Raw genomic sequence first — 72,089 nt, 5'->3', positions numbered from 1 at the left:
TTTTCCATACTTACAGGCTTTAGAATAGCAAGATAAATGACAATCATTTTCTTTGCTCACTAATTTAGCCAGAATGCCTTATGACAAATTTCATGCTGATGTTTTCAGGGAAAATTATATCCTTAGGCTCTAGCCAAGGAGTAGCCTTCTTTCAGTACTTGTTTGCATACACATATATGAGAAACTCGTAAAAAACCCTCAGTCGGAAGGATCCTCCTAATCTCATCGAGTCCCATCCCTGCTCAAAGCAGTGCCAACCTTGAAGTTAGATTCAACGTTAAAAGTAGATTGGATTGCTCAGGGTCACGTCTAGTCAAGTTCTGATTATCTCCAAGGATGGAGATATATGCCTTTTCCGTAGTAAACAAGTGGCTTAGATCCAGAGCACAGGCAGCTCAAGGACTTAACCTTTTGGAGTTTATCTGCAAAATAAATTAAGAAGACTAACAGAAGGGATCATGTGAAAGCGATGACACTTCATCCCACTCACTAGACTCAGATCTGGGCTTTGATTACAATCTACTGTTCCGTGATTAATTTTGCTTTTCTAATTCCAGCATTTTTCTCTCACCCCAATATCACAAAAATCATGGGTATTTTTTCCCTTAGGGGAAAAAAATAATTACATTATATACAGGTATGCAATTTAAGGGCTAAAATTAAAATTGTAAAGATGTTTCCTTTTGGGTTCTCTCTCCCCTATAGACTCCGAAAAACTTCCTTTACTGATTAATAGACTTCTGGCAATCAAACCGTCCATAGTTTTACTGGCAGGACTGAACTCTTTTGCTCTTTATTGATGATGAGCCTTTTCAAAGAGCTGTGAAAGTAATTAGTTAGGCTTTTTAATAAATTACCTGGGGAAAAAAATTCCTTTTCACCAGCTCAGAGCTGTCAGTAAGCAAAATAATAAAAGCAATTGGCGAAAATATAAGTTCATTTCAAGATAAGTTTCAAAATGTTGTAGCATTTGATGTGTTCCACATTTATTTTGAAAGGCTATGAAAACTCGATACTTTGCATTATAAAATATAATTACTTAAAAATATGAATTGTTTTGGAAAAAGCTAGCACAGACAATGTTTTAAATACACAAAATACTGAATAACTACATGAAATTTTTCAGCTAGATAGGAGCCAGGTGAAATACAGGACCAGACTAGAAAACAAGGGCTGCTGTAGCTTAAGCCACAGTAATTTCAGACGTTCTTGACCCTGCTGAAGGTCTCCCTTCACCGCCGAAGGTTGCTGAGCCCATCCCTGTCTCCATTCTTCATCCATCACAGTCACAGCCACTGCAAGCCTCTCACTTATGAAGATGGGCTTGTACTAATAAGCTGATTTGTAAACTGGGTTATACACAGAGCTGACACCTCCAGCAGAACAGGGCTAAATCCACCACTACACGTCTGTCAGAGGTATTGGGCTCAGCAGCACACAACATTAGAGTATTTGTCCTCAGATGAGGAAGAGACTGTAGGTTCCTTTTCCCTTTACCTGCCCCTCATCTCTTAGAAGAAAAGTTTTGCCCCACCTGTGTAGCACGCTATCCATGTTCTCAGAGGATACCAAAACCATTCCTCCCAGATCAAGCCCTCGGGGACTTTAAGCAGAAGGACATCTATTTTATGGTTCCCATGATCAAGGTACCAATTTGCTCAGCCTGGTTAATACTGGGACATCTCTGGATACACGTACAGATGCTACTGTAGTCACTGGGGAAACTTAAGCCAGCCAGAAAGATTTTTTTGTGGATACTAAGAGACTCCAGGGTTAAGCAACACCCAGGCATGGTTTTCAGGACCTTTAGTTTTGGACAATAGGCAATAGTTTCATCTGGCTTCTGACACCATCGGCAACAGTACACCAGCAGTAGGAAATAAAACAGGATCGAGGCACAGGTCCCAACTGTGTAGACCTAGCCCAGGCAGCTCTACACAGCTAAGGGGTTGTGGATGACACAACACGCACAGCAGCAGGCAGACTACCATCAGAGGATGAGCATGTCCGAGGAGTTTGCTGACGTAGCACCACTTCTCCACGGAGCTGTAGGCAAGTGAGACAGCGTCACGCAGAGATGACCACAAATCAGGAAAGTCACTTGCTGTAACCCCAGCTGAATTCTCTCTGCTAGCCTGGGCCTCCTGTAAATTGGGATTGCCATCAGCTCCTCTTGTCCTCCCTTCCAGGCAGAGTATCCAGCTGTCGTGGTTTAACGCCAGCCACCAACTAAGCACCACACAGCCGCTCACTCACTCCCCAGCCCTACCCAGTGGGATGGGGGAGAGAATCAGAAAAAAAGTAAAACTCATGGGTTGACATAAGAACAGTTTAATAGACCAGAAAGGAAAAAAATAATAATGATAATAATAACAATAATAAAATGACAATAAGAATAACAATAAAAGGATTGGAATATACAAAACAAGTGACGCACAATGCAATTGCTCACCACCTGCTGACCAATGCCCAGTTAGTTCCCGAGCAGCGATCCCCCCCCAGGCCAACTCCCCCCAGTTTATATACTGGGCATGATATCACCTGGTATGGAATACCCCGTTGGCCAGTCTGGGTCAGCTGTCCTGGCTGTGTCCTCTCCCAATACCTTGTGCCCCTCCAGCCTTCTTGCTGACTGGGCATGAGAAGCTGAAAAATCCTTGACTTGGTCTAAACACTGCTTAGCAACGACTGAAAACATCAGTGTGTTATCAACATTCTTCTCATACTGAATCCAAAACATAGCACTACACCAACTTCTAGGAAGAAAGTTAACTCTATCCCAGCCAAAATCAGGACACCAGCACATCAACCCATCAGTAGGTTGAGAAGCCTGATCCTAAATCCATCCTTTAACATGGCCTCATTTCTCGTTGCCTGAGTAAAGGTAGCCCTTACTCTGAACCTAACCCAAGCTCTAACACAGCCTGTGCCATACTGTCCTCAACTTCACATGCCATTTCCCTGTTGGGACTTCAGAAGGCTGCCATGACCCACCAGAGCATTTGTCCTGTGCTTGGTCTCCAGCCTCCAAAAGCTAAAACCACAGCTGCAGCATCAGCCATAATCTTAACCCATCGACTGTAGGCCAGAATATGGCAAGAAGTCCCAAACTTAATCCCTTGGGGTTTCTTCTAACTGAGGCCTTATCCTGGCTCAGTGAACCCAAGCACACATCTTACCACCTGTCCCCCGACCAGAATCAACCTATGCTGCTTTCCAAATCAGCTCCCTGTCTGTCCCAGCCCTTATTCACATCCAATGTCCCATCACTGCAGCCCAAAAGCAAAAAGCTGCAGTTCCCTCCAAAACAAAACAGTACCTCTTCACATCAGCTTCCCACAACCCAAATGCATCTAACCCATAGCCCTAATCCTTTGCACATGCTTAAAAAGGCAAAGCTGATCTAGCTGTCTTCCTCAACACAGTTCACTCAAGATAGTCTAAGAGTCCGAACTTACAGGTCAAAAATAAATAATCAAAAGCTCAATATAGAAATTAGAAAATTATGTCTTTAATATTTATTTTATTGCCCTAACTCCTCACTTCCTTAACTGAAGCCTGTAATTAACTCTAACTACAAATTATCCAAGGGATCTTCTATCAGCTCAAGAGGAAAATCAAGCTAGGACACATTCAACAAAACTGGGCATTTCTTCTGAATGCAAGACTTACCTCTACATTTAGACCACTGAAAAAACCTACTCCTGCAAAGCCCAATCAAACTGTACCTATTACTAGGAAAAAAGGTGCTTTGCAAGCCCAAAATGCACAAATGCTAACCTGAGCCCTGAACAACAGGCCTTTTGAAGGTGGAGACTTAAAAAAATGCCCTCAGATCATGCCAGTGCACACCCATAGGTTGGTGTAGCTGCTCTTTGCACCAACCTGTTCCACTGGAGAAAAGGGCAGTCCTTCTAGAAGAGACTCAGAGGAGCAGCCCCATGAGTTAGCCTGAACTCACGGTAGCCCAAGATAAATATTTTTTTAAAAAGCAACCAATATGTGTCAGAAGCAGTCTCTCAAACCTCATTTCAGAAAACCTGGAGTCCGAGGCATACAGCAATAAATTCAAAGCTTCCTCAGTCCTCAAACCCAGAGCACTAACATAAAAACTATCCTTATCTGCATCACTACCCTCCCAAACTGTCAAATCCCAAACCAAACCCCCAAATAAATCTTATTTATTCTAAACGGCTCGAAAACATAAACACCCTCCAATATATCCCCTGCTTAGAAATCAGGCTGATGAAGGAATGAGACTGGGGATAAAGTTAGGAATACAAGCTACTGAAACAATAGCCAAGATTGTTATATGTTCATTATGAAATGAATGAATCCTCCCCTCCTGCCCAACAGTATTAAAAACTAGCATCTGCAAAAACTTGGCCACTAAACCCATAAGGGATCCCATGCTTCTTTGCAAAGTTGACATGGCAGGGGCGTCCCAGCACATGACCCATGTTGAACTTGGGCCAAAACAGAGAGAAAAAAACCTCCTTTAGTACTGCCAAACCAAAATTCACCTTGCTACCTCTGACCGAGACCAGCATTTTTCCAAACACTTCCAGCCCTCTCCGCCTCTCTGAGGCCACCATGAGTTGGTGGCTCCTGACGCAGGAGAGCCGAAGGCATTGGGGCTTCAGGCATGGACCTCAGGCCAAGGCGAAGATCTGGCTTCAGGCAGGGTCCCCACCACCGCGGGAGGCCAGTGCCCCAGTGCCAAGGAGAAGGCAAGGGATGAGGGTGCGCTGCCGCAACCCAAGGGGGTTGAGAAGGCACCAGGGGTCAACACCTACATGGGTCTCTGGATGAGCCTGAACTTGCTTTCTTGCGAGGACTCCCGCACCAGCACCCTGTCCCATGGGGGATGGTCGTGCTGGGTCACGGGCTCATCCCGAGAGTAAGGTGGAGGCTGGGAAGAATCTCGGAGCCACGTGCATGTGGAGCCATGGGGTCAAGTTGGGGTTTCAGACCCTACGAAGCCTAACGCAGGAAGGTGACTGAGCCAGCAAGGGCTCGTTGGGCTGAACTGAGGGCTAGTCTCCATGTTTGGCACCATGATGTTTCAGCACCTGAGGCTGCACAGGATGCCTAGACCAGGATTAGGTCTGGGATAACTTCTCAGGACAGCATGGATACCCAAAAATGGGTTGTCCAGGACACACTGTGGGCTGCAGCCTTGTAAAGACAGCACAGCTGTTACAGGTAACAAGACACAGGCTTTGCTTTGACTTTGCAGAGCCTCGGGGCAGAGGTTTATCAGTCTTGCTTTGCATGAATTTGTCTAGACTTGCTCGAAGCTTTCCTTTGGTTTGGTTTGATTTGTTGCTGTAACAGCCATTTTTCTAGTGACCAGGTAGCTATGCCTAACTTGCTTTGCTTATCTTCATACAGTATAACCACAGCTTTTATACAGATAGTAGTAACACGCAGCTGTTCAGTGTAGCGTGCAATATTTATGACCTTAGCAGAATGATGTAATGCAGGCCTGGTATCAAAGAGGAGGCCCTGAAGGTGGACGCCCAAGAGGTGAGGTAGAGGAGTCCATGCACAAAGTGATGGAGATGGGGCATGGGGTAAATGCTGAGGGCTGCAGGGCTATAACCCACGTACCAGTGGTCAGTGAAAGAAGTACAGACCTGAGAGGTGAACAAAACCCATCTTAGGAGTAACAAAAAGTAACAAAAAGAATAAAGAACAAGTTTCTAACATAGGTAAAATGCACCATATATAGTAAATTCAGATGTAAAACAGAATTGCAGGCTGATGAATAAAGAATAGAGCACAAAACGTGTTGGGAAGCATGCATATGACCTTAAGTGGATCCTAGAGGAGAAGGAAGAAACCACCACCACCATATTTATCCCAGCAAAGGACTCAGGATGCTGTTGCCTTGCCATACCCACTCCCCCCAGGTTAAAGCCATTGACCCAGAGGAGCAGTGGAAAGGTGAGCGGGACACTAGAGGAAAGGGGTAGAGCCTAGACAGTGCATACAGCTTTGACTGTATTATTACTACAGAAGCTTTCCATAAATAATAATATTCCTAATTTTTTCCCTCCTTCCTCTTTTGAAAAACAAAGTCAATCTGCAGAATAACAATTTTTTTATTAGACTGCTAAGACTTCAGTTATACTAACACTAAATTCTCAGTGTTCCCTTCCTCCATAAGAAGATTTTGAATGTCACAAGGCTTGTACCAGCATGGATGTATTTAGGCAAAGGGTGGCAAGGGTTGCTAGACTCTGGCTAAGGCTGGGTCAGAGTTTGATTTAAGGTTGGGTTCATAGCTCAGGTTTGAAGGGCTTTTCCAGAAAGCATAGCGCTTGGCCTCCAAAAGGTCTTTCAGGTGTGGCTGAGCCAAACCAATGTCATTCACTGCAATGCCTTCACATCTGCAGCTACATTTTTGCAGGCATCCCTAACTCTAACAAAAGCATCGATCCTTGTTCAGTGACCCTGTGCAGAGGCAGAGCTCAGTGATCCATGCAGGCACCAGCTGACAGCTTAACCTGCCACCACCTTTTCTAACCTACCAGTGGCCTCGGCGTATCCCAAATCCCAGCTGCGGCCAGGTTGCGGGCGAGGATGATGGCTCGGGCTTGCATACACCGGTGAGTAGGAGCAGGCTGGAGGTGAGTCTAGCTGGTACCGCCAGCACTCCTGCAGCTTCCCACCTCCTCTGCTGCCGCTGCCCGAATCTGGGGGCTTGAAGTTTGGCAAAGGGTCATGCTGTGCCAACAGGCGGGGAAGAGGAAAGAGGCTGCCCAGGGAGAGCCCAAATCAGTTCACTGATCCCAAGGCAGTCTCACCTTTCCCTTGGGGTTCCTGTTCTCTGGTGTCTCTGGATTTGGCTTGGGTCTGTGGGAATGCATTACTCTGAAGGTTTTTCCTTCCAGTTTGGATCCTGGACCATGACAATGGCTCTTAGGCAACAGAAATAGTTAATTAAGCAGTGAACCTCTGAATGAAGCTGTCATGTAACAGGGTCAATTTAACTCCTTTGCCTTGGACTCTGTCCTGGGACTGTTGCCTCCACACAGTCCAGAAGGACACAGTCAAAGTTCAAGTAAACAAAAGATTATTGGTCTGCCTGGGCAACTGGGAAGAAGAGGAAAGATAAATTAAACTGCCTGGATAATCATAAAAGGATTGATTGTTGTTACTATTGTAGGGCAATGATGGAGAGAGGACAAGAGGTTTATCCAAGTTTTGCAGTGACAAAAGATAGAAAAAACATCAAGAACAAAGCCTTTCCCACTTACTTTTATATGAAAATTATTCTACACATAGACACTGTGTTAAAAAATTTACTGAATGTGTAGGAGGGAAAAGCTTTTTATCATTTCCCCTCTTTTTTAAAAGAAATCAAAACCAAATGTAAAGACCTTACTTTAAAGAAAAAAATCACTTTATAATCTTTTCTGTTTATATACTTCATATTTACAAATAACTTACTAAGACCAAGAAATATTTTGACCTACCATTATGCTGAAAAAAATAAATAAATAGATCTTAAGGGTTTTTTTGCATCTTCTTGCAGCTTTGGATGTTTTAGCAAATGGTATTTTTTACAGAAGAAAAGACAACACTACTCTCATTCAGGATATCAGCTTCATTATGTCTCTCCAGTTAAGCCCACAGCCTGACATAACTATATTTCTCATCACTGTAGAAAACCTTTTTGACAGTTAATAAACTCAACAAGATTTCTGCAAGGATCCCAGCATATGCTATTCCCTTAGTGCAACTTTATGATGCCTTGCTTCTAAGGTCACTGAATTTCTTTTCATTAACATGCATCTGCGTGACACAGCTGATGCTGGCACACCTTCAACAGAAACTCCTCTCACAGAAAAGTTTTCTCTCAGAGCTTAGCAGTCTACAGAGGTGCCTGTGAAAGGAGTCTTGCAAGTAAAGCCATACCAACAGAAAAGAAAGAATTATGGAAACACAATAGGCAGCCGTTAAATATCACCTTTATGACCCAATCCTCTATAGCCAGACATTTGTTTAAAAACCATCAGCTGTAGCTAATTAAAGCCTTGGCCACAGAGCTAGTCAGCAAGTGCTTTCAGCCAACAAGCCAGCACTGGCAAGCAATGAGAAAATACACATGAATACAAAAGCTCCTCTTCTGTGGTGGGTGTGCAGCATTTCTTCCTCCTCTGAACCTTGAGTACTTACAGAACATAAAATCCACTAAGAATGAGAGAATCATCCAAAAAGTCCCCTGGGCACAGAGCAAGCCCCTCCATGACTCAGAGCTCTGTTATTTCAGTAAGGTCAGCGGGAGTCAGCCTGAACTTACAGTCAAGCAGCATCTGGCCCAATGTTTTTTTTAAAGGCTGAGTTTTCTTCTGCCTCTACCTAACTTTCAGTTAAAGGCAGAGTAAAACTGAGGGAGTGGGACCCAGTGAGGTATTTATCCTGATCCCCCAGCTGCCCCTGCCTGTGGCGTGCTCTGCATCACCCACGCTGGGGAGGGAAAAGCTTTGAAGGAAGAAAACACACCAGCAGCACTTAGAAAAGCCAGGTAACCCCATATGGTACATACTTCTGTAATTTTATCTTGACAAGGAAAAAAAATTAATAGATCACCTCAACCTCTTAGAAAACCTTTTGTTTCTCACTGGTCGTGTTGTCTGGCAACAGAGCAGCTCTGTTTGGGCTGATACCTGTGTCTCAGATGTATTTTGCCACAGTTACAAAATCCAGACACAGGTTTTGCCCCACAGAAGGCAGCGTTAAGGACTCAAGACAGAAGGTAGAAGCGAGCTATTCATTCTTAGGTAAAAATTTGAACAGAAGTTTTCAAAAAGACAGTGCTCAGTTCTCATGGATGAGCAGATAAGCCTGAGGATTGACATTTTTTTTGAGAGAGAGCGAGCTTACCCTTTTTCAGTGGTTAATGTATTTCTACATATATGCAGCTAGATGAACGATTAGGAAGACATCAAAGTCCTTTCACCAGCACAGAACAATAATCCGACTAGGTTTTGGCATTAAGCAACCTTAAGATTTACCTTAACTCAGTAAATCTGTTTACTTTGCTCAAGTGTTTCTAATAAATACTGTGCCTCCTTCATGATTGTGCCTCTGAGAAGCACGGCTCCCTCGGCACTAGGTTGCAAGAGGCTCAGAGTATAGATGGAACAAGTGGATGAAGGTGGCCTTCTTTTACCAGCACAAGGCCTCTCGGGAATGCAGCTTCACTGGTGCAAAGCATCTTTAAACTGAGGCAACGGTGCCCATTTTTGCTGGATCAGCCTGATCCATGAAACAAAGCACCGCCAAAATGCTCTGGAGTAAGGATAACCCCGGACACCTGTGGAAGCTTTGGCAGCTGGGGTGCGGCAGCGTAGCAGGGTACGGGAGCTGCAATGTGCGAGGAGCAGGGCAGGACGACTGTCACTACCCAAAGATAACTCCAGAAATCCTTTGGTTTTGAAAATCAGCACCAGTGAAGTGTTGCAGGACACTCAGAAGGTGGCATAACAAAAGCAACTCTTACTGAGAAGAGTTTCTCGGAGTTTTCAAATCCATGTGCTGTCTTTGATGCTCGCTGTCTGGAGCAAACCATACTTTTATTTTACCAATTAAAACTTGTTAAACTTGCATTTACCTTACTTATTCTTTTCTACTGCCAACAATTTAAAGAGCCCTGATGAGTCCCATACACTATTTCTATTTTATTATGATACTTCTCACCTCTGAACTGCTTGGTGATGTGGTAACTCACAATATCATTAGAAACTGTAGGAACTTTTGGATGCAAGCTTCAGTATTTGGAGTACTACAGCTTAAAAAAAAAAAAAAGTAACGTAACATGTTGGTGAACCTCTCATTTGTCTTTTGGAGTGGAAATCAAGTTCTGACCTTGTGAAGTCATTGAATGTACCCAATGAAATGTTTATTACTACGGCAGAGATATGAAATGCCTGCACTCTGGCTTGGGCACACTAAATTGTAATAATAAAACTCAAACTATTTCATGAAATGGAGAAATCAGGACAAGGATGATAACCAGGGTATACAGTATATCTTTTGCTCATGTCTTAGCCACTTAAACAAAAGCTGCTAAAACTTTCTATTTATATTGTTCATAACACAGCACATTGATAAGATAACCCCTGTTTTGTTATACTCATAGGAAACAAAATTTGTCTTATGCTGAGCAGCTGCTTGAATGGATTTGTGGTATACACATAGCTGATTTAAGCAACAAGATACTAAAAAATACGTATGCCTAAGTAAACATGTTTCTGGAAGAAAGCTATCCTTATTCCAGAGCATTTAGACAGCACTTTGTTGCATGGACTGGGTTGATCCCTCTAAAATGGACACTGTTGCCTCAGTTTAAAGTTTATTTAAAGTTTTAAATTAAAAAAGAAAGGATTTTTATGATATAGCAATCTAATTTCTGTGGAAATCCTGTTTAATTCATGACATTCCTGGTCACTGATCTCCGAAGGTCACATCACAGCCAGGATACAATCAATGAACGCTAGAACTCATAACACTTATATGATGCTTTAAAAACCTACAAGTCCTTTTTTTATGTGTTAATAAAACAAGTACTAAGGTAAATTTAGCCTTCCTCTAATAGCATTGCATGAGTGGATTCAAAATGAGATTATTAAGGGAAGGTTTACCCAAAAGACAGGATGACTGGAGTGCAGTATGCCAGAAGAAACAGCAGGCTGAGCGACATACATACTCCCCTTGCTTACTTTTAAATAACACTCCATAGCACGGCACACAGCTGCAGTTCATCACAACGTTCACACGTGGTGTCTCATTTTGTGCTCAGTTTCAAGATAAAGTTTGTAGTCTTAACTCACTCCATACTTCAGATTTTTAATTGTTCTGGTTGTTTACATAGTAAACAAAAAACCCTAACACTGACATGTACAAATTTGTATTTATAAGGGAGTTTACACTCAACTGCTTGCCTGCAAGCCCCATTACTGATACGCTTTTCAGCAGCGTAATTAGAACTATGGAGCACTCCAAACAAGATCAGAGCCTATTCGTACTAGGTATTTTACACACAAGAGTGAAGTCCCTGCACTGACGGGTTTAAAATATGTGGATTTTAAAGTACAAAAAGAATGTAGTTTGGTGGTTTGTTATTAATGTTAACCCTATGTTGTTTTTTTTAGATTCAAATTAGCTGTTGGAAGTAAGGCGGACATCTATTTTTAAGGGATTCATAATGAGCTTGTGCCAACTTCAAGAAAAAACCGAAAGGTTCCCACGTCGAAGTGTGCGACAAGTCTGGAGCTGTATTCTCATGCTTCATGCAAACCAGCAGCGAGGCCCAGCAGCAACCAGCAAGGTCATGCCTACAGGAACGATGCAGACGCATCCAAGCTCACTCTAAACCAGGCCAGAGTTCACCCAGGCTCTGAAACTTTGTCCAAGAACCAGGCTAAATATTCAAGCAGTTCACCTGTTCCAGTAGAAAAAACAATGCTGGATTCATAGTGGAGAGGAGAGAGTAGGACTCTGTAGCTTAGCAGTTAGGGCACAGAGCTCAGAAAGAAAATCCTGGATGGTAGTCCTTGCTTCACAGGCTCTCTTTTCTCCAGTGGCTGTTCCGGCTCTTTGTCACCTGCAGACACTTATTTGCAGTTCCCAACGTACTGTATGAAAAAGCATGATTTGTTGTGAAGAGTCTGATCCTGTTGATGTGTATTATATGCAATCTGAGACACCATCCTGGATCAAGACTCTTGTGGGACCTGGAGGCAGGAAGGTCTTCTTTGGTCAGACTTGCACATCTACTAGATGTTGAGCTTCTCAAGCATGTGATCTTATATCCTTCAGCAAAGGCACAATAAATTATCTTGAATGCAACTAAGACTAAGAGCAGCCCAACACCAGGAGGTGCCTGGAAGTAGCTAGTTAACTTTAAATCTACACATCCTAGTTTGCATTCTACTAACTTGTCCACCCATATCCTCAGGACCAAAGATCTCTTCACAGTGACAACAAAGTATAAAATAACCTGTATTACTCAAATGTCTTTGTTACTTCAGTAGGCTCAAAAAGTAGTTCTATAGAATCACTTAAAAGTAAAACAAGGTTTTCTCATTCTAATCCCAGAAGCTGTGACTTCCCTTTATTATTCATAAATTGCTTGTCCTCCTCAGACTGATGCAGAGAACGTTACCCACTGCAACACTACTCTGAAAATGGATCCAGATAAATACAACTTGGGAATCCATTCAATTTACACCACCCTGGGGGCTTCTAAGCAGCAGGCTAAGCTCTTCTTACCCTCAACACACATGCAGACAACACACCTATCATGCTCTTATCAATATCCCTGCAAGCCATGTTAAGACCAGATGAGTGACACTAAAAGCACCAACTGGCTTCAGAAATCTGTGACAACAGAATGTGATAAGAGAATGATCTCCTCCTTTTCAAGAAGTCATTTACGAAAGCACTCCCCTTGCTTGGCTTGCTTACCTTTTTCTCTCTAACCACCCCCTCCTAGACCTTGAAGCAGTTTCCAGAACACATTCTATTTAAAGAGACATTTTCCCACAGCTGACAGGTAAAAATCTTGTAATTTCAAACAATACAAGGCCGCATTTATTTAGGACCTAAGTAGGTGGAACTCCAGAGATGCTGTGCAGTGCTCTCACCCTCCAATAGGATCAGTCAATCAATCAGTTTTATTCATAGACTAGGGTCTATGGAAAAAGGTCAAGATTTCTGTGGTAATGGTGCTACTGGGTACAGTTCTTGGACTCTGGGGGTCCGCATGAGTTCTGTGGTGGTCTGTCTGGAGATACCAAAAAACCTTCCCTAAGGTTTTCCTGTGCATAACTCTTCTTGCCTGACAGTGCTACTTTCCTCTCAGGGACCAGAGCTGACAGCTCTTGGCAGTATGCTGTCTGCCTAAGCACAGTAAACTGTAAGATACAGGCACAGAAATTATAGTACACCAGATAAAAGTCAAAAGCTACTCCTTATACACAAGACTCTGCAGTGCAATTGAGTCCATTCTGAGCTTTGTTTTAGCAGCTATTAATATAGACCAGTAGTCACACTGTATGTCCCCAATTTTAGAAAGCTGGCAAAGAAAGTGTCAAGGATTGTTTTATGCACACTCTTACACGCAAGAAGATTAAGAACAAGTCTAACTAGTTTTCAGAAAGAACAGAAAATCCAGCATTAATCATCTACCAAGATCCAATGTTCCAACATTTCTCATTAATTCATGTGCTTGTCTGCTCACTTACTTACAAGCCAGGTCATTCAAAACTCAAAGTATTTCAACACATAATGAATTAATCATGAGGAGGAATGTAATGTAGCATCAAAGGAGAGTAAAATTCAAATACATGATCCGTTAGTTACCAGCTTCACCTCAGATCTGGTCAGGCATTAGAACTAGGCATACAGGAGCATGAGCTTCCTTGCGCTCCTTGTTCCTTCTATGCCGTTTCTGAAATCCTTTTCTATATTCAGGAGAAAATGCTGTGATACTATTAATGTTCTACATGTTTTGTATGACACTTTGATACAGCTCATTCATTCTCACTGAGTTTTGGTTAATAATCTTTATTGCCAGCCTTGCTCAAAATGGCCAAGAATTTATAAGCATTCATTTAGCCTCAGTAGTCAAACATTCAGAAAATAAAAACAATTGCACCTTTCCCTTTTTCTGCCTCTGAAGAAAATTTGTGATCAGCTTCCATTTGCCTAGCTTTTACCCCCTTGCCAGTTTCTGTTTAGCATTCTGCAAAATCCTGACTGCAGCACAGCATTCAGGACTAAGAGAAAGGCATTGGACTAGTGTGCCAAAGCAAGTGAGCCAGAGAAAGGGACAGCATACTGTTTTTTCCCCATCATAGCAGAGCGAGCAAGTGACCAAGTCATGCTGGCTTTACTCCACAGACACCAAGAGGAAGCCAAGGCCATCTTCACTTAAGGGAGCTCTCTGCCACTATGCATTCTTGTGAACAGAGGATAGACAAATGAAGGCCAAAAACTCAATGTTTAAATAATTTAAGGCAGTATAAACATTGTGAGGTTGTACAAGTAGACGACACAAGATGACATCTGATTTAAAGAACTGACCACCAAAAACAGCCTCTCCAAACAAAAATTAGTATTAATTGCTAATTAGAGCAAGTACCTTCTGATCGGATCTGGGGACAAAGGATTTTGTTCTGAGAAGAAAGCAGACTCTGTCCATTCTTTTCTTTTCGCTGTCGGACTGTAAGAACATTGACTACCCTTAATTCACTTGACTAGTTTTTCAATAGCAGAGTCATTCATTTCTCACCATACCCATATACCTTTTCTCTTCCTCTTATAATCAAAAGCTAAAGTCACATAAAAACTGCTGTATGACCCCCTATGGAAAGCAGCTCTAACCTGAGGGTATTAAAAAGGAAAATTGTAAGCCTGATCATTTTTTCAGTTTATAGTTTTATCAGTTTACGTTTAAAAACCTGAAACGGTTACATCTACCTCTGAGGAACAACTTACATCAGCACTGGTGGCAGGGAATATGAACAGACCAACTACAGGGAATGAGCTGTGTACATTTGCATTAACATTTTAGCTTTTATCAGTTCTGAAGCATTGCCTACTCATCTCCACACACTGTGCTTTGGTTCACATTGTGGAAAGACCCTGCATGTGCCAGCTTGACTGCTTTTAGATGGGACTGAGCTTGCATAGGTACTCCAGGGGATTACATAAACATCCAGCATATGGGACCCAAGCAGAGCTACACCATACTAAAACTCCCAAAACATACACAGCATGGAAAAAAGGCCTTTCACAGCAAGCATTTTGCCTTATGGAACCACTTTGATTGCAATACCTTGTCTGCTGATGTGGACGTAATTATCCCAGTCTGAAATTCTTGGGGGGGGTAGGTTAAGCTTTCTAAAGTTGCTGGAGTTTTGGGGGGGGTTTTTTGCCTCACCTAGACACGTGAACTTAAGATGTTATTTTAAAAAATAACAGAAAATTCAGTACTTGAAACTTGATTTATGAATCTAAATACCAACTCAGAGTTAATATATCCTTTTTAAACGTTATCTGTAAAAAAAGTCAATAAAGTCTCAATTTTTAAACTCTGCTTCACCACATTCAGAGGAAAAGCTAGGGCAAAAAGAGGACATAATAAGTCAGTGCTAGACACAATCCCAAACACTGCCATTTACACTGCAGGTTAAAATTTCCAACTAAAGAAGTTGATGGGATCTGCTATAAGTGCACATGTCTGTATCCGTAAACCAAGTCTGACAGAACAAATGAATACAAATGTAAGAGAGATTAAACACTTTCACAGTTGAAGCTATATGAGATATCCTTATTTGCTATAACAGTAAAGGAATTCCCACAAAAGGAATCTCACAATAAAGAATTCTTAAAGGATTCCTGTATTGACATAGTCCTACAGTTGCACAAGACAAGCTCCTGAAGTCAGAGCACTTCTCCTTCCCCAATTTTATGTATTTATTTTTTTTTAAGCTCATGTTTACAGTGTACTATCTTTCAATTTGATTTGACTTGACATAGAGCCTAAACTTCATGCATCTTCCCTGGTGCTGCCAAGAAGCAGCCCTTGGAATAGTCTTTTGAGTCCTGGTGAATGTCAGGGTGGCAGAGCTTGCAGGGCCAAACCACTGCAGAGTCACTAGTTGGTACTGAGGTCATGCTGATGAAAACATTTGTCTATGCTAACTGCTCCATAATACACTGTCTGATTTTTTACATGCTACTTCCCTGCATAAGGGACATACCTCAACTTTCAGCATGCACCAAACAGGTACTTCTGAGCAGTGTCCCAATATGCAAGAGCATCCCTTCCAAGGCCTTCAAAAAAAGTTTGAAATGAATGTATTTAAGCCAGCAAGAGTAAGCAATTAAAACTTTTATTCATGATCATTTACATATGACTAAAAATGTTCACCACAAAATGCAAACTTTCAGTTATCTTGTATTTAGCAGTGAAAATAGTCATTTCTTCATAGTAAAGCACCAAGGAGCACATCACAGAACAGTCAGGAACAGATTCCATGTACCATTTTTTCCCTTACAATGTACATGACAAAGTTCAAGAATTTATAAGAGTCTAAAAGTTCCAGAACAAATTCTTAGAGTCACCTGAGTGCTTGGCAGGAACAGTATTATTTAGTAGCAGTTACTTTTTTTTTTTTTGAAAAAAAAAGAGCTAGTTTTCACAAAACTGAGACAGACATAATTGGGCCAAATATTGAGTTTCATATTTCCCCTGAATTTTTCAACGGGAACCAAACAGAACAGTTTGCTAGGAGGATTATCTACAACAACTGTGAGAGCAGACGTCAGGAGGAAAGGAAAGACAATCAGCTCATTATTAGCCTGATGAGTAGGGCCCAACTGCTTACAGGCACCTGTACCCACTACTCCACTCAGCTTTTTCTATTACATTTAGTTAGCATTTCATTCAAACATACTATATTGAAGACAACATTATTTTTTAAGTTAAGTGAAGTTGTGTACATGACAAATACATGTACACAGTTTTGGTAGTCATTTAAAGCTGTAAAATTTATATGTAAAGAGAGTCCTATGGATCCCATTACAGATTAAAGAGAAATAACCAGAATCAGTGTTACATACAAAACAATATTCTAACACAGAAACCAATACAGTTATGAAATAATTCATTAGAGAATAAAATTGTTATACTAAAAGAGAAATGCTGCCTTTTTATCACTTTGGAACAGCAAATAAGAAGGCAACATTATGAAAAGTGCACAGCAGAAAAGAATTGTTCAGTTTTCTGAAAAAGTTGAATTTTTCTTCAAACACCAGGCTTTTTCCGGAAACACAGTGGGTTAGGATTGCTTATATTCTTTCCCAGATCAGTCTCTTCTTGCATTAGTTCTCAGTAAGGCGCTTACTCTGACATGTAGGAACGATACATCAGGGCCACAATAATTGCTGCTATTGCCGGGATCACCCAGTTGGACCATGAACTAGAAGCAAGTTTTTGAAACAGCAGTTTAGGAAGTGACAACCAGCAAGTTTATAAAAAAAAAAAAAGCCCTTGCTTAAAGAAGTCCTTCTTCCCCACTCCAACAAATACTTCAAAGTTAGGGCAATAAAACACCTGGGCTGGCCAGTAATACTCTAGCCAAGTTAAAAAGCTTGTACTGTTAAGGCTTTGTACTAGAGCTTACAAGAAGTTTGCTTACTAGAGAAGACTCCAGACACCCTTAAAGTCATGGCATGCTGCCCAGAATATCATTCATTCAAAAGACATTTAAGTAGCAGCATCACATGACACTTTCAAGCACTCAAGCTCCCCACTCAGAGGGCCATGGAACAGCCTCTGAGGTTTCAGCAATAGGTAATTGTCAGCAGGATATAAAGTTTGATTCAGTGGTGTTACAAGGTGGTCCCGCCCCCCAATTCTGACGGATTTCATTTCCTTCAGATGCAGCATTTGTAGCAAATTTTTAAAATGAGGTATCCATGTCAGTAAAAAAAGGCAGCAATGGCACCAAGTGTCTTCTATTCACCTGATAAATCTCCAGAAACGAAGGCTTGTGCAATATAAACCATTTGCTAGATACTGATACATATCAGCGTGAGAAAAAAAATCTAGCTAGTAAGCTAACATGCTTGGAAAGTGGTACACATAGATGCCAACTTGGACTTTATGTAGAACAGAAATTTTCATGCACTGTCCTCTGACATCCAAGCTTCCAGCACACAGAAACTATTCAGCTTCCTAAGCTTCAGAAACATAATCATGAGGAACTTCAAGTTTGACATCAGGTGTCATACTATACCTGGAATTAGACTGAGCAGTGGTAATAAGAGTTTCCTGGAAAGCAAAGCATAAGAAGATATTTACATCAGGCAGACACCCCTCTCCATCTTAACTAGCTCCTCAATTTCTCAAAACTCATTAAGTGGCACTAATTTAAAAAACAACTCAGTGCATTGCGTTTGGAAAGCATTTCATCAGAATTCCTATAACAGACTGTTGTATTAGAAGGTAGCTAGCAGCAGTTTCTGTAGTCAACATTGCATCAAGTTATTTAAAGGAAAATATCATTGCAAGGAATTTTGCTGCAAGTTTTCCATGAAGCTAACTTCAACCTTAGGTTACATTTGAAAAAGTTTTAGTCACCTAAAAGACAAAGATCTCTTACTTGCTTAAAATCTAAATGAAAAGACTCTGAATTAATACACAAATATTTCTTATATCAAACCTAAATGAAGAAAGCTACTAATTTACATCTATGAGGCTTATTAAACTCAGTTTTTTAGTGTGGTGTTTCAGACTGCATAAGAGTCAGTCAAGTTATTATAGTTGTTTCTGATACCTATTTGGACTTCTTGTTCAGTATCCATAGAAAAAGCAGCACTACAAGATCAAATCCCAGTTAGGTACAATTTATATGAAGACTTATTAATTTGAATACTACTAACTGCACATGGCCCTAAGTGCATTTAAAAGATCCAAGCATTAAAATTGTACTTAAATTTACTGGTAAAAGATCCATCACTGAAAAATTAATTGCCTCAGTATCATAATATTTGCAATTCATTTAAAAAGCAAAAGATTCCTAACATCCTCTCATAGGTTCAAACAGACTACTTTTACAAGCACCCAAATCATCATAGGTTTACATGTGATAAATACCATGTTTAAAAGAATAAGAGTCAGTGATTACAACTGTATTGGTTTTGTGAACACCTCCATGAAAAACTAATCCCAAAGCCAAACAGCATGGAAAAGCTTATGCCCACGCTATCAAGCCTAACACCTTCAACAGTCTTGCCACATCCAGGGCCAGGGCATGGCTTCCCCTCACATCAAGACAGCAAGAGAAATATAGCCCAGCTCATGAAAACTTGTTTTTAAACACTATGACACTGGACATGTACACTGAGGGTACTTTAAATACAGTGCAAGGACGAGAAGGACATTTGAAAACACAAGACCTTCTGACAGCTCCTGGAGAGCCAGGGCACAGGGCTAACCTGTCACGTTAGCCACCCAGAGTGCAACCCAAAGTGAAACTGTCTTATCAGCTACACCCACACATCCTGCTGGAGGAAAGTGCTCCAGCTTCCTTCTGTAAGGAGGGATGACCTACATGTCCTGTAGATAACTATGACCAGCACTAAAACAAGGGAATAAGCCAAACGGGAATGTAGTAAAAAGTCATTTGCATACATCTTAACTCCCAACTGACCACACTTTGGCCAAACTAATATTCTAAGTGCTTCAGTTTACTAACTTCCTGTGAGCTTAATCAAGGTATTGTATACTACAACTTGCACTGGGCAGTCTGTTTCTCAGTTGCATTGATGGTTGCTGCTCTTACAGCTTGAGTGTAAACTACCCTGAATTTCAAAATAAATCAGAATAGCAGATGTTATTCTCAGTGGGAAGAAGCTCTAATTCCAGTCACAACTCCATTTCTTATTTTTTGTTAGTATAATAGTTCCAGTACTTAATAATAAAATTAATAAATGCTATAGCAAACATTTCAGTGTGTATATATATATATTTTTTTACTCTTCCCTTCAATTTACATCATATTATTGGAAGACCCTACAAAAGTGATTGTTTCTTAAAAGTAATCTCTCAAACAGCAGGAGTAAGATCCTATTCCTACTATACTTCATTTAAAAATAATCTTCAGCTATTTCCTAAATGCACTGCTGTACTGTTAGGTACACGTGAGCAAATATCCTCTATACACTCAGCAGCAGCAACTGTACAAATTAATCCCTGATGCACTTGCTCCTTTAAGGGACATCTGAATTTTATGAGATTGATAGCTGAGTGCCAACACAACTTTATTCTGTTAAAGATAGGAAAAAAACCATTATAAAATAAGTGCAATACTGAATTGACAGGACACTCAGCAAAATCTACGGAAAGTCAGGAATCAAACAGTATTTTCACCTTGAAAAGGGTTTACAATTGCAAAATAACTGATGTATAGTACAGCAATCAAATGCCTCTACATTCTCTATCTACTAGTGTTACCAATATCTTGTTAAGCATCACATTTTTCTCCCACAAGCTCTTACTAGTTGAATCCACTTTGTCTATAAACCAATTTTTTTCTTAAACTGAATACTAGAAAACCATTGACTGATTCTAGGCTTACCTTTTTGCTACAGTGTAATGCCATCACACTTAGTAACCTCTTGGTTCGAAACCACACAATTTAAAGAAAAGAACAGCTAACAGGAAGAATAATATGAAGCCAGATCAACAGGTTTAAGAGATTTATGACCTGAAATACGACACTTAAATCAAGTTGAATTATTTTTGCCTCTGGGGGTATACCATTTACAGACAGACACTGTCCTTAATGCCCAAGGGAAACAATGTGGCATTTCAAGAAACACACTTACTGTTGGTTTCTGAAGCTTCCCTCTATCATCCTGCAGGAAAACAAGCAAGAAACATTTAGACAAAAACCCAAAGCATTAAAAAAAACCCCACCATTTATCACTAAATTCAGTTTGCAGTTTATTCTGTTGATGTGCACCTATTTTTACCTAGGAAACAGACTTGCAAGAGCATAGATGTCAGTGTATGATTTTGTACCATAAACAAGATCACTTCCTTAAATAATATTTCCCAGTATACAATAAAGACTAGAAACCCGAGTCTCCAACATATTTCATTATTTCTTGTGCCCATGTTTTTGCATTTCCTTTGTCTCTAAACAGTACATATAACCTTAGCTTATACACCAATTGCAACCATATTAGTCTACTCGTATTATTGGGTAAAGTCTTCTAACTAGGTTTGGTCCAATGTCCAATGCAAAGGTCCCAAATTCTATGGATCTTCCAAAACCTCATGCAGTTTTACTTGAAATGGTCACATTCATTACAAAAAAAGCCAAACAGTATATAATCTTGACAGTGCTGTATTTGTACATTAAATTATCATGCTGTTTGTTTCATATCAAATGAAAACAGGCACTAGTCAAACAAAGAAGAACTGGACTGGTAGCCAGGTTAAATAACTTTACTGGCATCAACTGCCATCTGAAATAGACGACAAGCCTGCAATGTTAACAAACGCGCATCAGAGCTCAAGTATTTCATATAAGGACAAGCTACACTACTAATATTTATCAAGAGAGGACCTAAGACAGATATAAGATCAGGAATCTTACTGTGAAATATGCTACTCAAGACAGTGATATTTACCCCAAATGCAAGACAAAACATACACAAAACAGAAGAGGAAGAGAGAAGAGGCAGGGATAGGCAGTAAAGTAGAGCAGATGGGCACACTAGCAGCCTAAACCACTAACAAGTGGTTTTCAACTATTAAGATGCAGGAGAGCTTAAAAAAGGCCTATCTGAAGGAAGCCAAGGCAGTAGCTCTGTAGCTAGAAATAAATCCTTCAAAACTTGAGACAGCAGAAAGGTGCTTGTTAGAAGTATAGGAAACATTAAGGACAGTATAGAAAAGAGGAAGTGACAGATGATCCAGTGGGAACTGATCATAAACAACCCTGACAGCTACAAGTAGGGAACACTGATACAGCTCAAAACCAGGTGAGCCAGAGAGGGGGAAGACAGAGCACCAAACTAGAAGTACAATGCTTACAGTAGCTGTTTTCTAAACATACATACAAAGAGCCAAGATTGTACTTTGAGATCCAGATGGAAGCCTGGCATAAATATTTACAATTATGAAAGCGGCTCTTAGTAATCACTCTGCATATCGACATAAGAAAAGGCCTAGACATTCTCACATATCACCGTCAGGGGTTATAGATCTCATTATAAAGCTCACAGGGTGCACCAGAAATGGCATGATTCCATATTCAGTTTAATCAAGAACTAAGCTGTAAAATATTTCAAAGCAGCAAACATTTAGATGTGACAATCCTTATAGTACACTAATCAAATCCCTTCACATTGGGGGAACCTATCTCCAGCCCAGATCCATCCACAAACAGCTGCAGGGCTGGCATCCAACCAAACTAGCAGCGCTCCTTTATTTTGAAGTAAATTACCAGAGAAACAACTAGATGCAAAAATACTATAGTCAACAGCCAGTACTGGTACTCTCACATACTCACCGGGTGAAGTTCGCCAATAATAAAGTCTTCTGACAGTGTCCTTGCATCTGTGGAATGGCCAACATCTTCAAAGTTCTCAGTAGCATCTCCCCCAGCTTGCTCCCTGAGGACTTCTTCACCACCTGGGTGCTGCAATGTTTAATAGTTGCATTTGTTACTGAAAACCATTAAACATTCTAAAAATGGAAATTCTTAATTTCTACATTTCTAAAAAAAATTGTCCTTGCAAAATCAGGTGCTAGTCTTCTTAGAGCAAATATAAGCCTCTCTGAATAACTAGAGAGCTTTATGTACTCTTTGAAGCCAAAACCAAGGAAGCTAAGTCTCTGCTCCATCAGCAATGGAGCAGTAAGAGGCATTACCCCTAGCAACTAAAGCATTTAGAACATTATGGGAATCAGTGTCTTTTACAGCCCAACTATTATCTAAAGGTACATTCCACGCTCTCACTTTGCAGGAAATTTATATTTTTATCCAAACAATGCTTTATACAGCAAAAGTATAAAAGCCAAAAGGTATAAGTTGAGCAAGAACATTCCAGGTAGATTTAACAAAAAAGCTATTCACAAGAAGAGCAATCAAGCACTGAAACAAGTTGGCAAGGGAGCACACAGAATCTCCACCGTTTGAGGTTGCCTACACAAGGTGCTAAGGAACCTGACCTTCAAGTTAATCCGAGTTTGAGCTGGGGGTTGGACTAGATAGTCTTCAAGGGTCCTTTCCAAAAGAAATTACTGTATAATTATCTAGTAAGCCAGCTACTCTGGAACTATTTAAGCACAATTGAAAGCTCATACAAGACACTAGAATAGCAATTCTGTTTCAGCAGATTATGGAATCCTAAAACCACATTACTGACAAAACCCTTAAGATGTAGAGAAGTCATCTCCCATGTCTCCTAATACCTCAACTCATCACCATTCCCTTAACCTAAATACCTGTTCTCCATTGACTTCTGTTCTTCCCCAAGATGCACTTTTGGGATTGCATGCAGTTCCACATTTCCATCCATCAAACAACTCTCTACATACTGCAAGATATATCACATCTTCTAGTTCAGTGAATTTTCTCATCTGTTATATGAATAAGTAACTTGAAGCTAAGTAACATGCCATAAAAATTCACCACTCAACTTTTAAGTAGGAAATTACTACATAAACACTGGGAATTATTAGGTAGGCCAGTTGAAAACACTTTAGTACTACCGACTTGGATTAAGGCAACCATGAAATAAGTTTAACACTTTACCAGTGACAGAGGAAACAAGGCTTTGGAGCCTCAATTCCATTTTTAATGCTTCTGACTACAAGATCTAAAATGATGAAAATAGGCAAAATTTCTACTGTTTAGGGTCATCTTGCCTGGAGCATAGCTGAACAGAAAGGCTATGCTTAGACAGTAGATCAAAGAAATGGCATAAACATTTCTGTTAGTCTAGGCAATTCAGGTTAGCATTTACTTCAAATCCACCATAGTAATCTCCTACCAATCCTTCTCTTCCAACAAAACTAAGACTTGTTCATACAGATCAGGAAGACACTATTACTACCAGTTTCCAGCAGTACCAGAACTCCAAATCTTGAATCTTTGCATTCAAGGCAGACATTTATTTTAACAGATTAAGTTGCATTAAAAAAAAACAAACAACAAACAAAACCACCAAAAAAACACAACCCAACACTTTTTTTTAAAAGAGGCAAGATACCACTGCTAGAAGGATAAGGGATCCCTGCCATGACTAAGCAAAGCAAGATTACGCAATTGATAAAGAGATTAGGCACAGCAGCTGAGTAAAAAAGGTTAAAAAAGTGCATGCAGAGTAAAGATTATGCAAGCAGACGTGCAAATATGCTGTGCTTACCAAAATCCTGCCCTTTAGTCCATTATAGTAAGTGCAAATATGCCATGCTCACCAAAATCCTGCCCTTGAGTCCATTCTAGTAATTATTCAGGGAAAAGACTGGACAAAAGTTGAGGGATCACTCAAGTTCAGTGCCTTGAAATGTGTAGCACATTTAAGAAGCTGAACTTGGATCTAACAGGCTCTCCCAGATACTGCCACAACTAAGTCTTCCAAGAATTCCTCCAGCAACATGGGGTTCGGGTTTGAGGCTTTGTTTTGGTTTGGTTTTTTAATACCATGCTATAGAATTGCACTCCCCAAAATAGAAAAATGTGGCATCTTCAGCAGAGAAGGTGGCAAAACTCCTCAGAAAACATGCTTAACAAACAAGACATCAACAAGTAGCAACAGGCAAAGTTAAACTACCCATAAAGCACTAGCAGCATGTACAAGTAGGTAAAACACCAGTTACTCCAGGAAGTCACCAAGATCACATGGTTTACACTAGTTCCCTCCAAAATTCACCAGTCAACCAAACAAGTGGATACCTACCAGTATAATGCATATACATTAAAACTATTTCACAGAGTAGTTTAACAAACTACCTGTAGGTCGCTGACTACAGAATGATCATATACTAATTTGTTCCCAAATCCCTCCCTTGTGCCACTACAAAGCAATTGCGTAGCTGTATGGGCAGCTTCACTGAGGCACTCCAGCTCTTATCTGTAGAACTAGCTTTTGGTCTAATTAACTGATCTGTCTGTCTATAAAACCACATTGTTAGTGTCAACACAGTGACCGCTACCAGTGGCTATCACACATCAGCTGAAGGGGACAAACTCACCCTGTCCTTCGCCACCACAGCTAGAAAACTAGTAGTATTTTTCCCCTCACATCAAGCAAGACTAAGGTAGAAAGAATCACACATGGTTCTCAAATTAAGCCATCTAGCAGATGATGTTACTAGTAACCTACTAGACATACATAAAAGTGCTTTGAAACTAAACACTTTCCTTTTAGATGGCACCTGTGCTTGAAAATGCAAACTTACAAGCTTTCTGCAAACAACTAGCATATAATACAAGTAATTAATGAAAAAACTTCACCTCCCCTAATGAAAGGGAGCAACTGTAATGTCTCACAGAGGGCAAGAAGTAACTTTTCCATCAAAAGCTGAGCATTTTCCACAGTTCAATGAGTTTCTCAGAGTTTGTTTATACAGGACTTTTGTTCACACTTCTGCCTGGTAAACAAAGCTTGCTACCAGAATTTCTACTTTAATTAAGAGCCTCTGGATAGACCCTGGAACTGGAAAGCCCACAAGACAATATACATAGTGACTCCTGAAGTGAAATCCTGCTAATACAAATAAATGAAGTGGGTTTTGCAGGTAAACTTGTGGTTCAAGGGAAATGAAAAAGCTTTTGCTGATAAATTAAGCTAGTCTAGCTCATTCCTAGGACATTCCCAATATAATAACATAGATATCTAAGTTAGTAGCATAACAGATATCTGTACAGAGCCAGCACTAGTACATAGCATAGATTAATTCCTGACAGCAGCACATTAGAAAGTTTTAGATGAGAGCAGTGAGTTTAACAGCTTATTTGCTTTATCTGGGTCAGAAGTCTGCAATTACTTCATCCTGAATGCCTATCAGCTCTTCTCCCCCTCGCTACAATCATGCGACTTTCTCAGTGCCATAGTTCAAGACTCTATTAAAGTATAACTATCCTAATTCACAGTTCCTGCCACCTCTCCTCTCCCATAATGGGGGAATCAAATCTAAGGTCCAATTTAACTTTTGGGGAGATTAGCAAAGGTCTCCACCAGTTGCAGCGTTATAGATTAGAGTTTTACTTTCTGCACTGCAGGGAATGAGAAGCAGAAAGGGGCAGTGACAGAGCCAGAGACACCCAGAGAACCTCAGCTTTATTGTGCAAGACAGATGGACTAATGCTTGTTTGGTTTAAGGGCACTTTCATGTAGTCCGAAAAGAGTCCTCCAAAGTTATTTCCACCACCTATTTAAGTTACAGGACAGGAATTCTGTACTCATGTAAAATTTTAGGACCCTAGGAAAGTAGATCTCTTTATGAGAGTGCATTTTTGAAAACCATCATTAGGGTTTTAGATGAAGTGCAAAAGAAACGCCCAGTAGCTGGGTGCCCATTTCCCCACTTACAAAACAATTATAGTTTGCAGTGTCAGACATAAAAGAATGCTATGAAGTGCTATTTTTCAAAGCATTTTCAAATCCTCCTGCAAGCTTCATCAGAGCTTAAGGAAGTGATAACACTGGTTTTAATCCTCAGACTGCAAGTTTCTGCAATAAGAATTCACATGGTACATTGACATACTTCAAAACGTGCTAGTACCAGCACCCTTCAATGTAAGCCATTCACTACTTTGAACATGGAAGGTAGTATGCTACTCCTCCACAATATCACCACACAGGATGAATATAACTTACAACCACATAGTGGAGAGAACATTTCTCATTCTGACAGAGTAAAACAATATTTGTTTTTCTATACTTTATTTGATCAGCATTACAGAAGACATGTTGTGGGAGCTGTCCATTTTGTTTAGAAACAGTGCTATTGAAGCGCAAGTTCATACCTTATGAAAAACCCATTTTCATTGGCCATTAATGTTTTCACTAAATTCTGAGACCACCACCAATTGAAGTAAGCTAAACAAAGTCTGTATTAGATTAATATTAAATGCATACTATAGTTAGTTTCCAGAACAAGGAATTTCTCTCAGGTAGACATGTTCCTATTCTCGTTAGCTTCTCTGCCTAGTTTAAGGAATCCAGCCAAGTTGCCACAAAAGCCATAGGGAGGATTCCTACCACAATGGGAAGTAGATCAAGAGACTGATCATTTCATTTTTATTTTTATAGGCCCAGCTACTCTTGATTTGCTCATCAGATCGATGTCAAAGCCTGACTAGTCCGATTGCTTTATTAAACTATGGAGAAATACTACTGAGCACTACCAACATATCCATTAATTGACATTTCATATTATTCACATATGTAATTATCTGCAATACAGATATAGCCATAAGATCCTGCTGTGAGTATACATGCATTTCTAGTAGCTATTTTCCCTTAAATGGCATAGGACCTGAAACTATGAAAAAGTTTCCCAAATTTTCTGTAACACAGGTCCAGCAGCCTTTGAATGAAAAAGAGGATATAGAAGTCTGTGGTCTCAGAAATAGTCTTTCATGCCAAGGGCTTTCAGACACTGCACTCCAAAAGCTGAGGTCTCTTGTTTTCCTCTCCTAGAGGATATACTTTGATAATTGAAGAAAATTCAGAGATAGATATTCAAGTTATAAAGTTTCCCTAAGATCTGCCATTTAAAAAGAGAATTATAGAAAAAGCAGTTGCTGGAATCTTGTGTATTCAGTAACCCCTAGGACAAGATGTCAAAATACACAATCCTTTCTTCCTCCAGCATGTCATGTGTATTTCAAATGATCTTTTTTAAGCCTTGTCCTTAGAAAACAAAGCCAATATGGTCACACTGTGTGATGCCTCCACTCCTTTTCAGCCTCATCACCCCCAACACATACACATCACCACCCCAAGTCCATTTACTATCTAACTTAAATCAAGTGTTCACAGAGGTTGATGGTTCCCCCAAACCAAACAAGTTTCACTAAACATCTACAAGCTTTATGAAGAGACAAAAGCTAGACAGAGGCAATACACCCTTTAAGTACTGCAATGAAGTGAAAGGCAGTAGCATACTTTCACTTACTAGGCATGAGAGCATCCAGGGTGTCTTTAGCACTGGAGCACCATAAAGTTTAACTTCATAATCAGTAAGAAAATATTTCCATAGGTTAATGCAGTGACTGGAAAGATTGCTTGTCAAATTAAGAAATGGGATGGCTGAAGTCAGCTTCCATTCCCAGTTCTTCACTCCCTAGTGCTCTTCCCTTTGCTACTTGGTAAGAGCAGGAATGAGGTGATGATTTAGCAGTGTATCTTCTTTAATACTATTGGACTTATTTTAATAGCTTACGTTTAATTCTTGAAATATTTTAAGCTCTTCTAGTCCTGCAAGGAAATGCAAGAAGTAAAACTGAGTTTAACCAATAATGCTACTGAAACAGCTAATGTAATCCCCATTTCACTGAGAAGCATTTACCATACTCCAGAACACACCAGCAAGAGGCTAGCTCCAGTTTCTCCTCATCTGTCACATGTAAATGCCTCAGGGTGTCTGACAGTGTCAGAAGAATTAGCAACTTACTTGATAAATTAACAGGTATCAGAAGCATTCAAAAAAAGGAAAAAAACTCCTATGAAATATTTTAATCCAAGGGTTCCATCCCAAAAATCACCAACACAATGAACAGGACAATACCCAAAAACTCTCCTTAGGAGTATAGCTTCATTTAGATACTTTGTTGAAAATAGTTATCCAATCTCAATTCAATTCCTGTTTCAGAACATGACCCAGAAAATTCAGCTCCACAACCAGCCATATTCTATTGAAAGTTGTTTAGTGTGAGGCCAAAATTTGACCCATGTGTACCAGAGTGCATCAGGACACCCCACAGTTGTCCAAGAAACAACTATGTCACTGCTTACAGACAAACTGATTCTTTTGATAAGCTGCTGAATTAGCAACGATGTCCTGAAATGAAGGCTTTCTTGGAGAAATTTGCACAAGGTAGTAACTCTTAATATTCACCAATTTCATCACACGTACTGAAAGAAGAGGCTGTCAGCTTGTTTGTGCAACTAAAATCCAAAAGCTCATTAGATTCTGGATTTTTTGTCAAGTGTGTTTTTTTCTTGGGTTGTGTTTAGAAGGGGTTTTGGGGTTTTTTTGAGGGGGGAATACCCTCCTCACCCCCCCATCTGGAATTGCTTATACAAATACGTATCAGCCAAAACTGATCAAGTTTCCAAGAACAGCTACTTCAGTTTCTGAGTCTGCATGAAAAACTGCATTCTCCTTCAGGACTTCTATAATTAAACTGGCCTTGCCTGCATAACTAAACAAATATTTCCATAACTGAAGGAGGAACCAGACCAGGGCTAGATGAAAAAACAATCAAGAGTCAGTAGATCAGTTTCACAATCCACCTTGCTGAAAAGCCAAACAGTTCGTGCTGGCACACAGCTTAAGAACAAAATACTACCTCTGTCAACACTGCCTTTGAACAACATCTTGTCGACCTCTTATTTGCAAAATGCTCGATTTATACTTTGAATTTCAAGTGTTTACAATCACAAAAATGAAGATGGGGCTACAGAACTACCGAGGCTTGAATTCTGTCACGTCACTACCAATCTACACTATACTCTCAAAGAAATTAATGTAAGTCTACCATAACACTTTTTAATTGGATACTAGATCTTTACAGATCAGGAATAATGGGAGTGAGGGAGAAAATTCAAAATATCACTCATAAATCCTAGCTACATTTAATACTTAAAAAAAAATTGCTCCACTGTTGCATTTCTGCATCTCCACAGAAGAATTTTTTAGTCCAATAACTAAAATGCTTCTTTATTAACCATGACTACCAATGATTACATCAATTGCTCATCATCATCAAGTGACCAAAAGCATTAATCATTAACGGGGGGGGGGGGGGGGGGGGGGCGGAACCCAACCCAACAACCAAAAGCATTCAACCCGACCGCTGTACTCTACTAAGTAGAGTTGGAGCTTTTGCAGCTTCGCAGCACCAGCGCCGAGTGTGTCCGGACAGCAGTAAGAGCACGACGCCTTTGAGGAACTAGGGTTTCTACGACGTCAGAAAGTTTAAAGGCAGGGGAAGGCAGAAAACAGTTCCCAGCAGCGGATTACACGGGGGGGACGGGACGGGACGGCGCGCCCGGCACACTCGGGTTTTTCCTGCCCGGAGCCCGCTCCCGCCGCCCCCACAGCAAGGCCCGTGACCCTCACACGACTGCTTCTCAAAGGGCACTATCGCGACCGGCCGGGGGCGGCACCCTGCTGCGCCACACCCTCAGCGGCCGCCCCCTCCGCGGTTCGGCCGGCGAGCCTGCAACCGCCCCACGGGCCTCCCGCGGCGTCCGTCCCCCCCCACCGCCGCCCCTCTCCTTCAGCCTCCCCGGGGCACCCACCTCGTCCAGAAACTTGGTGACATCGTAGATGCGGTGGTGCAGGATGATCCAGGTGCTCTGGCTGTTGTTGTGCTTCTGCACCTCCTCCAGCCGGTAGTACCGGCCCCGCCACGACTCGCCCCCGGCCTCGCTGGAGCCCACCATGTCCCCCACGCCACCACGACAGCCGCCGCCGCCGGCTCCTCAGCAGGCTATAAGCCCCGCTCCCACGCGCGCCCGCCGACTGGCGCCCAGCCGCGAGCCTATCACCGCCCGCCCCCGCCCCCTCGTCACCGCCCGCCCCCTCGTCGCCGGCTTACTCATTGGCGGAGCCAAATGCCTTTCAAAGAAGGCGTCGGGCTGGCGACCCAGGTGGCCCGCGGGGGAGGGACTTGTGAGGTGGGGCGGCGGCCTCGTGCCCCGCCCTCTCCACCCCCCCCCCACCGCCGCGGGAGGGAGCGGCGCCCTCCACGTGACCAGCCGCCGGTCACGTGCCGCGCGGGGTGCCGCTGAGCAGCGAGCGGCGGCCGGGTAGCGCCCGCCGGCGTCTTACGGGCCGTCACCGGGCTCCGAACCGGGCATCGGGCGAAACGTGGCCGCCAAGGGGAGGTTACGCCGGCCCTCGTCACCTTTGGCAGGCGTTGGCCGCGGTGAATGCCGGGCCGCGCGGCGACGAGCCGATCCCCCCCCCCCGCGGTCTGCCGCCGGTTTTCTCGGCAGGACCGGCGGCAGATGCGGGCGGGTAGACGGCCCGGGGCCTCCCCCGTTATCCCCTGGACGCCTGCCGATAGGGCCCGGCGGGATCCCTGCAGCGCCGGCGGCGGCGGCGCGCGCAACCCCCTTCCTCCCGCCCCGCCCCGCCCCCGCGCGCGCGGCGGTTGCTCGCGCCGAAGGCGGGAGGCGCGCGGCTGCCTCGTCTTCCCCTCGCGGGCCGTGAAGGGAGGCGGCGGGAGGAGCGTCCCGGTCAGAGCTGCTTCGGGACGGCTCCTCAAATCCTGCCGGCTGGGGTAGGAGCCCTGCCTGGGGAGAGCTCTCCCGCGGGGCTTGAGGCGAGGGTTCCCTGTGACATCCCCCCCCCGCCTTGCCTGGTGGGCTGAGGGCACGGGGAGCGGCGCCTTCCCCTTCTCTTGGTGACGCCCTTTCACCCACCCGCAGCCCTGGTTTTCCTCGGTGGTGTTGAAGCTAAACCCCGGTTCCTTCACTCTGGCCTGAGATGGGTTTGATGGCTTGCTTTGCTTGTTGGGCTGGCCAGAATGGGTCCCCCTGTCCCCATCATTACTGGTGCTGGGTCGCACCTGTACACTGCTTGGGTGCCTCAACAGCAACAGCCCCATGTACACACTCTGGCGTGATGAGAAGACGGGTTTTTTGGGGGGGGGTGTTTACAGCATAACTAGTGACATAAAATTTACCTAGTGTGACCTGTCGAGGCACCTGTCCTCAAAGCTGGTGCTTAGGTAGTTGTTTTGTACCCTGTGCATGTGCTGTTGGTTATCTGTGTGCAGGACAGCTTCATACTTCCTCGCTGAATGCCACCACGATCTTTAGATCCCGTCTCTTGTTCATTACAGTCAGCCTAACGGGAAAAGTGGCTACCATCCCTCATAGCTTGGTGGTGTTCTCAGCTTTAATAAGGAGGCTCTTCACTCCATCTTCCAGGTCATTACTGAAAACAACAAATATCACCACCAAGCTCTGTGATTTACCTGTCTGTTTTGACAGAAAACCAGCAATAGCCATTCTCCAACTGATGTCCTGTTCAGCTTAGCAGAAGCTCTGTGGTGGTTTCAAGTTCATGTGTTGTGATTATCGGCATCTAAAGATGTAACTTCTCCCACACACATTAAGTTCTCCTACTGGTACAGAAGGCAGTTGAGTTTATTTCCTATGATTTATAACTGGTAGTTTTATGTTAACTGGTACTTCTCTCTTTATGCTCTCCCCTGAAGGGAGAAGCCATTAGCAAGCACTCTGTCCCATTAGCTTTTAAGATGACTGGGAAGATTTAACTTACGCTGAATACAGCCAGTGGTTCCCACAGGGGTATTGGCCTCAAACAGCAAGTGGATCACTGGAGCGTTGCAGTATGTGTTTGACAACATCTTCACCACAAAAATCCCCGGTTGGCCATTTAGGATTCTTTTAAACATTATGAAAGTTGGGGACCCGACCTTTCTTTTCTGTGTTTGCAAAGGGACAAGATTTTTTTCTCATTTGTTTAAAATAGTTCTTTCCCTTAAGCTGTAGCTTTTGGAATTCTATAATGAAGTGATAGTCTTGGCTGGTATTTTTAAAAAAACTACTTTTCATGACTGCTAGAAAAAAACTTGAAATGTGTTTTCCTTTAAGGGTAAGAAACAAAGAAACATGTTATTTTCTTTTAAATTACAGTTATAAAACACTGACCTTGTGATTTTTCTAGGATATGACTGACGTTAATCTTTTGAATGTGTTACACTGTAAGCAAGGCAAAGCAAAATCAGAATAGCAAAGTTACCTTTGACATTGTTCCTCAAAAAATGTTTCCAGTTCATCATTTTTTGGTCACGATTTGCAAAATTGCTTTTCAGGTGAATACCTGGTGACTTCATAAAATTTGGAAACAAAATACTTATCACTATCTTCACTGCGCTGGTAAGACCATTTCCCAAAACGGTTTTAGGGTTTGGAGGGGGGAGAACTATTAAAACAGCTTTTTCTGGTGTGCAGTGTTTGCTCCTGGCTTTTTGTAACAAACAGACTTTCTACCTGCCTGTTTTTCTTTGAAACACTTTGTTTGAGGAAGGTGCTATAGTTAAAAGGTGTATTTTCTTTAAATAATGAAATGTTAGATGTTCTTTTTCGTCATAAATATTCTAGTTCCTTTACACTGAGCCTGGCCTGTGCTGCAACACATAGGAGCATACAACAGGCATGCAACAGACCAGGTAACAGCCATGACTTCGTATTACTCTCGCTCACATGGATTTTGTTAATACTGCATCAAAGGATCACATTCTCAGTCTGAAATTCTGTTTTTTTCGGTTCTTTTTTCTGGTGCTTTTTAGGAAGTTCCGAAAATGATGGTGTTGCAGCACATCTACTCAGTGGTGTGGCAGTGAACATACATGTACTCTGTATTCTGACTTTGTGTGAAATATCAGGTCATGTGCACTTCGAGATAATGATTGTGGCCTGAGCCCAAAACTGCCTCATACTCTTGAAGACAACATATAGTCAATAATTTCTATTATAAGGCAAAGCTTAGATGTGAGAGACAGCTTTGGTAGAACCACTATATGTCTAATCGCATTCCACTCCAAATACCAGGTATGTTTTCTTCATCTTTTGATAAATATTTAGGAGTGTACCTATTAAAAATTCCCACCAAGACAAAATGCTGTTCTTCATATGTTTCTCCTTTGAGAGCAAGAATGGGAGAACACATTGTATGTGTTCATTATTAATCATATACCTGAATGTGATTCTGGATTAGTATGGCTTTCAGCCTGGTGTAAGACTGTACTCAGTTCTGCATAGGTTAGAATACAGCGTTCGCCTGTCATTTGAGAAGAGAGGTGGATTTAAGCAGGGAGCACACAAGTGCTCTGTACCACTTGGAAAGGAGCCTCCTGTGGGGAAAAAGGAAAAGATTTCCAACATCCCTCTGTGTTTCTGTGGTTTTCATTCTCTCCGGCAGGCTAGCCATGGTCTTTGTATGACTTAGTGAGGAGATCGCTGTTGAGCTCCTGGGAATTAAACTTTCTCGCCAGGCAGGAGGGGACCAATACTACAGAGGGATTCCTCAGCTCCTGGATCCCAGGTATATTCCAGCTCCAACCTAGACTGAGAAGAAGGTGGAAAGGATGCTTTTGTCATTGTCTTTACTCTGAATATTTTAACTCTTGTAAATAATTATTTTTTCAAGTATAATGCATTATTTATAGCAAAAGTATGTTGAGCTGTCTGGTTTAGTTGACCAAATCATGTTATATTGCCTACCTAACCTTAATCAGAAAGTAATTGATTATTCATTTACCTGATACCATATACTTCTAAAGTTCTGGAAACAAATACCTGCCTTATAAAATTGAATTAAAATTTTTCTTTCAAGACCCAAGTGCTGCTTTGAGGCAATCAACAATATAACATGAATGACACCAGGCCCCAGTCTCTGTTCTTCGTCAGTCTGCCGGAGCTACAAAAACTCTGTGCCACTACAGTAACACTGAGTTCTCAGATACCGGAAACTGAGACAAGGAATACACAGATAAAGATTTGCAGGTAAAGAGTTTTGAGGGTTATTATTTTCAGAAGCTGTTTGTGGTTGTTATTGAAAGATTTTATTAGCAGTACTGGAGTTAACCGTAATAAAATCAGCAACATTCTTACCAGCAGCAAACAGTATAAAATTGTTCAAGATAGGGGTGGTTTTTTTGTGGGGGACTTGCTGGCTATTGGGGAAAAAACCACATTTCTATTATGTTTTAAATGTCATCGGCTAAAACTAACAAGACCACCTACTTCAAATTGGTAGTTAATAAATAAAATAATAAAAATAATCTGTGTTAATATTAATAATAATAAAATTAATCTGTGTTCACATGCAAAGTTGGAAAGCTTTAGGAACATCTTTTGAGTTATTGTATTGCTTTATGTAGGTTGAGACTGAGTGAAAAGAATACTCGGAAAGCATATGTACACTCCTTAGTGTTCACCAAGTGCTATGTCATTCACTTTAATAGGAGAGCAAAGAAATGAGACATTCTGCCAAAATAAACACTTTTGGAGAGTTCTATGCATGTGCCAAAGGCCTGTAGTCTTTCTAGTCTTTGTCTTAGACCACTGTGGGTGGGTTAAGAGCAAGTAACTTGGACTAGTCCAATATATTATACTGAACCACTGGAAACCAATTAAAAGTGGAATGTATTATGTTTGCAGAAGGTGAGGAAAATAAATTTAAGCTGAGAAAATCAAGTATGGAAAATTATTTTGGAACTTTTTTCTTTTTTTTTTTTTTAATAGACAGTTATTATTCCTGCATCAAGACATCCTTTCTGCACCTGTTATTGGAACACTAAATCAACTTTCAGTTGTAATGGCGGTCAGTATCAGTGTGTAAATAAGTATATGTAGTTACATACTATTAGGATGACCGGAATGCATCTCACTCAAAAGAGAGAAGCAGCAATATGTTTTACTGAGGTAAAATAATAATTTGACAGAGTTCAGTAAGTTTGGTGGAATTTAACAAAGTTTTAACAGTGGTTTGACAAGGTTCAGTAAGTTTGATGACAAGGTTCATCTTATAATTACTGCATGGAACAAACACACAAAGGAAAACTGAGTTAGAATGACTCATACAGAGACCAGAGGTGTGAAGAGTAAAGAGGTTCAGAGTGGACCCCCTTGCTTTCTAAACTCCTTTTTGGAGCCTAGGTGTGGCTGGATCCGATGTTGGTCTCAGACTTGATCACCGGTTCATGTCTAATGGAATTTTCCATACAATGTTTATAATATCTGAGTAGCTACATGGATTAGTAATGCTTCATAGCATGCTATCAGTCATTTACCAAGGATTTGTCATGGATAAGGGATCTTTCTGCCTTGGGTCATGAAGGATCTCTTAGTCTCAGGTAAAGAATCTCTAACCTTGAGAGGCATCCCTGCCTAAGGGAAGAGTCACCTGACATGCAGGCCAGCTGCCTATCAGGGAGAGCTCAAATTGGGCCCATCTTGATTTTAATATTTATAGGGTGAAGTAGTTGGCTGCTAGTCAGTAGTATAGACAAGACAGATGTCTTCAGTTTAGCTCTTATATCTTATTCTGTACTTTGTTTATCTTGTACTTTTGGGTTTTGAAACCACCTTTTGAAATATTCTTCAAGACACATCCACTCCCTTGTACATGAGCCAGGGGCTTTCCAGCTCACAAATTCACCCCAAGGACTTGAGGCCCATTGCTTCTTGGTCAGCCTGAACCAAAGTACAGCTAGGAGTCAAGTGTATCCATCACACGTACATGCATGTTTCTCTAAGAAGTGTTTTCTTTGACGATCAAGGATTATGTCATTTAAAGCAAACTTTTATTTTTGTGCATTAGTAATGTAGACGGCAGCTTATGTCTTCAACTCTTTTGATAAAAGGGCCTTTTCAGATGGTGAACCCTTTGTGGAACAGAATGGACTCGGTAAGATGCCACCCAATTCACGATGAGAGCAGCAGGGGCAGAGTTCTGCAATGTTGTTGTGGGCAGTTGTTTGCTTGCTTGTTAATGTATCTTTCACTGGAAATGAGATTACGCTATGACAAATGCCTGAACTAATTTTGGTTATCATTCTCCTTTAAAGTACAGGATATGGTGTTTGCTTTAACTATTCCTTAGCCTGTTTTTCTTTGACGAAGTCACGGATGGACCAGAATTTAATTTATCGTTTCCTGAAACACCCCTTAATTTCAGACACTTAATTTATTTTTATTTATTTTTTATTTTTAGATACCATTTTACAAATCAGGAATATGCCAAGCCTACATAGAGAAACAAGGAGCTACTGTAAGTGCTGAAAGATGTCACAGTTCTTAAGATTGTTACACTTCTCTGCAATTGCTGTTGCCAGAGATGAGTATTTTTTGTAGAGCATACAATTTGCACTACAGAAGCCAAGTGTCAGGGCAAAAAAGTCTGTCCCATAGATAACATGTCTTTTATGAACCTGGGTATGGTAAGTATACTTTGTCAGAGTCAAAAGTTTTAAGAAGTTCCTAAGCTATTTCACTACATTTCTCTGCTGCAGTGGGATCCTGATCCTGCTCAGGGTCGTTGGGGTTTGACCTCGAGGCAACGACAGACGTGCCCTTCGGGCCAAAGACCTTCAGGTCTCCTGCTGGTGTCACCCCCTCTGCATGTGCTCTGTAGGTTCCACAGGTGGGGGTGTTCAGACAGCTGAACTGTCTCCCCATTCACGTTTGGGGTTTATCCAGCCTGTATAGGACAGTCTCAGAGAAACAAAACAAAAACATAGAGAAGAAATGGAACCCATGAGCTTAACAGCTGATATATTTTTAGACCGTTATGCATATGATTTACTATCTTCTGCTATGCAATGTTTGCGGGGTTTATGAATGTATGTGTGGATGCACTAAAATTGCTGCGTCAAAAAACTGATTGTAGTCAAAGCCAGTAGCTCCCATGATTCATTTGCACAGCCAGTTGGGTGTATTTTTCTTTGTTTCAAGAAGTGTGTCTATCTGGATTAGTAAGACACATACTGTTCAAATATGCTTTCCTTACAAAACTGCTTTATGTTGATACATGTAACTGACCTGTCATTGTCTGATTTTCTAACACCAGCAGATTAGTAGTACGAAGTATATTTAATAACCATGAGCTGCAAGCAGATCCTTGCAGGATCTCATTGGAAACATCCTCCTGGATGTGTGTTAGTTAACTCTTTTTAACCTGTTGTAATTAGTTTATTTTTCTTGACCAATGCTGTCAACAGAAAGCTGTGCAGGACAAGCAAGCAGTAAGGCAAGTCGTACTGCTGGGTGAACAAAGTTATGTTTATCTATTGTTCTTGTGATTGCAAGAAAATGTCTCTGGTCTTGAGTTTGACAGCAGAGTTAATACATGTAAATTTAGGATGTTGTGCCTATTATCTGGAAAGAGATGACTATCTAGTAAAGTACTCCATATAGTCCAATTAGTCTTTTCCCCAAGTCTATTATCAGTGAAAACATTACATGAATTGCAGTGCACCTTACTTCTATGACGCATGAAATCTAAATGCCTACATCAAATATTGTGCTAACTTTCTCTTGTAGCTAAGTAGATGAAAAGTAAAGATGTGTAACATATACTAGGATTTGGCTCCAAGATGCAGTAGCAGTATCTTTGATTAAATTTTGACTGAAGCCTTTAAAAAAAAAATCTGTTAAATTATTAATATATTTTTCTTTTCTCATTGATGTTATTAGCTGGAAGCACCACAAGCAGTTAGTCCAGCCATTCTCCAAACCTGTCTCTCCTACACGCTTACAGCCAGACTTGCACCCAGATGGAACAAGGCTGGTCATCTCTTGGTGCAAGGTATTTGACTCACCTGGGTCAGAGATCAAGCATTTAGTTTTCAGTTCTTTATTGTTGTATTTATTTTCCATAATTTAATTTCCATCATTATTTCTTTTCCACCACTATTTAGTTCATTATATTAAATTATTTCATTCATTTATCCTATGATTTTTTTATTTGACTGCATTTTTATTGTTCCTTTATCCAAGTTCAATGATTCAAGTTAACAATCTGAATAGACATATCATTCACTTTTTCATCTTCTTTCTCATCTTTGAAATAATTATTTCAACTGAACACAACATACCAGATTAATAATTTCCAAACCAAATATTGTTGGACAGTAAATATCTTCTAAAAGTTGGGCCTGTTTATCAGATTCATGCTTTTATTAGTGGCACTTCTGCACGTAGTTTGCATGCTCTTCTAATATAGAAGTGTTTTTCTGTCAGACCATCTCCTTCTAAAAAGCTCTGTCTTTTCAGATGGTACTTCCTTTGCCTGACATCTCTCTACTAACTAACTCCTGTGTAGGATAAATGTGAATTACCAAAGTGTGGAAAAACAGATGTGTTTCAGATACTGTGGTGTGTTCTTATTAAGTACAGCAATTGTATAGATCATTCCAAATATGCATTGAGAAAAGTGTATATGTTATTGTCTTATTTCCGGCCACAATATTAACAGTATCCTGTTTTGGTATCTTCAAAATATATAGTGCTCTGAATCAAATCAACTTATTCAGGAATAGCACCTAGAAGTAGAGGGTTAGATGGTAGCTGGTATAAAACTGATTTAAATGAAAGACATTGACTAACAGCAATGTGACCCTGCTACATGCAGCTTGTCTAATCATGTATGTTGCTAAGGCTGGGCAAAACTGATGATATATGGTAAAATATGTAGTAATACTATACAGATTTGCTTTTGAACCTGAGAAATTTATTAACTGTTAGTCAATTAAAAATAGTTCAATGTATAAATTCCTTACTGGAAGGAAAAAATGATGTATAAATTGCTGTCCACTAATATACTTTCATATATCTTTCTTTTTTTTATAAGAGGTTAATAAATCAGTGAAAAGTTAATTGATAGAGGAGGTTTTCTCTCCTTAAAAGGAACAAACGTTTCAGCATTCATAGCACACACAAACAAAACTGTGTGATTTCTCCTTTTTTTTTTTTTATTGCATTAAGACATTTGACATATCGTTTAGAAAATAATGTCTATTTATTTCATTTATTAAGGTAAAGATTTTTTGTCTCATTCAGGAAGGCAAAATGCTGTTGGTAAGTACAGTGTTTTGTTAATGGTAAACTTGTGAGAGCAAGTCTGTCAAAATACACTTGACGGCAGATGTTGCTCTGTATGTAATAGTTGTCAGCTCAACTACATCTTTGAAAATTTACCCACAAAAAAAGTAATTTTCCTACTGTTAATATACAGCCATAGATTGAAATTTACCATTTAAAAGTTATGATTATTACAATTAAATGCACTTGCCTCAAATTATGTGTCTTGCAAGTGATGTGAAAGTTCCATAAAAACAGATAGGAAAATGAGCTAAAGTGACTGTCCTGTATGTACTACCTTTGCTGTTCACAAAAGTCACAAAGCATGCTGCTTAGCTGTTACAAAAATTGCAAAGTAATATTTTTATTCCACTATAAAAATCAAAGGTTACTTTGGGGGATGTTGGAGCCTAAATTTGTAACAGGGACATATGTTGAGGAATGTAATACATTTAGTCCCTATGCTACAGCTTGCTCAGAGCTGGGTGAATGTTCTGGAGATGTGTCAGTAAATGCTTGCCTTGCTCATATAATCTTTCCTATTGACCACTTCTGGATGTATAATACTGGGCTAGATGACTCAGTACAGCCAATGTTTATAAGACCCACATTGGCTTTGAAAATGGCTGTTTGTGTTTCAAGGATGTGAGTATCAAGCATCCAGTTGCATGGACAGCCATAAGTTCCTAGGGAGGTGTACTGTATGGATGGTGATTCATTATTATTTTAATTTTTCACAGTTAAAATGCACTTAATTTTAATTTCCATGCTGAGGAAGTCTAGCCTTTTGACTTTCAAATGCAGCATTTTGACTAACAATTACTTTAAATAAACATTTGGTTTAGCTTTCCGTCCAATAGATGAACTGTAGTTCAAAACAGGGTTTTGCGCTTTGGTTTTATTTTAGTTATAGACCTCAATGTATCAGAGAGACAGCTTTGCATCAGTGTGGAGCCTTGCTCAATTCGGTTGCCACCCCCTGAGGTATATTTTCTATTTTTGTCTTATTAATCTTTATCTTCTTTTCTGTTAGGTGACTTGCAATTAGCATGATGGGGCTAGAAGTGCTTATTTCTGATTGCATTATGACAGTAATCATATTCATTGAATATCTACATCTGTTTTAAGTGCATAACATCCATATAATATCTATATTGATGCACTCTAGCAAGCATTGTAAAATTGAGATTCTAGTCTAACTAAGAGACCTTTCAAAAAATGCTAGCAGAATATAGTAGTGAAGTGTGTTCATGATTCTAGATTTCCTTCTAGCAGTGTTTTCTAGAAAAGGCATTCACTATCTCACTGTAACACATAGACGGTTTTGAGTAATATCTTAAAAGTAAAGCTACAGGTAAGTTGTCAGCACTATATTTAAAGTTCCTGTATATAATTATTCTGGAATCTGCTTCCTTTTCTATGCAGCTTCCAAAATATTGGAGCAGCTTGGACTATGCTGCTTGTAAGCATAATTAATAAATTGTTTAAGAAATCATGGTTGAGGTTGAAAAATTACCATCCTTTGTGGCAGCCATGTCACCTTTGTTGAATATGTCCATACATACAGGGGTATATTTGTCAGGCTTGCTGGTTTCTTCCAAAATAAGTATTTCTGATCCAAACTCTTCTTTCTTAGAATAGAAGAATAGGATTTCTTCTGTGACCTAGTTGGACAGCATAAACATTAATGCTATCTATAGGAATCCAGTTCCAGAATTACACAAAGCAATGATGGAAGCAATCATGATGTGGCTTCATTATCAGTTTGATCATTTTAATACTACTCTAAAACAGAAATGGCCAGATTTTCTTGTCAGTGAATAAATGCAAACCCTGGTATATCATAGAGAGAGAAAAAGTTTCTCAAATCTCAGTGTTTGATTGATTGGCCTCTACAGTCAAATATTTTCACATTGTGAAAATGTGGGGTGTTTTTTGACTTCTCACAGGGTGAAACTATATGTCCCATTAATTCTGTTGCTTGGATCTTTGCACTTGATTAGGCAAAGTGGCATACACAGTTACTGGACTGTCAAACATGGGTTTCTGATTTGAACTTTAAAAAATGTGCATGGAAGTGAGACGGTTCTTAGTTTGATAAAATTCCTTCTGTACTCTTACTTATTAAAACACTTCAAATAAAGTTTAAATCTCACTGATTTAAATAACCTTTAAACCTTGTACTGACATAACTCTTGGAAGTGTAGGCGGTAATATAAGATAGTGTGCAATCTGATAATGGGAATATCTTCTGAAATGATCAGTCTGTGAGAGCTGATAAAGGAATAATAATGTATAAGCTTCAGTGTATTGTGATACACAATTATTTTGGAAAATTTTAATTTCGTACTGCTGTAGAATTATTTGCAACTAACTTATTTTTTCTATTTTAAGCTGGAAGATTTTGATATTTCAGCAAACACCTTAAAGCTGTTTGACAGCAATGAAAATACAGTTATTCACCAACATTCCATATTAAGTAACTGGTGCTATGTTTTGCCAAGGTAGGAGTCTCTTTACATTTCAGCAGAAACAAACATTTCCTGGAATGTTTCCCATATGAATTGTGAATTTGATACTAGTGATAAGAACACTTTTGTTTTACAGTCTGTTTTACATTCAGGAATCTTTCTTTTTTAGTTTTATGGTCTCAATGTTACAGAAAATGAGAAAAATTAATCAGTGAATCATAAATTACACATTTAAATATTATTTCAATTTTAGTAATCTGCTACATCTGTGATATGCAAGAGAATTAATTTTTCTGAAATATTATTTTAGCAGAAAGTATCAATATAAAGAAAAAACATATTTCCAGCTTTGCCACAAACTACCTCTATTTTCACCTATGATGTTAATCATAAAAATATGAGACATAATGATATATTTGCTTTTGTTCTGCATTCACTGATAGTGAGTATTACAGACAAGAGAAAATTAGACTTGTAGGTGCCAAATTCTTTTCCATACTTCAGGAAATAGTGCTATTGTTCTCTCATAAACTTATGAGCTAAAGGTACTAGTCCTCAAAACATAAAAATAATCCATAAATACTTTCAATGCCAAAAATGATTTGCTTTTTTTCCCCCAAAAAAGTCAAATATATTTTCAGCTGAGTTTTATGACACCCTTTCTAAGCATCCCTTCTTTACCTATGCATAGCATGAAAATGGGTCAGATCATAAACATCAGCCACATAATTCCTCCAGAATCTCCTTTCCGTTCATATAAAGAATTTCAGATACACTGGAAGAATCTGGTAAGAAACAATATACACTGCTTTCATTTTTCCCTCCCTTTTTTTACCTATGGAGTTTGTATTTGTAATACAAGTTTGTGGTTTTTTTTAAGTACGGATATATTCTTCCAGAGGATCTTGAAGAGACAAAAATATACTTCAGTGTTTACTTCAAACCAATAGGGGAAAGGTTCTTTACGTATCCTTTCAGAATATTTTTGTTACGTTTCCTCTACTACACTTCTAGCAAAGGTCTAAATTTTCATTTTTGAATGTGACACATTTTCTTCTTCCATAATTTTGTAGAAGTCAGTAGAGAATTGTTTCACTAGACAAATTGGAACAAAATACTTAGTCAAGTCTCTCTGTCCTAGTATTGTATAATAGTAAGTCAAATAGAACAGCTTCACAGTTTCTGCAAACATGATAATGCCACTCTAAATGGTGATGTAAAAGGAGGAGTTAAATTCCTGTAAGAATATGGCCAACAAAGACTTGTTTTAAAGAGAATTTTCCTGCTAGGAAAGACTAGGCTAAGGATTACTTGTATTGAGTAATCTTTACTGTGGTAGTTTAGTATGGTATAATCATGTTGAAGTCCTGTAACTTTATAAGCTTCAGTCCCTTCAGAAAATAAGTGCTTTTGTTCACCTTTTTGAAAAAGCTTTGGACATGTTCATGCTTTCTTCTCAACGAATATGAATCATAATTATAGACATGTAAAGAAGCTTGTTATGTATCCCTGAACACTTATTCAGGTACCCTTTAAGTTGCATCCGAAGTCAGCCAGTGCAGTATTTCCCTAGAACAGATTCAGAAAATGTGTTGAATTCTTTTCTTTCTGACATGAAGCGTAATCTTTCACATATATGTGGATTTCCAGTAAAGATGACAAGTAAAGCACTTTATGCTACACAGGAACTCTTCAGGGCTCCGGTGCGTGCACCTTTTTTTAATAAACATTAATGGCATGTACTTTGTTCACGGTATGAAGTGGTCTTTATCATATTCAGAACACAGTGAGAGCATAAAACTATGCTTTTCACAACAAACAGCTATCAACTATGTAACTTTTAATTAAAAGTGTAATTAAATATGATATTGCTATTTGCCATTGTTATGTTGTTGTTCACATCACAAATACATTAAAAAATTGGACTTAGTGTTAATTAGTTGATATCAATATTTGCAATTCTGTAGAGCTTATTTTACAGTGGATATCCAGAACTTTCTCACACCTTTTCCATAATAATAACAACAATAAAATTATTATTATTAAATTAAAAAAAAAAAAAACCAAGAAAAATACAAAGTTCTGTGGACTTACACATTTAAAAACACTTAAGCTGTAAGATTTACTCCATGGCTGGTGATGGAAAAGAGGCAAGCAATCAAAACTCCTTTAATTTGAAGTTGCGGCAAAGGCTGAGACTCAAATTTCTTTGGTAGTAGTGTGTGAAAGAAGAAATGAAGTAATTAATTCTGAACAAAGAATAGTGACAGAAATTGCAGAGATTCTAAAATACTATAATCCTCTTTCAGAAAGCAGTTCCTGTTTATGTCTCTTCAGTGATCAAAGCTAGAATGGCTCCTCTTTGTCATCTGCAGTTTTTATAGACATCCAAACTGTCTTTTGCTCAGAATACAGATGCCTTTAGAAGTCTTAAGAGACTAGGAGCCCTGTCAGTCAAACTCTCTGCAGACCCCCTCAAAAGGGGTAGGCATTACCCAGTTGGAAAGCACTAAACCAAGATAATGACTGTAACTTAAATCTTTCCTTCTGAGAAATACGATATTCCAGCATAGTTTATAAACAAAGAACTGGGGGGAGGAGAAGACAAATCTTCATTTATAGTGGCAACAAAACATTGTTTAAAAATATAGTTCATTTTAATTCAAAATAGGAAAATGTATGGTTATATATTGTGATGTACATTGGTTGGTATGATATAGTGATGCATTAGGTGGCACTATCAGACTTTTAAATTCAGTTCATTCAATTTAGCAACTCTTGTTGTATTGCAGGAAATAAAATCTAAGCATATTAAATTGGCTGGTGAGATGGTTTGTGTAGTATCTCTAACGCAGGCTCCTCCAAGGAAACAGACTTTGCCTGGAATTTCTTCACCATGCAGTATGGAAAACAGCCACTGGATGGAGCGTTTGTTCAAAGAGCCAGAAACACACACTTTTCCGAGTAGCCGTAAGGATACAGAAAAGGTTAGCATTGGAGCAACAGAGAAATCAGTGAATAATAGGCAAATACCAGAAGTACCAGAGTTACCAGTTGTGAAATCTTTAGGAATGCCTGTAAATTCAGCCTTTGAACTACCCCCCAAAAAAGTCAGCAAAATTATACCAATTTTCAAAGGAAAGTTGATGCAAATGAATGGAAAGCCCACAAATCAAATGAATGGGAAGAAAAGAGAACATGCTGAAAGACATTCACCAATAAAAATGATGGGTGTTTCACCTTCTATGCTGAGTGTGTGCAAGTCTAGCATAACTCAGGTTTACAAACCTGTTCAAAATATGTCAGTCAAAAATCCTACTCATAGCAGCGTACTTCAGGTAATGAATGCAAAAACATACACGAAACATGGTATACCTGTATTTCGGTGGAAAACAGAGTCTGGTGGACAAATGACTAATTCTGATTTTTCTGATAACTCGGCTTTGGGTGGGAATTCAAGTGAAGTCAACCACAAAAAGGCAAATCCTCCTTCTTTTCTTAAGAATGTTGGGTCAGTGCTTCAGAAATCGAACGTCAATCTGAGTCTGAATACATATCCATCTCCTACTTCCAGTGCAAGAAGAGGAAAAAAGTTTGCAAGTCAAAATACCACGCAAGTTCTTGAGAAACAACACCAGTCAAAGAAAGTACATTTGCAGATTTGTAAATTAGGCAATGAAATGACAAATTCCAGTTTATCACAGCAACAAACAAAGAGATCAAATGAAGGAGTAGAGTTAAATATTCATGAATCTGTCTTAAATGATACAGTGTGCATCTCCAAAAATGAAGAAAATAAAGCAGCATGCCACTCTAAGGTCTCTATTGCTAAGACAATCAGTCATCATTCCAAGTCTAACTTTGAACAGGTAAGGTAAATAACAGGGCTCATTCTCACTGGTTCTCACAAATTCAGTATGTTCTAAAACAATGTTAGGCAATAAAGAGCATGACTTTCATCATGTTCTACCATCATTCTTCATAGAGTTTTTTAAAATTTCTACCATATAAGTTAATGTTTTCTTCCTTCTGCTGCTTTTTTTCTGAAAGGGAAGATGATTTACTGTGTTGTCTGAGATACACACTTTTTTTATTTGGGACTTTTAGGGTGGGATAATTAGTTTTCCTTTCTTTAAGACAGTTTATCAAGATTTGTGTGAGGTTAACATGGTGAAATTTTTGGTGTTCAGTCTGTCTTCATATGAAAACATATTCATGAACAGCTCCTGAAAAGAATCTCTAACCTTAGCAATTGTGTAGTGCTGACTGCAGTGTGTGTAAGGCATTGTGCTGTTAGACAAACATGGAAGTTTTGAAAATACAAGTTTAATTACAATTTCACTAAAAGCACAAGTTGCAACAGGAAAAATTCCTAGTGGGCATAAAGAAAAAAATCTTCAGAGTGAGAATGGTTAAGTACTGGAACAAGTTGCACAAAGAGGTTGTAGAGTTGTTATCCTTTCAGATTCTCAAAACTTAACTGGATGGGGCCTGAAGCAATGTGATCTAACTTTGAATTTAGCTCTGTTTTGAGTAAAAGTTATGATTAGATGACTGCTGGAGGTAATTTACAACCTATATTTCTATGCTTCTGTCTGCATTTCAATAAGATAAATAGCTGAGCTGATTTCAGTGCAATTTTTATGAAGATGATATCCCACAGACTGGGCACATGGATGAAATATGTTGTGCTTATCACTTTTTTCACCTATAAAATGTAATTTGGTAGTTTATTTCAACTTTGTATTATGAGGGCACCTTTTGAAAAAGTAGGTCATTTTAACAAGTAGAAAAATACTGGGTTTTTTTTGCTAATGAAGGTATAAACTTCTATACTTTAAGATGATTACAGGGAACGAGTATCTGACATGTGAAACACTGACCTCAAAACTGACTTCCTCAGTCAAGGAGAGCAACATGGAAGCATCTGTAACAAAAGGTTGTGCCAGAAGAAGACAGGTAAAAGATGCACACACATAGACTCCTTAATCCAGTCTACAAGGACCTAAATTAAGAGATAAAAAGGAATTTTTAATTTTTTTTTTCATTTTAGCATGTTCCAGTTAAAATGGGGAAACCAAGAGATCTTATTGAGCCTGCTCTGGATAAAATTAACCTTAGCCAGGATAAAATTAGCCTTAACTATTGGTTATGTTACTGTACTTCAAGGGTGCATTTAAAATGTTTGTCTTCTGCAAAAGATACTACTAAAATGAAAACATTTAATGATATTACTCAATGTAAATATGTTTCTGAAGCAGATTTTCTGATTCTACAGAAAACAGTTTTATCCTGCCCAATATAACTATGGGCATTCTCAGTGGCTCTGTAAGTATCTCGTCTTAAGTGTTTGAATTCAGCAACGTTCTGTAGAGTTCCAAAAGGTTATTTGTAATTAATTCTGATATTTAAAAGTTATAGTATCTTAGTTATTAACTTAATATATTTAAGTTGTTACGGTATTACTAGATGGGGGCAGCAGCAGCAATTAGTAAGTTCCTAATATGAATTTTATTTTTTTTTTAATACTTTTTCCTCTGGACGCTGCTCTAATGATAGTAGTGTGTACTTTTAAATCCCTCTTCAAAATATTTTTTCATGATTCTTAAATATTGCTTTTACCTACCACTGGGCTACACTTCTGTTTCTAATTATCAGTTCTTTAAAACTCAGTTGTATCTTCCATCTCCTTCTCCTTACAACTACATTCTATACATTTTGACTACCCAGAAATTAGGTCCATTAGAAGGAACAGGTCCCAGGTCTCCAATGCTCAGTACAATTGTATTTTCTCACTTAGATATGTATTATTTCTGCTCATAGCCAACTGAAAATACTGTGCAATAATTCTACAGAATAAGCCAGGTGGAAAAGTTGCACACACTTAAGTCCCTTTTCACCCAGGTTCCCTTGCCTCTTATATTTCATTTCAAGCATGACCATCTGAGGTCTCATTACCCATGCTTGATCTGAAGTGCCTTTGCCTAATCAGATGTTGCAATATATAAACTTACCTTGTCAACATAGTTATTAACTGTTGATTAAGAACTTAAGAGTATGTATCCGTAATTCAGATTCTTCTATTTAATTTGCATTTGTTAACATTATATTTTATGTGTCTTTTTTTTTTTTTTTAATGCTTTTAAAGCCAAATACAAGACAATTCTGTAACACTTTATGGTAATTAAAAGAGCACAGTTTGTGCTATCCATGCAGGTCAGGAAGGGCCAGTAGAGCAGCCTCAGGGGCCTGCAGCAGGAACACACTCATACCCCAGAGCTCAGGCTGCAGCAGGGAAGAGAGGAGTTGGTGTGGGAAACGCCAGCCCAGCTGCTCTGAGCTGGCCTCATCCAACTGCAGCTGGGAAAGGCCCTTCCACCGGGCCACAACTGAGTCACTAGTTCCAGGCCCAGCACCACAATGCTACAGCAGTAGAGTCAGGAGTCAGTCTTACAAAGAAAACGAGAAAAACAGTGACTAAAAATAACTGTGGTTATAAGAATAACAACCCCAGGGGTCTGAGTACTGAAGGGAGACTTCCACCATGATACAAATTAAGTGCTGAAGTCCTTTCCCCACCATGGGGAATGACTCTTCTTGCTGTTCTCTCCTGTCCTAGTCATGAGTCACAAGTGTCCCAGGCCATTCCTCTCTCTCCAGGCAGGCTGAGCCCTGCAAACTACTTTTGGGAAGTGGCAGGAGACAGCAAGTTCTCACTTGCCTGCCGCACTGCCCCTTCAGCATTGCCACTGCTGGAGCCAAGCCAGGTGGATGCACAGCTCTAGGGAAGCTTCAGCTGGAGTCTCAGGAATAGGAGAGGGACTTGTCTATTAACTGGGGTAGGGATGGACTCTCCAATGCTCATTAGTCTGATTCCTCCTCTCTCCAGATTAAAATACAATGGTGCTGACTGGGGACACTGCTAAATACTTCTCTGAAGAGTAAGCCTTTGTCATTATCTCAGGTTTGGACACCAAAGTGATGAGTTGGTTTTGAAAGTCTTGGCTACCAGCATGTAAAAGGCTATTTTCAAAATAGCTCTGGTTTTAGTTATCTACCCACTGTACATATAAACGTACTTTAAATTATATTTATGTTGCAAAATAGAAACTTTTATTAATTACTTCTCATATCATTCAACTAACCATTTCACTCAGAAACAACTTTTTAGTTGAGTTGTTAGCTTAGTATTACTGCTTTGTTTGCTTTACTGTTTTTTGCCTTTTTTGTCTGTTTGTTTGGTTGGTTTTTGTTAACAGAAAGAAGAAGGTTATTTGAAGTTAAAGAAAGCCAAAAGAAGTAAGCCTTCTATTTAGGATGTTCTGGAGTACTGAAAGAAAACTCTGGGTATGCTCATTACAAATTTTAAATCTTTTTCTTTATTAAAATAATATCACATGTCTGTAATAGTGCCTACTTTTGGATCATTATAATGATAGCAGCTGTCTCCAAAGGAATCACTTTACTAAAAAATGGCTTCTAGAGCAAAATAACAAGGTAACAGAAACTAAGATTCTTGGTTTTATTGGATACTAGCAAATAAAGCTTTCGGGGTTTTTTGTAAAACAAGCAATGTTAAATACAAAGGCATCTTGTACTTAGTAGAACTTAGAATTTGGCTTAAATTTGTATTTTGATTGGCTTATTTTCTTTCAGACTAAAATAAACCTGGTTTTTGTGCTGCTGAGTTTCATTTGAATCTGAGCTGAAGTTAAAACCATAAACCATTGAAGTGAAGCTCTGTGTATTATTTTATATCATTACATGAATGAGGTGGCTAAATGCTTTTGTGGTGCTAAGATCTAGTCCAAGGACAAAATGGTCCTTCATACAAAATGAATACATTTAATTTTGTGAACAGATATTTCAACCCACATCGTGGGTGGTTGTTGCTAATAGTCTTGCAGGATAGAACAAGCTTTTCCTTTGAATATTCCTTTGGATATTAAGGATACATATAGCATATGAAACCTACCAGTTTTATTGAGCTAATGCCTATCCAAGTTATCAGTACTAAAGCATGCAGGAAAGAGTAGCCTGTACAGTTAACTACTTCAGAGATAAATAGAAGTATATTTATTCAAAAGAAAATATTGATGTAAGCAAGATGGCCACACAGACACGACAGCACAAAAATGTATATTATACAAAACAAATAGAAAATCATAGCAATAAAGAACCAAAATATACACTGTGCATCTTTTAATCTGGCTTTTGGCTTCAACATAAGTGATAAGTAACCAAATTCGCATTTTGTCTCAGAGATTCGCTTTATGTCTTTCCTTTCTTTATGTAGATAAATTTCCTCCAGTGAACATATATATCAATTGTCTGCTTTCCCTAAAGAAAGTCCATTGTATGGATGGAAGCTCTGCATATAGGGCCTTCATATCCTATTCTTGCTTCTAGCATTTTATCTCTCCTGCTTCAAGCCAGGCAGTTCAGGCATGGTCCTTCTTCAGAGGTGATCTGTTTTAGCAATTCAGCATAGGTATCTGTAGGTCCAAAGTCTGTGACTTTCACTCACTGATGAACAGGAATGGTGTCTCTCAGAATGGTCAGAACTTTACTTTTTTTTACCTAAATAAAAAAATCTAATTTTCTTTCTTATTTATGAGTTAAATGCCACAGGATCAAGTTGATCGTGGTAGGTGATGCTTAAACCCTAGAGAGGAAACAGCATCTTCCATAAAGTATTTAAAATATGATTTCTAAGAAGCCCATTGGTATGGGTTCTTCATTGGTGTTGATGATTTAAAAAGAAAACTAGAGCTAAAATAACTTCTGCTATTGGACCAGTGCCTACAATTTTGATTCTGAAAAGCTGTGCTCTGAATTTCTTTATTATGTATTACTACACATGCATTCGGAGTACATGTTTTCATTTGAACACTTGAGAATTACTTGTAAGTTTTCAAATTTACTGTGTAACAAGATTTATGGGTGAGAAGGTCCTACAATGGAATTCAATGATGTAGTCAACAGGAAAGACTTGGATCTATAATTCATGACAATAAAAACATTTTTTTTATAATTATCTTGCAAAAAGGGTCAGTTTTTATGACTAACATGCCAAGTTGCACAGCCTCTTTACTTGTTCAGGAAATCACAGCATAATCCTAATTTTTTTCCTTGTTTTGCTGGTGAAAATAGTGGGTATGTTAATAAAGCAATGTGAGAGAAGTATTTAACATTTTAAGAAATTGGACTTTTGATTTTAATACTAAAACATTCTAATTCATTCTCTGGGGAAGGACTTGGGCTTTTCTTTGGCATAAAAGGAGTAGCTAGATATTAAGCATGAGTTTGAGATAGCCCCTTCCTGCCCCCATATTTAGGGGTCTGGACTATGCTGGGTACTTTGTTCTTTTTCAAGGCCATATAGATTGGGCCAGTGGAACTTCCAAGGCCGCTGAGGTGCCCAGCCCATGGGGTGGGGGCAGGATATCTGCTGCTGAGTGAGCTCTGTAGAGTCTGTTGGGTATGTCTACTAGATTTCCATTTAATTTAATAGGAGTTTTGACATCTAACACATATGTAGAGAGCTAAATGTCTAAATCTGGAGCTCAAAACCATCCCAAGAGTCAGGCTTGAATAGTTATTCAGTTTAAATAAAGATCTGCATGATTACAGAGTTTTCAGAAGAGATTTATAGATTCTTTTTAAGCTATTTTATATTTGCTGTCAAATTAAAAAAAGTCTCCATGCTTAGTCATTTATTAATGGAAGTCATCCTATCATTTTCAAGGTCAAAAACTACTATGAAAGGGAAGTTTGGCTTCTAAGACCAATCATAAGAGCAGAGCTTCTAAAGGAGAGAATATGCTAGTACAGAAAGATGTTTTAAAAGAAAGATTTGCATCATTACAAATGTTGGTGCTAGAACAGACATATTCAAAATAGCAGCGCTGAAGTCCCCAAGCCTTTTCCACTGGTCTGCATAACTCTTCCTATTGCTCTGCTCCTGTGTTGTCATATGATACTGACCTTTGGTTTTAGTTGCCAAAACTCATTTGGCAAATGAGAAGATACAAATTCATCTCATATAGTAATAATAGTATTATTTTACATGAAAGTAATTGCTGCCATTACTGTAAAGATGTTGTATGAACAAAAGCTGAAGGCAGGGGATCCACACAACTGGAATTAAGTAAAATTTCTCAGCAGTTTTGCATATAAGGGCTAGAGATCTATTGGACTGTTTCTTCTAAAAGGTGGATTGGCCCAAGCCAACATTTAGGAATTTCTCTTCTGATTAGAAGGCTGTGGTACAGAAATTTCAACAGTCATCTTTCAAATGCTTTCTTGATGTGAAATATTAGGCCAAAATAATACCTTTTAAGCTATCATATAAATATAATAGCTTGAGCTGGTTTTATGAAGAAACAGTTTTAACTTAAATTTGAAAATATTTGTGTGGAAATTGTATGTGGTGAAAATATTTGGGTTTTCATTGAAAAGGGATTCTGAAAATGTTTAGTCTTTCAATGAAAAAGCAATTCCTTTTATGATGGGGGAAAATTCATTTCCTATTCAAATCTAGTAGCAGAAATAACCTTTGGACTGTGTACCATATTAGGTTGTTGGTACCTAAATACCTGAGACATACTCCAAAAAATAGATGCTATCATAACATTATTGCTATTATCCTATCCATTTGTCATTGCTGCAGGACTGTTCCAGGTTAGGGTTAATCTAATTTACTGCATGGTTGACCATTTAAAAATGCTAAAGAACAATTTCTTAAGATTCTGTCTCTTGCTTTCTTGTAGAGTTAAGAGTATGGCTTGGCTACCTGATCTCAGCTGGTTAAGAAGGTGTGAATAGACTTCTGCAATCAAAGTGCCTTCTTCCAGCACTACAACTGATTGTAATATTTTGAGGGTTTTAAATTTAAAACCCCAGACCTAAGAGGAAGGATGAAGATTTAAGATACCATAGATTTGTCAAAAGAGAGAATTCTTTCTTTTTCTGTATAAAAATGCAAACATTTAACTTGAAAGCCCTAAATCCAAACTTCATAAACAGACTGCAAATACAAATGTGGAAGTACAGCAACTTTTGTTTGCATATTAACCATACAATCCTGAGCTGTCTTTTGGTTTCTTTTGTGATCTAAGCTTCTTCTATGTTTTCCTCCATTCAGGTTCCCAAGAGGGCATTAACATACTTGAGGATCTCTGAGCTTTGTGAATTTTGCTATGTTTATTTCACATCACTGGTACCTGTTTCTGGATGAAAACCTGAGGGTTAAATACATACAGTCAAGTGAATAACAGCTTTTCCACACAGTTTAATAAGCCTCTAATGAATTTGAAAATTTAGCTAATTGCTTAGTTTTTGAATCACATTATGTCTGTCCTAGTACTTGCTTACACACTTAATCATTCTTCCAAGTTATTTTGAAGTTTCAAGTCTGTCTTTTTGTGATATAATTATATCTAATTCTTTGCTACAATGTCTGGTCCTCTTTGTTTCATCAGTAAAACATTCCTAAATAACTTTTCCTTGTCAGGTCTGATGCTTAGAAAATAAACAGTACATTTTTTCTTAGGGGAATAATCTGGAGGCTGGATTTGATTCAAGCTTCTTTAATTCTTGTTATAATTTTAAACGAATTTCCATTTTCAGAAATGAAACTGCTCTGTAAAAGATTTTTTTAAGTCTAATTGATAACGCCATTCTTCAGCAGTTCATGCAGAATGTGTATAGTTGCCCTTGGAGTAATTTTATCAGCATAAATGTATCTTCAGTGACTTACTTGAAGGTGTAGTTACAAATATATACATATATGCAATTGTTGCCCCATAATCGCTGTTTTTAAGTGAGTATTATCGTGTTACCTGGAAAATAAGAATCAAATGACACACTAGCTCTTAAACTCAAATGATATAAAACTTTAGTTAAACACTTGCTTTGGATATATATTTGCAAAACTTTTTTCCTAAAGGAATTGGTACAATGGAACTTTACGTGCTTTATGAAAACCTTTTTAGGTTTATATTGCTATAGCTGTATTTTTATTTACCTCATTTTCCAAAGCAAGATTTTGCCCTACTACAATGACAACTTTTGGTTTGTTTTGTTTTTTTCTTGAATGCTGACTGTTAACATAGCTCTAATTTAGTGGTGCCAGTGTTTAAAAGGAAGTGGGCACTTCAACAACATGTAACTTTCTCATACATAATATAAAAAAAATACAAAACAACACAAGTATTACAAAAATTAAAGCAATATGCTCAGCAAGAACTCAAATTATACTTACATTTTGTCTGGACATTGGTATACAAAGCTACTTTTCAAATGCTGTGGATTAGTTATTCTTTCATAGGTTTGACTATAGGTAATTGATCTTTTTCTTGTCTTACAGTACGAAAAAGCCTGTAGAGCAGTTGCATTTCTATTACGCTATATAAATTAATGCTTCATCTGATATCTTTCCTATTGTTGCTTTTTAAATGCCTCCGGTTGCCAGCATTTGCCTTGTATTATAATAGAAGTCATTTTGCATTGTCCTTGCATTTTCAAATGTTTACATCATTTTGTGTTATCTATTATAATACTCAAAATACAGAAAATTTAATTATTGCAGATCCAATTTCTTCCATTTAAAATAAACTATTGAACTACTCATTTGTGCTAAATTGCCAAATACTTCCTAGTCTATGCTGTAAGGGAGGACCCTGTTATTCAACCCCACCCACCCACTCCTTGTAAATGTGTAGTAAGGTGTTGATAGTGAGTGGAAACATGCTGGGTGCAGGAGTGGTGCTGGAAATGCCACTAATGCGGAGGAAGAATTAGTGCTGTGGCTGCCTGTGGAGGATTTGGCGATGCTGAAGGGACCTTCAGTCCTGCCTTACCCTTCACTGTTTATATGGAGGGGTTGTAAGAGCCCATCTCAGTTTCTCCTTTTAACTAGTTCTTACTAACTGGGCAAAATACTCTCGCTTCTGGCAGGTACATGAGCTGTCAACGCACAGGAGGCCTCAATGTCTAGGATCGCCTGGAGCCTCCACTTGTGGTGTCTGCAGGCTTGATTCCTCAAGATTAAAGGAACAGACCCCTCCACCTGCCCCAAAATATATAGATGTACATCAGGAACGAGTGGAAATGTAAAAGGTTAAAACAATCCCCAGGTGTGAGAAACTGGTAAGAGGTCAACTGGCAGAAGATAATCACCTGCCCTTTGATGCCTGCTGGGTTTCATAGTGTTTTATAGCTTTTTCATCAGTTTTCAAATCAACTGATTCTGTGTCTAAATCCATTCAGATTTATATTTGCGAAAGCTTTCTCTGGCCACTGTGTTAGAGGATTCAGACAGCTCCAGTTGAAGTATTTGTAATGAGTTCACATTATTTAGTAAATACACACTTCCAGAGACTGCTCTTTTCTCATGTGTTTTCATAAGCTGACAGTGTTCTTTTCCTCCCTAGTCTTCCCAGATGTAAGCCAGAGGGATTTCTTATATACTTTAAATTGGCATATGCTCAAGCACTCTATCAAATCTGAACTTAGGTGTTTACAAATTATTTTATAGGTGCTTATAACAGCAGGGAAGCTTGCTGTTTAGTTCTTTCGGTGCCAGTTTCATACCAGCTTGTGGTTAATAGTTGGTTTAAAAATAGTCAGATTAAGACCTCTAAAAGCACTATGTCACTATATCACAAAGTAGTTTAGCAAATACAGCAATTTAAGGACTTTGGGCTGCATGCTGATTTGCATCAACATGCTCGTCCTAGCTTCGTGGAGAGCCATGAATTGAAGAATTCTGTGGCATCTCTTGTACTAGTTCAGGAAAACTATTCGTCCCAGTCCTAAAAACGCTACAGTGTTCTGCCTCTTCACAAAACTGTGTAGTTCTGCTGGCCCATGGACAGCACAGAGCAGTGGCTCAACCTCTCACCTAAAAATTTGCAGCCAGGATGAGCAAGTATGTTTTCCTTGGGATCTGTGCAGAACTTGATGCAGCCTCTGAGCAGCTTAATCCCCCCAGGGTAGCATTAGAATCTGGGACAAAGCAGTCTAACTTTGCTGGAAAATATGTGAAAATTGTTCCTAAAGAGCTTACAATTCCACCAGGAACACACGTAGCTTCTTGCAATGATATTTTTATTGTTTAAAACAGTGACAACAAATTGTTCCTTAAACCCAATATGTAAAAGGGATTTAAGCTTGCTCCAGCAAGAGAAGTTCAGAAGTATTGGAAGCTAATACGTCTGATCTTCTTGCAGGATGAAGCTCCTTGTCTGGGATCAAATAATCACTTTTGGGAACAGATACAGTTTTGTTCCGGTGTGAAAGCAGCCCAATATGTGTGTAAATACATATATATATATAAAAGTATATGCACACATGTATGTATATGTTTTAGAGCATGTGTGCATGTATACACGCATACATACATATAGCTATGTTTCATTACAGATGTTCTAAAATACGCAGAGTATGTGTAATGTGAAAAATGTTGTTCTAGTATGGACAGTTCAGATTGTGCGGCAGCGTTTGGTAGTTCCCTGTCGCCAGGTACCAGGGCATGATGTGCAAGGGATAGTTTTCATTTTGTCATCCCGATTCCCTTGTCCATGACACAAAACTCCATTTACATCGACAGGAACAGGCTGCCAAAGCTTAGCTGGTTTTAACTGTGCTGTCTCTAGCAGTATATGAGCTTAATTAAATACTATTTAAGCCATCAGCTACTATTTAAATAAATCAACAGTTAGTCAACTGTCCCGATAGTTGCAGCTTGCAGTGTGGCTACTGTATGAAATCTTGGGTGATGCTGACTTAGCAGTGAAGGTGAAACTTTCACTTTTTCCTACGTGCCAGGACCTACCTGTTCCAGCGTGTGGGTCTGCGCACTGCAGGCATCCCTGGGAGTTGAAGTGGTCAGCTGGGTAGATGATCTGAAAGCATGTGGTTGTGTGCTTTTCAGCTTCCGCAGTCCAGTAAAATGCATTTCCCTTAATTATGCATGATATCGCAGCACAGATTTTAGCCAGAATAAACATTCGTCTTACAAAGCAGCTGGCCACCTGTCTCAGTTCAGCTGGCGAACAGTACCAAGGAAATCAGCTAAGACTGCTCAGTGCCGAAATGCTTTCCAGAACAAAAATAAGAAGGATTATTCCACTGCGAGGTCCTAGCAATAGATACCGATACCTATGCCTACACAGCCAATGCAGATACCTATTTAAGTTTTTATGTTACGTTTTTGATTATATTATGCAGTAGAAATATTTTTATTGCAACTGGAGCTGCATGGCTCTGGGATATTTCAGAGCAGATGAGGTAAATGAAGCAGAATTAAACCTCTGCTGAAAAGGGCAAAAAGGGTGGTAAGTCATAATTCAAAATGATAATGTGTATTTTCAGTCTTCAAGAGAAAAATTTATCAGAAAACGAACTTCATTTCTTTTTCTACCATTCATATAATGGAAAATAATATGGAAAGAAGAAAAATGGACCTTCTGTAAAGCAGATAGCATTCTGCAGCTTACTGTGCATCTTTTCACATATGTGAGCAGCATTGTAAAGAACTGAAATTTGCGTAAATTCAAACATTTGTTAACCAGGAAATTTCTGTAGTGCTCTTTCTGTTGAAAGAGGGACTTAGGTAAGACTCAGTTCCATAAGGCTTTACTTCCTGGGAGACCAGATGCTTTAAAGGCCAACAAAAGCATTTCATTTTATATCAGATCTCACAGCTCCTTTAGGAATGCACTCACTAAAACGCCACACAGACAAAGTGAGCACTTTGTCCTATTGACCAAATTTGGGTTATTGTTTTTCAGTCTTATAATGTTAATTGGATATTCTGCCTCTGCAGTTTTTTTAATTTAGAAAGAATAACAGTAAAATCCAAATTCTGCACGTCAGTGAGAGTAAATGCCTTCCAGTAATGGAAAATGCATAGCCCCCAATACCTGGGCACCCAGCCAGCCCAGCTTGGTATTAAGCACACATCTTCATTAATTTTCATTTAGAGATGAATCGATTGATGTTAGCAGCATAAACTCAAGTCGTGTAAACCACCATTCAGACGTAAAGGAAAAAATATCAGTTTGGGGATTTTGCCCTTACTGGGAATACTGGGTGTGCGTATATCCATCAGCTATTGGCATGCATGCATCTACTTAAATCTGAGGCCCCAGCTGAGTGAGGGGGGATGCTGAACTGTACTCCCTCATGTCCTGTGCCCTGCTGGCTGAGCCAAATCTGCCAGCCTTTGGGTCAGAAATGCCAATTTTACCTACTTTCCCAGGCTTTTTCTGGACTGGAGGGAGCTGACTGGGTGGGAGTGGGCAAGAAGTCATGTTAAATCACAGAGACGCTCCTTTAGAAAGCTGCTTTGCATGTTTGCCATACAACTACAGATATTAATTAATTTTAAATGGGTCCAAATTAAAAGGCTAAAAGGTACTTACTTTCTGCATTGTTATTCGGTGAAAATAAGCCAGCAGGAATTTATCATAACAATTACACTGCGAGTTTCAATACTCTGAATGCTCTATGCATCCTTATAGAGGAAAGTTGTCATCTGGTTGGATCTTTTCAAATATTACTGGAAAGTTTAAAAGGTGCTATAGAAGGTTTTTTCTGCTTCACAGCTTAGAGTATTTGGGGGTTTTTTTCCAAACTTCAGTCAAAACCCCCTATTTTTATGTTATCATATGGAATTTGTAACTCAAGATGGAGATCTAAAGCAATCTTACTGGCAACTGTAAAGAAGAACACAGTGGAAGATCTCACAGAATGGCTCTGTAGCTTAAGTAGAAAAATAAAGGTACAGAGAAGGAAAGCTTTTTGGTGAACTGAGCCCATTCCCCTATACATCAAGGGCATACCCATCTAGCTGGAATCTCATCTGAAATCTACTGAGTTGTGCATCAGTAATGAGATAACATTGAAAGTATGCTTCATTAATTTTTAAGACACAGAAGAAAACTATCAGACTTTGTGAAGAGTGTAATAGACCTGTCAGGGCTACATTTTAACACCACAACATTTTTATTTTCATGTCTCCAAAGAGTCAGTATCTGTTTAAGTTACAGCAACACTCATTTATTGTGCAGTTTCACATAGTACCCAGGGGAAATTTGATGCAGAGTTTAGCTCCTTCGAATCAACTGCACATGCCTACTACTGCATAATCAGGGCAAGTATTTTCAGAATAATTCAGAATAATAACACAGCAGCCTTTTAACATGTTCATTACAAAAAAAAAGTTTAGCATAGAATGCACCAAGTGGGTTTTTTATATTTTTGTGAACATAGGATAAAATGTTTATGCAGTAGCTCACTATTTCATAAAGATATAATACGATTTATTATCACTTTTATGTATAACAGTCATGTAAGCTCAGAAGGTCTGTAAAAATTTGGAAGTTGCCTAGCATCACTGGATATGACACTTGCTGTTCTGATGAACTTAAATAGACAGGAGAGACACATAGTTGGGGGCACAGGCTACGGATAGGAACAGAGAGCTGGTAAGTATCAAAATTTAACTGATTCTAGGTCACCTGATTCCCATCGACTTCTTTGTACGTTTAATCATGGCTCCTTTTATGATTATGGTGGCACTTCTGTCAAAGCTAATTAATCAATCAAATTGAATTCTGTGTCATTTTTGTCACTCCCCTCTCCCACAAGTTTCTGCATGCTCAGTCCAAAGGCGTAGCTCTCTGCCTGCATCCAAATGAGGGTCTTCCCACCTCTGCCTCATGAACTACAACGTGCTTAGAACTTCAGTGTGAATAATGCACTTTTGGGAATGCTCTACAGAAAGTAATCAATGGGGCTGGCTTTCATTCCTAGTGAGTCACGTTTGGGCCAGCAATAATTTTCATACAGTTTAGGTATGACCACTAAAAAAAAAGAAATTAACTCAGAAATTAACTCTTGCTTAATAGGACAGATGTGATTAAATGCATTCAGAGTCTCAGAGCCAGGTGTCTTTCGAAAAGGGAATCTAACGAGAATCGAAGTAAGCTTTATTTTTCCCATTTTGGTCTTTTGAGATTGAGCCATATACATTAGATTTTTTTTACCTTTCCCTTCTAACTTTCGTTCTTGGGGGAGAAAAATATTTTGACTTAAAATAAACTGTGAGCATAGGTATTCTGCTCATATATTTGCTCGTGTCTTTTTTATCATTGCCTTTTCTGCATAGGCTTCCATTGCTTCTTGGTCATGCTTCCAATGTGTTGCCTCGCAAAGCCACACGCTCCCGTTCGTGGTGATGTTTTGCGGCTCTTTGCCGCTTACTGCTTTTCCTCCTGCTCTGTTCCCAAGTGGGTCACCCACGGCTGCAGTCCCTTGGGGTGTCCCTGCCCCAGGGTGTCCCTCTCCCTGCCAGCATCTCCCTGGCCAGGAGTGCCAGCCCAGCTGAGCGGTGCCAGGAGCAGGGCTCCCAGGCAGGACGATAAGGCTGCAGCCCCCGTCGGACAGCAGGACCCTCTCTCCTGTCCCTCAGCCTGCGCCCTCACGCTCAAACACGGTTCCGTGTTCCTGCACCAGTGGTCAGACAGCCACTGGACCTGGATCTCTCCCGTCAGCACCAGCAGGAGAAGCGGGTGGCAGGGCGATGCGCCTTGTGTGCGCCCACCCCACAGAAGGCGCCTGCCGTCCTCCCGTCCTCGGACTCAGCCCCTATGTCATTTCTGAGCAAGCCAGGGCTTCCCGCAGCCGCTTTGTACAGCGTCAGAAAAGATCTTAGCAGGAATGGTCTTTGTTTGAATGCAAACTCTTTGCTCTAAGGTGCTGATCCCGCTCGGTACCCAGGCCCTGGCCAGCCGTCTGCCCCCCCGATGCCCTGACACCCACCGCTCCATTTCCCCATCCCAGGCTTGCAGCGTTTATCCAGGTTGGTTGATGGTGCTACGTGAGTCGCATGGAGCCGATTCCCTCCTGGGCCAGGCACCAGCTAATTCTGTCTGTGAGTACGTGCCAGAAATCTATTTCTGAGCAGCCTGGCGTGCCCCAGAAAGTCAGACAGCACCAGCCTCCCGCACAAGGCTTGCTCTCTTCCAGTCTTACCCAGGTCTGATGTGTTCTGAGTTTCCCAGACAGAAATCCTTGTCACTAGTCAGTGTTTTCTTACCCCTGCCTTGGCTTCCACACCTGTATCAGCCCAGGCAAAGCTCCAGGGAGGACCAAGAAGTTTTCCAGTTGTCTCCTCTTCCAAGATTTGCTTTGAAGGGACCTTTGAGAGAGGGACCTTGAAACTTGTCCTTTAGAGCAGTGGCTTTTTGGGGGTGCGAGGGTGAGGGAACACGCTGCTGATTTCAGACGGATGATGTTCTTCCCTTGACTGCACCACCGACTTTCTTCTAGCTCCTACATCCTTTTGTGCACAATCATCAGTGATCACTGCCAAGAAGTATTTTCCTCCAGTTGCGTATATGGATATCTGGAAAGTGATCCTGTATCATCCCAAGACGGGGTGATGGATATACCAGCAAAACCGCCCCATCCCTGCCAGAGGTAGTGTTGACACAGAAGCCATCTAACAAGATGGCACTACCAGAACTACCCAATGAGTAGGTGTATGGAGGACATGAAGGCTAAGAAAACACGGAGAAGGTGGGTGAGTGACTGACACTAATCAGTAGCCCTGCACAGCTCCACAAGCAGAAAGTTTCTCTCTTTTCAAGATTTTACTCCTTCCCTCCTTGCCTTCGTAAAGGGCCCATACTTCAGACCTGCTCTTAGTCATAGCCCCGATCACAAAATGCCCTGCAGTGAGTTTTCTTGGGTTCAGCATGGTTCCTTTTGCTTTTTTAGAAAAGCAGATAGCCTTGTTTGTGCTTCTCCTGCCACGGCTTTGTGGCGGGCCTGGGTCCTCGATGGCTTCCAGGACATCCCACACAGGACTGAGATTTCACAGAGACTTTCTTTGTAGCCCTGTTGCATAGGCCTGAGCAAAGCATGGGAATGAGGAGAGCAAAGGTGTTTCTAATTGAAGCAATACCAGTGGACTTTGACATTTGCAATGGAATAAAGTCTCCATCTGTGCTGTGCTCAGGGAAATCTGAGGGTGCAAATGCTGATTGCTCCATTCAATGCCAGCTTCTGGCTGCCGGTGGCTAGTGCAGTGAGCTCAGGACTGGGTTTCCCCACCTCTTCCCTTGTGTGTTAAGTGACAGCGGTAAATAGTAATGTGAGCCATTTACGTGAGGCCAGATTAAAGTTAGAGCGCTGGATGTGTGTAATGTAACCAAGCTGGGAGATAGCTGCAGGGGCTTGGAGGTGGACCCCATGCTCAGGGTCTGCCAGGGTGCCCTAAAGGGCTGCGGTATGGGTACAGGGCTGCTTCAGCCTCAGCTACCCTCAGGATTAACTTAATAAAGGGGTATAGAGGTGGCCTCAGAGGTAAATCCTGTAGTTCTTGACTCTGCTAATTAAAAGTCATGGGAGTTTCCCATACGTAAGATTTGGCCCAAAACTATTCTTAATACTTGGGGAGTACATTTTATTGCTTAGAGTTTGTGAATAAATGGGGAAGTAAGTTCTCATGCCCCTTCATCTCCCATTTATCAGCATGGCTGCATTGCAACTAAAATAAATGACCTTAGAAAGGAGAACTTTATGTTACAAAAATACTCGTACAGTATGTATGGGAAGCATGTGAATATTCCTGAAATATGATCAAAACAAAACCCAGATGACTTGAAGAGACTGAAGTAACATTATCTTTCCTGTATTCAACCCAAGCAGAATTTAAATCTGCTGCAGGCAGTCTCTAGAAATAGCACTTAATGCGATGCCAGAATATCCTGCAGAAAAGGTGCAGCACATTAATGTATGTGGATTGTCTTTGATTTCCTTTAGCTGTGTGAAAGGGCATAATCGGATAACTGCGCTAATGGTAATTATGTAATTGATTCATTCACAACGATTAGTTAAGTGCAGTGTTTTTCTTCTATGGTGGAGAACAACAACAAGAATTTAGACCATTGTCTGAATTATTAAAATAAATCTTGGCTAGTTCGTTTTGTAGGGGTCTTTGAAACTCATATTAGAAAGATGACAGTAACTTTCTAGAGTAGTACTTTGCAGGTTGGTTGTTTGGGGTTTTTTTCTAATATTTTTACTTTTCCTGCCCTTGCCCCTGGGATCTCTGTCTGATTCTACATCTCTGTGGGCTTCGAGGTTGGTGGATCTACAAAACATTCTTGTGCTCGTCTCAGGTTTTCAGTATGTCCTTATTGTGCCATCCTGCCGACCCAGCCTGTAAACAGACAGCAGAGGGACTCACCCCAGCACAGTGACATTAACGTGGGGACTGACATTAACAGTTCTTGAATCTGAGGGGACTGTGTGGAAGAAATATTTCAGTCAATGCAGTAGAGCATGCGTTAGCACTGAGAGCAAAACTTCCATAGGTTTCAATGGATGCAGACCCAGATTTTTTCATCTTCTCTCTGCCGTCTTTTCTGCATTTTTGAGTAATTCCTGTTTCTTCTGGGCATCTGAGGCCTCCGTTTCTCTGTTCACCTTGATTTCAGGGTAGAGTTAGCAGAGAAGGAACAGCTTTCTAATGAAAACACAGCATACCGAATGCCATAGTTGGGGCTTTAAGGTTTTTTCCTTATGAGTTTCGTTACAGACAGGTGAAGGTTTGAGTTTTATTTCATTTTCTTTAGTCAGCCAGACTGTTCGCTGGTATTTCTTTAGAGTTTCCAGTGCTGTTCTGGCCTATTCCTTAGACAATGGATTTCTCTAACTTCATAAACAGATGCGTGAGATAGACAAGAATGCAGATGTTTGTTATACAAAGCAGAAGAACAAATACATAGTTTTTTCTATTTTGCCAATTCTCAATAATACCTGCCTAGAGAAATATTAAAATAAAACCATATGCTTATATAATGCTCAATGTATTTTAAAATGCTATATAAAATGCTAATTCATTGTAAGTATTTTATTTAAATTCATTTAAATAAATCTATAAAGAGTTTATAAGTAAAAATGCTAACCACCATTCTTGCAGAGCATTTTGCTTGAGCGGACGTAGCTTGCCAGTGCCTGACCCTGACTTACCCAAAGCTGTCTTGCTTCATGAGAAGGACATTGGAAGAATAGATGGCTGGAAGCCAGCATCAGACAGATTTAATTGAGGAAACAAGTGAGAGTGATTAGCCATTGGAACAAACTACGAAGAGAAGTGGAGGGCTTTCCATGTCTGGATGTCTTCAAATCAACAATCAAATCTCACACGGAAGAAATGAGTAATCAAACAAATATTTTTGGGGCCTCAACAAAGGGTAACTGTATGAAAGTCAATGGCCTGTGATCTACAGAAGATTACGATATTTAATCATTCCTTCTGGGCTTAAGCCTGTGTTCAGGACAAATTAAAATACAGATAATGCAAGTGTGACTTTCTGAACCCTGAATTCCCTTGCAGATCTTTTTCTCCAAGTCTGCCAAACTCCAAATGTCCAACTATTGAGTGAATATGGAAATAATTTTGAAAAAGCCCAGTTTTGAAAAGTTGCCAAGAAAATCGTGGACCCACATGTCACAGCAGACATCTGTAGGTGAAAAATTCTCCCAGCAAAGAGAAGCTGTTTTTATCCTGATGGGCCATCAAGGAGCCCGACTGAGAGACGATCTGCCCACCACTGGCGCTCTTTGGCCCAGAAAACCCCTTGGTGACCCCAAGTGTCAGACTGAGATAATTCTTTGACCCGGTAAGTTATTCTAGATGGATATCAAATGCAAATGCTGCCAGCATTTGATTGTCTTCATGCTTGACAAGTCCAAGGACAGAAAAGCAGATTGAGCAAACCAACTTGTAAGTCACCACCGGTTCTCCCAAAACACATTTTCCATCTAAGCATTGACTCCTGTGATAAAACATTTTATCATTTGATAAAACTGAGCTGTCAGGGGTTAAGATACAAGAGCAGGCTATTACATGGGAAACAAATCATTACAAGCACTTATTGCATTAGATGTCTGAGGCGATAGTCTCCACTCTGAGACCAGCAGACAGGCACTGCTTGGACTGGGGGCACACGTAACCCCCTGTAATCGCTCCTCCATGACAATAACTTCGCTAGCAAGCTTAGAGTTCATAATCAGTATTTAAAATACCCATATGAACAGTGGCACATCTTCTGTCTGTACATAACAAGTGAATAGTAATTGGAGGAGGGGGAATTCAGTAGCTTTATTCTTCACAGTAAATCATTGTTTGTGAGATATTAAAAGAGCTGCAGCTCTTTCAACCCATTTTTATAATGTTTCTCTTGCAAAATAAGCAGATACATGTTCTAATTTCAGGCTAGCACTCTAACCAGTAGGGTTATTTTTTCAAAATTAGAGAGAAAAATTGGTTCCTTTGCTGAGTGGATTCCTGTGATCTAAAGCCGCAGTGAGATAATTCCCCTGTTATCAGTATGCGGCTGCTTGCTTTAAATCGCTAACTTCTGGAACACTTTTTCAAACATGCCTGAAATAGAATATTTCATGTGGAAATAAATGAGTTTGTGAAACCCTTTTAATTATTTTACTTCAGTGAAAAGATTAAAATCTAACTCTCTTTTGCTCCACATCCATGCTGTAACTTAAAAGAATATAAAAGAGATTAATCATTTTCACGCCAAATACAGAACAAAGTCTATTTTTTCCTTTCCCCCACACAATCTGAAAGCCATCAAATTCCCCTGCCCACCTACTGTGAGTATGAGTTGAACATTGTCAAGTACAAATTAAGGATCTGATCTAGCAATTGCTTCTGAACGTAGTCTTAGAGAGCCTTAAAGGGCTGCGGTGGGGAATCGCAGGCTTGATTCAAAGCCTGCAGAGCGCTTCCCTAGTATGCTGGGGATCAAGCATCTCAGAGAAAGAAAAAGGCTCTGAATCTGCAAATATGGCCCATATTTAATTGTAACTGTGAAAAATTTGTTACTGCCTCAATTTTGGAAAAACTTAACATCATCTGATAGAATTTAATAATATGATGGCCTGATAAGTTTTTGGGTGGGAGGATGTACTCGTCTCGTCATGAGGGGCTGTTTGGGAATCAGGTTGGTGAGGAACTAGACCTTAGGATTCGGGTCTTTCTGAGTTCATATAGCCTTGTAGTGCCATTTGCTTCCAGGGAACATACTAAGTCTTCCATTTCACTCCCAGGGAAGCTGGTCACTGGGAATAAATTAAAAAACAAGGGCTTAAATGTAGCCCGCTGGCCCCTGGGCTACAGCTGGTGAATACCACGCCACACGCTGCAGAGCCATGAAAACCTTGGTTGCAGTTTGGTTCACTGTAATTTGCACTTTGTATTTGTACTATGCACTTTAAATCAGGTGTGCATTAATGCATCAATTATCAAGAATAAGCAGCACAGAGTGTTGAGCTTTTTAGAAAGATTTATTCAAGGCCAGCTGATTTTAATGTGTGTGATTAGTTGCAACCTAAATTACAGTAATCAAAATAAAATTATATACAAAACAGAATAGGAGGCTTTTACATAAGAGTGGGGCAAGTGATACAACAAATGCCAAATTGATTTCTAATGCTAGTTAGAGAAAATGTTTATAAGAATTACTTATGCTTTGATCTCAGTACTGAAAAATGTGAAGATTTTGTTTATCAAAAAATACTTCAAAGCTATTAAGCTCTCTGTTAATGGAGGGCATGCCCATATTTGTAAACGCTATAAAGAGTGACACTCAAATTGGGAGTTTGTTTTATGCAGCATAGTGAGCATCGTTCACAGCAGCAGAGGAATCCCAAATGTTGTGGGGAGTTCTGAATCTCAAAGTCCGCTTTTGCTCAAAGTCTCCAGTTCCCAAATGGTGAGTCTGTTCTCTGAAAAATCATCATTTGAGTTGGGGCTTCTACAATGCTGGTTTTGCAAAAGGGTTCTGGAAACTGTGGGGTCATATGCTTTGAGGCAGCTACTCCTAGGTATGAGAATCTTGGCATCTGCAGGACCACTCCTTTTACTGAGCAGCCACAGAACAACAGATCCTAGACATTAAGCCTAGTAGGTAACGTGGCAAAAAAAAATAAATACACTGGTTCAGTGCCATTTTTGTGTTCCTGTGGATGTTTCTTAAAGCAGATACAATTTTTTGAAAAGATTTGCTTTGATTAATTGGTATTTCTCAGTCTTTAAAAAGTTGCTAAAAATTTTCCCAAGCAACTGGCTGTGGAGGCTTTGCACAAGAAATAATACTTAAGTACCCTTGAATCCAGTCCTAAGAAGCACTGCACATCTCTAGAGCAATTTATCCCCAGAATCTTCTGCAATGTCTGGTCGATGGTTGTCTGTTTTCTCTGGCTCTGCTCCATGCCTTTGAGTAATTTCTCTCACCAGCTCACTCAGTGGCTTCACTGTGAACAGATTTCCTGCTAAGTTTCAAATTTTTCCTGTGCCCCTCAGGTATTCTGGGTTTCCTAACGGAATTAGTTTGGGCCCCTCAGCTGTGATTTGACTGATAGGAAAAAGGGTTTCTGTTCCCTGGGCTCTATATTTGATGTTTATTCACCTGATTCTCCGTTCCTGCCCGCTGCGTATGTTTCCACACACTTCATCACCTCCTTTCTTCTGAAACTTTGCCAAATGCCACCTCACCTTTAGAGCCCGCAAAGGAAAGTAAATGAACTTGCGCCAGACGTGCTCTTGACCCCAGGGAGGCTGACTTCGGTGCCTGAGCTCACCTTTCCACCTTAACCTCCAGCCTCTGCAGCCGTAGCGGAGGCACTGCTGTGACTCCTCTCCTCCCTTCCAAAAGGACTGAAGGAGAGAGGCGCAGAGGTCTCCACGAAGATCCCACCGCCTGACTTTTCTCCAGTGCTGCAGAGATGGTTGGTGCTTTAGAGCCGCCAACCCCGGCACTACCTTGGGCTTCAGGGTGCTTTGCCGGGCAAGCAGGGTGCCAGCCCAGGGTGGTAATGCAAGGCATGGACAGGGGCTGGAGGCTTCGGACTGAAAATGCTGGCCCAAAAGTCAGGGTTTCACTCTTTCTTACCTCTCCTCCAAGCATCTTGTGTCCTTCAGGCTGTCAGTTCAGGCCAGGCTTAAAAGACGCTTGTGCATGTAAGTACTTAGCTGGAGTATCTACCTGCAATGTACCTAGCTCTCCATCACTGTTACTAATCCAAATAACAGTCTAGCTACTCCTTTTTCTCTCTAAACATCATTACAAATGAGAGCTGTTTGAGACACGTGGAACAGTAGCAAAGCCCTGCTTTGTAGAGGTATTGCTCGAGGATAAATGCATTAATGTTTGTGGGGTTCTCAGCCTCTGTGTCCTGGGGGCTGTGACAGTGACAGAAGCAATTGGCAATTCAAGCATGGGAAAATACTAAAAAGTGAAAAAAATCCAAATCAATAGGTTACCTTCATGTGATTTGGAGGTAGGGTATTTGTCGCATCTTTTAGAAGTTGACTGTGAACTTGTTTATCGGGATAGCCCAGCCTGTAACACAGCTAACCCTCTGCACAGCTACAGGCTCGGTTGGGGTGGCGAAGGGGACCCGCTGGGTTGGCCCCTGGGGTGTAGGGGATACAGAGATGACCCTGTGCTTGGTAAGGACTGAGCATGTAAAAACTCCCCTAGGCCATAGGAATGAGGTTTTGAACCACTGAGGCTTGATTAAAGCCTGAAAGGCGTATTTTTTGTAGGGTATTTTGAATTTGTTTTTTAAGGAAGGCCAAACCCTCAAGAAGTTTGCTGTTAGATTTTACCTGCTTATTTCTCATTATTAAAAATAAATTTACTTTTCTGCTCCAAGGTAACAAGTAACAAATATGGGGTAGCGCATAACAAATACATATGTCAGAGCACAACCTGACTGTGTAATTTCACTTGCGACGCTAGACGAGATGTTAGTCTGTCACTAGAACGATGCCAGATTGCAGCCAGTGAGGATCTGACTGCTAATTTTCTTCTCCCAATGGTCTGTACTATTTTGAAAGGAAGTGTTCTTTAATGAAAATTCCATTATTATTCCCTTTCACTACCATTAGCTAAGAAGGTTCCATTTACTTTATTAAAAAATCATTTTTCAAATAAACTTATTCTGACATTTTCTTGTCCTGATGATGAGAAAATCTCTGAATAATGTGAGAGGAATAAAAACGTGCTGCCTTTCTTTTTTTACATAAGGAATATATTGCAAAAGATGCTTACCAGCTCCACCAGAACTGGTTTTGTGAGAGCATTTGTGGCTTTCCTGATAGCAGGGCTGTTAGACAACTGTTCTGTCTGACTTGGAGTGCCTCCCTGACATGTCCCATTTGATAACTGCACAGCCAGCTTAAAATGTTCAGCGCCAGATTCTCAGACTGTGTAAAAAGCCCCGGCTCCATTCTCTTCACTGGAGATGTGTCTCTTTACACCAGCTGGCATAGTGTGAAATGGAGCTATTGGCCACGAAGGGAAGAGGATATGAAATGTCGGAGAGGCAGCCACTGACAAATAGATTATATTTGACAACAAAAGAGGAGCAGAATGAAACCTCTATTACTTTTTTTCAATGCTGCTATTAAATGCTCTTCCACTAACTAATGCCACAAATCTTCTTTTTCCTCCCAGAAGCAGCAGGCTTGTGTTAGCAAAGATGACAATTTATAATGTGCTAACAATTTCTGAGGACCCTTCTAAGGAAAGTCTTAAGGTAACTCTCAGATATTTGCAGGTTGCTACAAAATTAGACCAAAGATCAGCAAGTACTCATCCTGGATGTTAAAAAGTCAAAATGTTGTTGTCAGTGGTAACAAAACAGCTCACAGCTGAATTCCTGGGAGGCCTGTGGACCTACTGAAGAGAGGTTGACAGGCTGCTTTGCTGTGGCCCCACCACGTTCTGGTCCAAGACAATAAAGCCCCTGGGTGCACCATAGATGCAGCAATTCATGCCAGTGATTTCCAGCTGCTTACTCGGTGGATGACAATATCCCTAATTCTCAGCAACATGCCTTTTCTCTCTCTTTAAGCTCCCCGATTCAGGGGAGCTGGTTTTGTTTTCTTTTTAGCAGATGCCATTCTCTGTTTCTTCTGCCATGCAGCAAAGAACACACTGCTGATTAGAAAATAAAGGTTTTTATTGCCTCCTCTCTGCAAATGTGATAAGGTATGACAAAGTATACATTACCTTTACCTTTTCTGGCATTCTGATGAGCAGCCTCTATGTTTTTTTGGCAGTCCGAGCTGCCCCCTCACTGCAATGGAAGTGGAAGGTGAGACAGGAGCATCCGTGGCTGCAGTCAGCTGGATGTCATTCCAGCTTCAAGCAGAGGAGGAATCCCAACCTGCCCAAGCTTGTTCCTACCTAGCAACCCATGGGATATATTCAGTCCTCTCCTTCACCTGATATGGGTCAGATTTATGAAGAATTACTATTTTTGCAGCACTGCGAGAGGTCAATTTCAAGGTCTCCAGCGCTGTTTTATTAATGAAAACTAAAATGGTTGAAAACTGTGCTAATTAGGAAATCTTAACAGCCTTTCACTTAATCCTCAGATCTGTTGTAGGTCATGTGTGGGGGAATATGGTTTCATACAATTATAAATTAATGAGGAGTATGCTATTAGTGACAATGAACTCTTTGTGGTTTATGCTTTACTGAAGAATATTTTTTAAAAGAAGACTTTGTGCTCTCAGGGCAATTTATGTTGGAACAAGAGTATCTATAAACTGCAGGTGTCTCATTAAATTCTGCTGGTGATTAGAAGAAGCAGCCATGTGCAGAGATGTTCATCAGGGGCTCCATGATTTGTGTTGTCATGCTCGGTTTTTCCCTAATAGCTACACACTATTTAGCATTGATGCTCAGCTGCTGTGAGCAGAACTCTGCAGAAATAGTTGGTTTCCATTCAGAAGCGAATGGCATTGAGCCAGCTATTGATTTATAGGCTGACACATACCCCTTTATAATGACCATGTGAACGTTTGCTACTTACCTGTTACCTTTCTTCAGGAGTACATTAAAAATAATTTTCCACTTGATAAACGGAAGCACACAGCATGGTATTTTTACTGGTCATTTTCATGGAGAGATCTGCAAAGGGCTGCTTTGTACAATTGCGCTGAAAAGAGAGGGAGGTTGAGAAAGTTTGTCAGTATTCCCAGTTCTGGTTAAATGGTTTGGCCTGCAGGCAAGATGGATACATGCCCATTTCTTCCTAGCATCAACATGTGTTTGAAAACAGCAACTTGGCATAATGCTTTAAAAAAAAAAAACCCAACCCTAAATACGAAGCAACAACCCTTTTGTATCTGCCACTTAAACTGCTTCTTTGGGGAGAAAGAGCAATAATATTCAATCTTCTAACAATAGTGATACATTATTTAGAATCTTGCTATGTCTTCTTCATCTGAACAACTGAAAGGCATTTATTTTTGTATTTCTGCAGAATTTATTTTATAATTCTCTGCTAGTTACATGACAGCTACTTTTTAAAATCTTTGTACCACCTGTGCTTGGCTGGTCTCTTTTTGTCCTTAATCTTGCAATTGTATCTAAGATAAAGGAGGAACAGCGGTGTTTTCTCAGCACTGAGGTTCTGTTTGGGAGGAAGAACCTAGGTGACACCAAAGGGCACCAAACTATTGGGCTTAATTCTGATTTTTTCTCCTGTGGAGGTCTTGCAGTGGACATAGATTATACTGATAACCACTCTTGCCCCTGAAAGTCTTTTGCAGAGCAGGCCAGAGGGTTCCAAATGTGAATGGAAACTCAGGCATTGTTTATTACTCTGGTCCTGTCCAGCACCTGGCACAATGAGGCCCTTATCCACTTAGCCTAATAGAGACGACAAAATGTTTAAACCCTGATCATATCGTCCTAGACCTTCAGATGGAGATTAAGTCTTGGGATTCAAGAATTTTGCAAACGATTCATCCTGTTGGCAATGCAACTCTGCAGTTCCTTGGCATTCACGAAACTGTTGTTTCCCCATTCCTCAGCTTCCTCAGAACCTGAGCTGACTTTGGCTAGGCCAGAGTACGAAATCTGCGCTTCAGCTTAGAGTAGAAGATGCCTGCAAACAACTGGATGGGGCACTTGCTGGATAGAGACCAAATGTGTGGTTTTGTTTCCTTCACATAAAGAATAGCCACAGTTACAAGAAACATTTGGGTATTTTGATTAATAATAGTTAAGAAAGACCATTATGCTTCTCTGATTTTTAAACTGTGGTTGACATCTTTGAAAGACTGCATGCTGACACTGAGACATGGAGGTCACC

At 39.9% G+C, this 72,089-nt stretch overlaps 2 protein-coding genes across 4 annotated transcripts; one reads left to right on the top strand and one right to left on the bottom strand.

Moving 5' to 3' along the window:
* Nucleotides 1-15,897: 15,897 nt before the first annotated feature.
* On the bottom strand, nt 15,898-30,322 carry CYB5A (cytochrome b5 type A). Of its 3 annotated transcripts, none has more exons than XM_075022875.1 (6): nt 23,659-23,828; nt 23,048-23,182; nt 22,110-22,238; nt 20,416-20,445; nt 17,823-17,857; nt 15,898-17,003 (listed from the first exon to the last, which is right to left on the bottom strand). In XM_075022875.1, the coding sequence occupies exons 1-6, from the start codon at nt 23,713-23,715 to the stop codon at nt 16,925-16,927; spliced, it is 465 nt and encodes a 154-aa protein (XP_074878976.1). In that variant the 5' UTR covers nt 23,716-23,828; the 3' UTR covers nt 15,898-16,924. The 3 variants fall into 3 exon arrangements, with proteins under 3 accessions (XP_074878976.1, XP_074878978.1, XP_074878977.1); XM_075022877.1 differs by having other exon boundaries at nt 23,048-23,139; nt 23,675-23,824; XM_075022876.1 differs by lacking the exons at nt 23,048-23,182; nt 23,659-23,828 and adding an exon at nt 30,082-30,322.
* A 3,867-nt stretch (nt 30,323-34,189) lies between these two features.
* C3H18orf63 (chromosome 3 C18orf63 homolog) lies at nt 34,190-49,189 on the top strand. Its single transcript, XM_075024289.1, has 13 exons — nt 34,190-34,323; nt 35,065-35,143; nt 36,536-36,592; nt 38,017-38,128; nt 39,358-39,399; nt 40,310-40,386; nt 41,797-41,906; nt 42,565-42,661; nt 42,754-42,839; nt 43,399-43,576; nt 44,666-45,742; nt 46,716-46,832; nt 49,133-49,189. The coding sequence occupies exons 1-13, from the start codon at nt 34,190-34,192 to the stop codon at nt 49,187-49,189; spliced, it is 2,223 nt and encodes a 740-aa protein (XP_074880390.1).
* Nucleotides 49,190-72,089: the final 22,900 nt, after the last annotated feature.

The sequence above is a fragment of the Buteo buteo genome, chromosome 3, assembly GCF_964188355.1.
Source record: "Buteo buteo chromosome 3, bButBut1.hap1.1, whole genome shotgun sequence".
In the NCBI taxonomy this organism is placed as follows: Eukaryota; Metazoa; Chordata; class Aves; order Accipitriformes; family Accipitridae; genus Buteo; species Buteo buteo.
The sequence above is the reverse complement of the archived record's forward strand: the minus strand, read 5'-3'. Positions and strand labels throughout refer to the sequence as shown.

What these genes read in the sequence shown, in the direction of transcription:
- CYB5A (XM_075022875.1), bottom strand. Translation starts at nt 23,715, where the DNA reads ATGTCTGCCTTGAATGCAAAGATTCAAGATTTGGAGTTCTGGTACTGC. An exon ending in TTATTGGCGAACTTCACCCG is followed by an intron (nt 20,446 to 22,109) that starts GTGAGTATGTGA and finishes GTTTTCCTGCAG; the next exon opens with GATGATAGAGGGAAGCTTCA. An exon ending in ACTGCTCAGTCTAATTCCAG is followed by an intron (nt 17,004 to 17,822) that starts GTATAGTATGAC and finishes ACTTGCTTCTAG; the next exon opens with TTCATGGTCCAACTGGGTGA.
- C3H18orf63 (XM_075024289.1), top strand. Translation starts at nt 34,190, where the DNA reads ATGAATGACACCAGGCCCCAGTCTCTGTTCTTCGTCAGTCTGCCGGAG. An exon ending in TGGTGCTATGTTTTGCCAAG is followed by an intron (nt 41,907 to 42,564) that starts GTAGGAGTCTCT and finishes ACCTATGCATAG; the next exon opens with CATGAAAATGGGTCAGATCA. An exon ending in AGGAACTCTTCAGGGCTCCG is followed by an intron (nt 43,577 to 44,665) that starts GTGCGTGCACCT and finishes GTTGTATTGCAG; the next exon opens with GAAATAAAATCTAAGCATAT.